The following is a 72,089-nucleotide window of genomic DNA, read 5'->3' as shown; positions in this document are numbered from 1 at the left end:
GTCATCACAGGTATTATACTAGTTTGTCACAGAGATATATCAGTTCTATTCGATCTAGGCTCCACTTATTCTTATGTGTCTTCTTATTTTGCTCCGCATTTGGGTGTATCTTGGGATTCTTTGAGTTCCCCTATTTATGTTTCTACTCCTATGGGAGATTCTCTTGTTGTGGACTGCATCTATCGGTCGTGTTTGGTTGCTCTTAGTGGTTTTGAGACTAGAGCCGATTTATTGTTCCTCAACATAGTAGATTTTGATATTATCTTAGGCATGGACTGGTTGTCGCCCCATTATGCTATTCTTTATTGTAAAGCCAAAACCGTGACGCTTGCTATGCCAGGTGTACTGCGTTTTGAGTGGAGGGGTACCTTAGATCACACTCCTAGTAAAGTTATTTCTTTTCTTAAAGCTCAGCGTATGGTTGAGAAGGGGTGTGACGCGTATTTAGCTTATGTGAGAGATGTTAGTATTGATACCCCTTTAGTTGTTTTAGTTCCATTAGTACGAGATTTCCCTGATGTGTTTCCAGCTAATCTTCCGGGCATACCGCCTGATAGAGATATTGATTTTGGCATTGATCTATTGCCGAGCATTCAGCCCATTTCTATTCCTCCATATCGTATGGCTCCTCCTAGGTTGAAAGAGTTGAAGGATCAGTTACAGGAATTGCTTGACAAGGGTTTTATTTGACCCAGTATATCACCTTGGGGTGCTCCTGTATTGTCTGTGAAGAAAAAGGATGGTTCTATACGTATGTGTATTGATTATCGCTAGCTAAACAAGGTTACAGTGAAGAACTGTTATCTTTTGCGTCGTATTGATGATCTGTTTGACCAACTTCAGGGCGCACGGGTGTTTTCTAAGATTGATTTGTGCTCAGGCTACCATCAGTTAAATATTCGGGAGCCAGATATCCCGAAGACTGCTTTCAGGACTCGGTATGGTCATTACGAGTTCCTTGTTATGTCATTTGGGTTTACCAATGCCCCAGTAGCCTTTATGCATTTGATGCACAGTGTGTTCCCGCCGTATCTTGACTCGTTCATCATTGTCTTTATTGATGATATTCTAGTGTATTCCCGGAGTCAGAAAGATCATAAGCAGCACCTGAGGGCTATGCTTCAGACTTTGAGAGAGAGGAAGTTATATGCTAAGTACTCGAAATGTGCATTTTGGTTGGATTCCGTGGAATTCCTAGGCCGCGTGGTATCAAGTGAGGGTATTCAGGTGGATATGAAGAAAATAGAGGTCGTACAGAGTTGGTCCAAATGATCCTCAGCTATAGAGATCTGCAGTTTCCTTGGCATGGAGGGTTACCACCGTCGTTTTGTGGAGGGGTTTTCATCGATTGCAGCCCCCATGACCAGGTTGACCCAGAATGGTGCTCTATTCCAATGGACGGAGGAGTGTGAGGCGAGCTTTCAGAAGCTCAAGATAGCTTTGACCACAGCCCCAATTTTGATACTACCTACAGGTTTGGGGTCTTATATGGTTTATTGTGATGCCTTGAGGATTGGCCTCAGAGTAGTGTTGATGCAGGACAGTAGGGTGATTACCTACACATCCAAACAGTTGAAGGTACATAAGAAGAACTACTCTATCCACGATCTTGAGTTAGCTGCCATTGTTCACGCTCTGAAGATTTGGCGCCATTACTTATACGGGGTTCCCTGTGATATTTATACTAACCATCGGATCTTGCAGCACCTTTTCAAGCAAAAGGATCTAAATTTGCACCAGAGGAGGTGGTTAGAGTTACTGAAGACTATGACATCACTCTTTTGTATCACCCGGGCAAGGCTAATGTGGTGGCCGATGCTTTGAGTCACTAGGCAGAGAGTTTGGGAGTTTGGCTTATTTACCAGCATCAGGGAGGCCTATAGCGATAGATGTTCAGGCCTTAGCCAGCCAATTTGTGAGATTGGATCTTTCGGAGCACAGTCGAGTTCTAGCTTGCATGGTTTCTCGGTCTTCCTTATTTGATTGTACCAGGGAGCGACAGTATAATGACCCTCATTTGCTTATCCTCAAGGACAAGGTTCAGCACGGTGATGCTAGAGATGTGACTATTGGTGATAAGGGGGTGTTGAGGATGCAGGGTCAGATTTGTGTACCCAATGTTAATGGGCTTCGAGAGTTGATTCTAGAAAAGGCCCATAGTTTGCGGTATCCCATCCATCCGGGTGCCGCAAAGATGTATCAGGATTTGAGGCAACACTACTGGTGGAGGCGGATGAAGAAGGATGTAGTTGGATTTGTAGCTTGGTGCCTCAACTGTCAGCAGGTGAAGTATGAGCACCATAGACCGGGTGGGTTACTTCAGCAGATAGATATTCCCGAGTGGAAGTGGGAGCGGATCACCATGGACTTTGTACTTGGGCTCCCACGAACTTTGAGAAAGTTTGATGTTATTTGAGTGATTGTGGATCGGCTGACCAAGTCCACACAATTTATTCCTATGTGTACTACTTATTCCTTGGAGTGGTTAGCGGAGATCTATATCCAGGAGATTGTTCGTTTTCATGGTATTCCGATTTCCATCATTTCAGATAAAGGTACTCAGTTCATATCACGGTTCTGGAGAGTCGTTCAGCATGAGTTAGGTACTCAAGTGGAGTTGAGTAGAGCATTTTACCCACAGATGGACGGACAGTCCGAGCACACTATTCAGATTCTTGAGTATATGCTACGTGCGTGTGTGATTGTGTTTGGAGGGTCTTTGGATCAGTTCTTGCCATTGGCGGAGTTTGCTTACAATAACAGCTATCAGTCCAGCATTCAGAAGGCACCGTATGAGGCTTTATATGGTAGACGGTGTAGATCCCTAGTGGGTTGGTTGAGCCAGGTGAGGCCAGATTATTAGGCACAGACATAGTTCAGGATGCTTTAGAGAAGGTTAAGGTGATTTAGGATAGACTCCACACAGCGTACTCCAAACAGAAGTGTTACACGGACCATAAGGTTCATGATGTTTCCTATATGGTTGGAGAGCGGGTTCTGCTTCGGGTTCCGCCTATGAAGGGCGCTATGAGATTTGGGAAGAAAGGGAAGTTGAGTCCGAGGTTTATTATCCCTTTTGAGATATTGAGGCATGTTGGGGAGGTTGCTTATGAGCTTGCCTTACCTCCCAGCTTGGTAGGAGTTCATCCAGTATTTCGTATTTCGATGCTCCGGAAGTATCACGGTGATCTGTCGCACGTGTTGGATTTCAGTTCAGTCTAGTTGGACAAGGATCTATCTAATGTTGAGGAGCTAGTGGCAATATTGGACAGGCAGGTTAGAATGATGAGGTCAAAGAACATTACTTCGGTAAAGGTTTAGTGGTGGGGCAAGCCGGTCGAGGAGGCGACCTGGGAAACCGAGCAGGATATGCACAGTCATTACCCTCATCTTTTCTCTACTTCAGGTATGTTTTTATGCTGGTTCGAGGACGAATGAATGTTTAAGTGTAGGAGGATGTGACGACCCGGCCGGTCGTCTTAAGAATTAACGCCTCGATCCCCTATTAACTGCTTTCCCCAAGTTTATTTCTACAATTTTGATTTGTCGGGATGTTCGGTTTCGACTTTCGGAGAGTTTTGGGACACAGTCCCTAAATGAGAGCTTAAGTGTTGGAAAGTTGACCATAGTTGGAACAGTGTGAACACGGCCTCGGAATGGAAATATGATGGATCTATTAGCTCCGTTGGGTAATTTCGGGCTTAGGGGCGTGTTCGGATTGTGTTTTGGAGGTCCGTAGCTAATTTAGGCTTGAAATGCCGAAAGTTGAATTTTTGAAGTTTCCGGTTCGATAATGAGATTTTGATCTGAGGGTCAGAATGCAATTCCGGAACTTGGAGTAGCTCCGTAGTGTTTAATGTGACGTATGTGAAAAATTTTAGGTCATTCGGACGAGGTTTGATATATTTTTGATCGAAAGCGTATTTTTAGAGTTTTTGGAATTCTTAAGCTTAAATCCGATGAAAATAGGTGTTTTTATGTTGTTTTGAGCATTCCGAAGGTTGGAACAAGCTTGAATGATATTTTAGGATTGGTTGGCAGGGTTGTTTGAGGTCCCGGGGGCCTGGGGTGTGTTTCGGATGCTCAACGGACCATTTTTGGACTTCGAAATATTGCAAATTTTCTGTTGTTGTGTTGCAGAGGAAACATTCACCGTATTCGCGAGAGGGTCTCGCGTTCACATAGAGAATCTGGGTGAAGCAGTTGAGTCATGCTTCGCGTTCGCGATGAGGTCCCGCGTTCGTGAAGGTATGGACCCGTTGGTCTTCGTGTTCGCGACATGGTCCTCGCGTTCGCGTATGGTCTACTAGTGTGAGATACGCATACGCGAGTGGACCTCGCATTCGCGAAAGAGTATGTTGGCCAGTAGTTTCTTTGTGCATCGCGTTCGCGAAGAAGAACGCATCTGGGCATAATTTAAAATTTCAAAGTCGAGGGTTAGCCATTGTTTTGAAAACTAAAGCTTGGGAGCTTGGATTTGAGCGAGGTTTTAGGGGATTTTCAGAGATATTGATTGGGTAGCGATTCTTAACTCTTTTTTGCTTTTAACCCATTAATCCAAACATGAATTCATCATTTAGTTTCGGATTGGAGATAAAAATTGGGGAAAAGTTGGAAGAAAGTTCTTAGACCTAGAATTCGATTTTTGATTGGGAATTTGACCTTAGATTTAGATAATTTTAGTATTCATGAACTCGGAAGAGTGTGGATTCTGAAAAAATAAATTTTACCCGATTTCGAGACGTGGGCCCGAGGGGCATTTTGGTCAAGTTACCTAATTGTATGTATTAGCTTAGAATTTCTTTGAAGAATCAGTTACTTGAAGTGTTATTTACATTATGAAATTGAATTGAATATATTTACGCCATTTGGAGTCGAGTACTCGTGGTAAGAACGTGGTTTCAAGTTGATTTTAAGCCGGTTCGAGGTAAGTGGCTTTTCCTAACCTTGTGTGGGGGACCTTTCCCCTTAATATTTGGTATATTTGGTAATGAAATACCTTGTACGTGAGGTGACGAGTGTGTACTTGTGCTAATTGTTGGAAATCCAATTTTCATTAAGTAATTACTAATTTGTTTCCTTTCCTGTTTTTATTACTCGCACTATTAAGCCCGTTATAGCTTAGGAAAGCATGTCTAAGTGATTTAATTGCTTTATTTGCTCAAACTGCCTTACCTGAATTCTGTGCAGCATACTAGGCTAGAATTACTTGTTTCCTTAATATGAAATTTGCCATTTCTGAATATTTTCCTGTTGCTACTATGTATTTACATTGGAACTACGGATGTGGGATTCCGGTAGATCCCCCTTGTCTAATTTTTTAGGACTGCGGATGTGAGATTTCGGTAGATCCCCCTTGTCTGTTTATTTGGGACTACGGATGTGGAATTCTGGTTGATCCCCTGCATAGTTATATGGAACTACGGGACTGCACCCGATAGATTCCCCCAGTACTGGGTATTTATATTTGGGACTACGGATCAGGATTCCGGTAGATACCCATGCACTTATAGTTATACTACGAGTCGGGATCCCGGGAGATCCTTCGGATATATATGATGGACTACTGGATGGTATCCCGGGAGATCCACTGGTTAAATGTAATTAGGACTACAGGACGGTATCCTGGAAGGTACCCTGGTTGTTATCTCTGTGTTGAGTTGTATTTCCTTTCCGTGATCATTTTGCCTCAGCTGATAGCCTATATTTCTTCTATGTCTGTTATGTACTTATTTATGTGACTTACATACTCGGTACATTATTCGTACTAACGTCCCCTTTGCCTGGGGATGTTACGTTTCATGCCTGCAGGTCCCGATAGACAAGTCGAGAGCCCTCCAAATAGGCTATCAGCTCAGTGGAAGATGTTGGTGCGCTCCATTTACTTCAGAGTTGCTTGATTGGTTAGTATGATTTAGATGTGCATTATTTGGTATGGCGGGACTCTATTCTGACCTTTATGAAAATTATGTATTCTTAAAGGCTTGTTGACATATGATAATGTACGTACAAAATTGTATGGCCTTGTCGACTCATGTTCAGTACACGAGTGGCTCTTTTGGTCTTATAGGCCCGAATTTCATATGTATAAGTTTGTATTCCCTCATACTTTACTCCGGTTCATTTACCTATGATAGAATGATTTGAAAGATATGTTATGTTGAAACTCGGTAGAGTAAGGTACCGGGTGCCCGTCGCGGCCCATCGGTTTTGGGTCGTGACAAAAGTAGTATCAGAGCAGTTCTATCCTAGGGAGTCTACAAGTTGTGTCTAGTAGAGTCTTATTTATGGGTGTGTCGTGCACCACACTGACAAGCATGAGGCTACAGGGCATTTAGGACTGTCACTCTTTCTTCTTACTCTAGATCGTGTGATAGAGCTCACTTATAAGAATTCAAATTTCGAACTTCTATTTTATTCGTAATAAGACGATGCCTACGTTCAGAAAGAAGATCCATTAGAGATATAGCTGTGGAAGTATTGAATTAGAGGAAGTCAATTTTGCATCTTGCTTATGATGAGTAAATGTGAGGTATTCAGCAGATCATGCGTGTACTAAAAGGTGCATAGTTCTTGATAAAGAGCTTTTAGGAAACAATACTTATCACTCTTACGGTAAAAAGGAATAACGAAATCGAACGTTAGACACAAGTTGCAGCAAGTAAAAGAAGCAAGGTGAAGAAGGGTACAAGTTACCCAATTAATAAAAATTATCATTATTTACCATTCAGGAAGGGAGATATAAGCATTTTGAATTACCTTCAACAGTAATAGATGTACGTACAATTGGCCATACCTATCTCAGTCATGCCCTATGGGAGCTAATGGATATGGTTTAAGAGAAGGACAAGACAGTAGGATCTGGTTGGGGTTAGAGTAACCCAAAATGAGGAATGGATGGTTTTTGTTAGTTGATATTTCCAAAGGATATTGCAAATGTGCTAACAGATCTCCTTGTAAGACACCCAGATTGTGTACTCTACAATAGTATAGCCAGATATGAATATTACGAAGATAGTCACTGAAAGTCGTAAAGGGATAAATATTACCTTAGTGTGACTCTCGTCCCTAGTAGAGCGAGGGGGTTGAGCAACCCGAAGAGCCGATGAATGAAGCAAGGAGAGTTGAAAGCGAAAGAACATCTTGTTGAAAGTTTAAGAATAAAGTGATAGAAATGTTAGCAGGAAATAAGAATAGAGCTAATAAAGTATTAAGTGTAAGATGTGATAACTGGATGACAACGGTAGGTCAAAAAGATGACAGTATTATAGAATCTATATCCAAATGAAGAAAGAGAGGAGAGGTGACAGGCCTTGATACAACAAAAGATTATAGGCCATAAATTCATAACCTCACTTCGAGAAATAAGTTCGTGACTCCAATGCAACTACAGAAAGGAAAAGTTAGACCGTAGAACAATAGAAATCAATATGGGCTGGTGAATAAGATAAACTAAACACGAATTACGGACTGAGTGATTGGATAATAGTCAGCATCAGAAGAATTTCAGATGTCGTTACGGCAATAATAGATTAGACAACAGAGGAAGATTCATCAGAGAATGGTCATTTAAGAAGATGCTTCCCTAAAAAAAGCAAGGTGAGTAAAGTTAAGCTTAAGGGACTGTATGTGCCAGTTACACTAAGTGTCACCATCGCGAATAAGGAATTTTGTTATCCTTAGTACATAAGGATTATCGCAAGGTGAGTGAGGGTTATCGACGATGTGAAAAGACATCATAGATGAATAGGTAAAACGTCTATACGTATATCATCATAGCACTAAATTTTAGTAACCCCCCCCCCCCAAAGGGGGAATATGGAGTGATATTGCATTAAGACAAAAGTAAGTTGTTCTAGTAACTATGAAATGGTAAAGGAATAGTGAGATAAAAATGAGAAAGGAATGAGATTGCACTTATCCGAATCCTACAGATAGTCTATGATTCCACAACATTATGTAAGTATGACGTCAGAAAAAAGGAAGTAAGGGTTCCTACCCGGAAGGTTATTGATAAATAAGGGCTAGTGCAAGAGGTAAGTTACACAAAGGAAATAACCCAAGAGCGATTACGCGGAATATGGATATGAGAATGGGTCGACGAGTAGTTAGTAGTTGATTCAAGAAGAGCCTAGTCATGACTAGATAAAAAGTTACGGATAAATCAGCAGATCATGCAAGATGAATGTAGTAAACCCCAACATGGAAAATTCAGCCTCGCAGTAATGTCATTATAATACTTGAGATATATTTAAATAGGAGTCGGAGTAGTTAAAGGCACCATATAAGTGTTACGGGGATAAAAGAAAGTGCCACTGGGAAGGCAATCAAAATGTCAGTTCAGAAGCAACCCTACAAGCACAAGGGCACGGAGCTAAGCAATTACGAATATTTATAGGCAAAAGAAGGGCATCAAAAGGTCCGTAATAAGCTCACAGCTTTACAAGGGTCAAGGATTCTCCCTAAGTACTATAGTGAGACTAGTTGAAGAAATAAGGATGAAGGCTTCAACCTAAAGCATAGTGACCTAGAGAAGAAATGGTTGTGCAACAACAGTCTAACTACAAAATTGTATGTACTCCAAAAGAAAGTTGCACCTACCATGGTTAATAAGCAGGGAGTAAAAACCAAAAGTAATGTCTGAGACCATATAAGTAGCACAAAAACTTAGGCATGCGTAAGAACTCAGATAAGATAAGTATGCACGCAAAAGGGCACGCAAAAGAGGGCAAAAAGACCAGGAAAAGCAATTACTTATGTTTGAAGAAATTTGAAATAGAACGAAAGGAATTATTCGATCAATGATCCGGAGTTAGTTACATTATGAATTCACTTAAGATTTTGGAGTATTATCCATGCAGTATACATATCGACATTCATAAAACCGTAGAAGACTCCGGTATAAGTTAAATAAAAGAATTTGGGCACATGACATAGACAAAGGATTGAATTGTTAGAAGATTATATCATGAATATTCCATAGTGTCCATGAAGGGCTAAAGTAATAACTAATACCATGAACCACAGATCAAGAGATAGCTTAAGCCTACATAAAGGCTGATCAGAAGGAGGAGGAAACTAAAAAAATTACATCAACTAAGTAAATTAGGAGTCTGCTTATTGGACCCAGAAAGTTACAGACATCATGATTGAAAACATTGTAGAATCACTCTTAATATCAAAGGTACAAGAGAGATAGTACAATATCCATATTCTATAACGGCTCTACGATAAAGGCAGTTAGAAGTGTCCCAGCCTCATAAGAAGTTAGTATGAATCTCTCACTAGATTGTGTAAAGAGGTGCATGTATTATAACAGAAGATCAAGTTGGGAATGTGAATTATACCTATGTAGAAGAGAGGTCATGAAAGAGATAAGAAATGTGATGTGAGATTTTAAGGTTAGTAGGGTAAAGGTGAACAACGTACGTTATACTTAGGGGCAGAAGATTGTGAATAACCCATACTTTAGATAAAAGTCTAGGAGTGTTGGGATTCATTATCCAGGAATGATAGTGGCATCGTCAGTGGCATATCTTCCAGCCTATGATTTTAGGTAGCGAGAGATCTAGCCAAGAAAGTAAAGAAGAGTTAGAGACGATGTGATGTCTCGCTTGATGTTCTAGAATAACATAAGGGAATCTATGGTACAAGAAAGTTGAAGGAATGTTGCGAATAGTATAAATAGATATGTAGAGGTTGCATGCTAAATTATAGTAAACCAACAAGGTTAAATGATAGGAGTAAGAATGAAGTTTGGACATTCGATTGAGTAATGATTTTAAGAGGATTTCACGAGTTATACAAGATTAAAAATATCCATGTAAGGTGAGTCATATTGGGATGCTATAAAATACAGTTATGAAAGTATGGTATCGCTCTAGGTGGACCAATCTAATTACTCCAGATGTCCTTAATGAGATGTGAACCCTAGTGGCAGTGTTACATAAAAGATCAAGTTATCAGTTGTAGATAATGGATCAATATTAAGATGAAGCAACAACAAATAATAGTATGAGATGAGATTAGACCACCAGTCTTAAGGATGAGCAATGAGAGTAACCTGGAGTTGGTTGCAGACGTCAGTAACGATAAATCAAAATAAGATTTACGGTATAATATGACCTATGTAGATGCAGTAAAGTCATATAGAAGGATAATCAGGTCTATTAAATAAGAAATAGCCATATTCAGAAGTTCTACAAAGTACATAGTGAAGAACTTCAGTACACCTATAGATGTTTAGAGAGGTATCCTACTAAGCCTTGTATATGTTTACAAAGTAAGGCCTAGAGGTTGGCTAAAAGCTGGAGGAAAAAAGAGAGTAGAGTCGCATAGGCACACTTACAAGGTCAACATTGTAGAGGTTGCACGATAGAAGGTAGCAACAGTTACAAGATTGGAAGGAATTCGATCACAAATCAAGGCGTGGGAAAGAGGCCTAAAACGGGGAGGGGGGGAGATGCCTTGGCCTTTGGATTTATTTACAGAACAACTGCCTAAATGGCAAGAAGAGCATTAAGGTATTCACAAGATCTATAAGTTATGAAAATAATAAGAGCATCAGTCAACATTCGAGAACGAATGCCCCAAAGGGGGGAATGATGTTACGCCCCACAGTATTACATCGATATTACATCCTGCAGTACTACATTACGACGATGTTGCACCCTATAGTGTTGTACATTGAAATTGTTGTAAGGGTATACCAGCGTGAGCTACGTGTACGTGAGTGGACCTCGCATTCGCGAAAGAGTATGTTGGACAGTAGTTTCTTTGTGCATCGCGTTCGCGAAGAAGAACGCGTCTGGGCATAATTTAAAATTTTAAAGTCGAGGGTTAGCCATTTTTTTGAAAACTAGAGCTTGGGAGCTTTGATTTGAGCGAGGTTTTAGGGGATTTTCAGAGATATTGATTGGGTAACGATTCTTAACTCCTTTTTGCTTTTAACCCATTAATCCAAACATGAATTCATCATTTAATTTCGGATTGGAGATAAAAATTGGGGAAAAGTTGGAAGAAAGTTCTTAGACCTAGAATTCGACTTTTGATTGGGAATTTGACCTTAGATTTAGATAATTTTAGTATTCATGAACTCGGAAGAGTGTGGATTCTAAAAAAATAAATTTTACCCGATTTCGAGACATGGGCCCGAGAGGCATTTTGGTCAAGTTACCTAATTTTGTGTATTAGCTTAGAATTTCTTTGTAGAATCAGTTACTTGAAGTGTTATTTACATTATGAAATTGAATTGAATATATTTACGCCATTTGGAGTTGAGTACTCGTGGTAAGAACGTGGTTTCAAGTTGATTTTGAGCCGGTTCGAGGTAAGTTGCTTTTCCTAACCTTGTGTGGGGGACCTTTCCCCTTAAGATTTGGTATATTTGGTAATGAAATACCTTGTACGTGAGGTGACGAGTGTGTACTTGTGCTAATTGTTGGAAATCCAATTTTCATTAAGTAATTACTAATTTGTTTCCTTTCCTGTTTTTATTACTCGCACTATTAAGCCTGTTATAGCTTAGGAAAGCATGTCTAAGTGATTTAATTGCTTTATTTGCTCAAACTGTCTTACCTGAATTCTGTGCAGCATACTAGGCTAGAATTACTTGTTTCCTTAATATGAAATTTGACATTTCTGAATATTTTCCTATTGCTACTATGTATTTACATTGGAACTACGGATGTGGGATTCCGGTAGATCCCCCTTGTCTATATTTTTAGGACTATGGATGTGAGATTTCGGTAGATCCCCCTTGTCTGTTTATTTGGAACTACGGATGTGGAATTCTGGTAGATCCCCCTGCACAGTTATATGGAACTACGGGACTGCACCCGGTAGATTCCCCCAGTACTGGGTATCTATATTTCGGACTACGGATCAGGATTCCGGTAGATACCCATGCACTTATAGTTAGACTACGAGTCGGGATCTCGGGAGATCCTTCAGATATATATGATGGACTACGGGATGGTATCCCGGGAGATCCACTGGATAGATGTAATTAGGACTACAGGACGGTATCCTGGAAGGTACCCTGGTTGTTATCTCTGTGTTGAGTTGTATTTCCTTTCCGTGATCATTTTGCCTCAGCTGATAGCCTATATTTCTTCTATGTCTGTTATGTACTTATTTATGTGACTTACATACTCGGTACATTATTCGTACTAACGTCCCCTTTGCCTGGGGATGTTACGTTTCATGCCTGCAGGTCCCGATAGACAAGTCGAGAGCCCTCCAAGTAGGCTATCATCTAAGCGGAAGATGTTGGTGCGCTCGATTTACTTCAGAGTTGCTTGATTGGTTAGTATGATTTAGATGTGTATTATTTGGTATGGCGGGACTCTATTCCGACCTTTATGAAAATTATGTATTCTTAGAGGCTTGTTGACATATGATCATGTACGTACAAAATTGTATGGCCTTGTCGACTCATGTTCAGTACACGAGTGGCTATTTTGGTCTTATAGGCCCGAATTTCATATGTATAAGTTTGTATTCCCTCATACTTTACTCCGGTTCATTTACCTATGATAGAATTATTTGAAAGATATGTTATGTTGGAACTCGGTAGAGTAAGGCATCGGGTGCCCGTCGCGGCCCATCGGTTTGGGTCGTGACAAAAGTAGTATCAGAGCAGTTCTGTCTTAGGGAGTCTACAAGTTGTGTCTAGTAGAGTCTTATTTATGGGTGTGTCGTGCACCACACTAACAAGCATGAGGCTACAGGGCATTTAGGACTGTCACTCTTTTTTCTTACTCTAGATCGTGTGGTAGAGCTCACTTATAAGAATTCAAATTTTGAACTTCTATTTTATTCGTAATAAAACGATACCTACGTTCAGAAAGATGATCGATAAGAGATATAGCTGTGGAAGTATTGAATTAGAGGAAGTCAATTTTGCATCTTGCTTATGATGAATAAATGTGAGGTATTCAGCAGATCATGTGTGTACTAAAAGGTGTATAGTTCTTCATAAGGAGCTTTTAGGAAAGAATACTTATCACTCTTACGGTAAAAAGGAATAACGAAATCGAACGTTAGACACAAGTTGCAGCAAGTAAAAGAAGCAAGGTGAAGAAGGGCACAAGTTACCCAATTAATAAAAATTATCATTATTTACCATTCAGGAAGGGAGATATAAGCATTTTGAATTTCCTTCAACAGTAATAGATGTACGTACAATTGGCCATACCTATCTCAGTCATGCCCTATGGGAGCTAATGGATATGGTTTAAGAGAAGGACAAGACAGTAGGATCTGGTTGGGGTTAGAGTAACCCAAAATGAGGAATGGATGGTTTTTGTTAGTTGATATTTCCAAAGGATATTGCAAATGTGCTAACAGATCTCCTTGTAAGACACCCAGATTGTGTACTCTACAATAGTATAACCAGATATGAATATTACGAAGATAGGAACTGAAAGTCGTAAAGGGATAAATATTACCTTAGTGTGACTCTCGTCCCTAGTAGAGCGAGGGGGTTGAGCAACCCGAAGAGCCGATGAATGAAGCAAGGAGAGTTGAAAGCGAAAGAACATCTTGTTGAAAGTTTAAGAATAAAGTGATAGAAATGTTAGCAGGAAATAAGAATAGAGCTAATAAAGTATTAAGAGTAAGATGTGATACCTGGATGACAACGGTAGGTCAAAAAGATGACAGTATTATAGAATCTATATCCAAATGAACAAAGAGAGGAGAGGTGACAGGCCTTTAGACAACAAAAGATTATAGGCCATAAATTCATAACCTCACTTCGAGAAATAAGTTCGTGACTCCAAAGCAACTACCGAAAGGAAATGTTAGACCCTAGAACAATAGAAATCAGTATGGGCTGGTGAATAAGATAAACTAAACACGAATTACGGACTGAGTGATTGGATAATAGTCAGCATCATAAGAATTTCAGATTTCGTTACGGCAATAATAGATTAGACAACAGAGGAAGATTCATCAGAGAATGGTCATTTAAGAAGATGCTTCCCTAAAAAAAGCGAGGTGAGTAAAGTTAAGCTTAAAGGACTGTCTGTGCCAGTTACACTAAGTGTCACCATCGCGAATAAGGAATTTTGTTATCCTTAGTACATAAGGATTATCGCAAGGTGAGTGAGGGTTATCGACGATGTGAAAAGACATCATAGATGAATAGGTAAAACGTCTATACGTATATCATCATAGCACTAAATTTTAGTAACCCCCCCCCCCAAAGGGGGAATATGGAGTGATATTGCATTAAGACAAAAGTAAGTTGTTCTAGTAACTATGAAATGGTAAAGGAATAGTGAGATAAAAATGAGAAAGGAATGAGATTGCACTTATCCGAATCCTACAGATAGTCTATGATTCCACAACATTATGTAAGTATGACGTCAGAAAAAAGGAAGTAAGGGTTCCTACCCGGAAGGTTATTGATAAATAAGGGCTAGTGCAAGAGGTAAGTTACACAAAGGAAATAACCCAAGAGAGATTACGCGGAATATGGATATGAGAATGGGTCGACGAGTAGTTAGTAGTTGATTCAAGAAGAGCCTAGTCATGACTAGATAAAAAGTTACGGATAAATCAGCAGATCATGCAAGATGAATGTAGTAAACCCCAACATGGAAAATTCAGCCTCGCAGTAATGTCATTATAATACTTGAGATATATTTAAATAGGAGTCGGGGTAGTTAAAGGCACAGTATAAGTGTTACGGGGATAAACGAAAGTGCCACTGGGAAGGCAATCAAAATGTCAGTTCAGAAGCAACCCTACAAGCACAAGGGCACGGAGCTAAGCAACTACGAATATTTATAGGAAAAAGAAGGGCATCAAAAGGTCCGTAATAAGCTCACAGCTTTACAAGGGTCAAGGATTCTCCCTAAGTACTATAGTGAGACTAGTTGAAGAAATAAGGATGAAGGCTTCAACCTAAAGCATAGTGACCTAGAGTAGAAATGGTTGTGTAACAACAGTCTAACTACAAAATTGTATGTACTCCAAAAGAAAGTTGCACCTACCATGGTTAATAAGCATGGAGTAAAAACCAAAAGTAATGTCTGAGACCATATAAGTAGCACAAAAACTTAGGCATGCGTAAGAACTCAGATAAGATAAGTATGCACGCAAAAGGGCACGCAAAAGAGGGCAAAAAGACCAGGAAAAGCAATTACTTATGTTTGAAGAAATTTGAAATAGAACGAAAGGAATTATTCGATCAATGATCCGGAGTTAGTTACATTATGAATTCACTTAAGATTTTGGAGTATTGTCCATGCAGTATAAATATCGACATTCATAAAACCGTAGAAGACTCCGGTATAAGTTAAATAAAAGAATTTGGGCACATGACATAGACAAAGGATTGAATTGTTAGAAGATTATATCATGAATATTCCATAGTGTCCATGAAGGGCTAAAGTAATAACTAATACCATGAACCACAGATCAAGAGATAGCTTAAGCCTACATAAAGGCTGATCAGAAGGAGGAGGAAACTAAAAAAATTACATCAACTAAGTAAATTAGGAGTCTGCTTATTGGACCCAGAAAGTTACAGACATCATGATTGAAAACATTGTAGAATCACTCTTAATATCAAAGGTACAAGAGATATAGGACAGTATCCAAATTCTATAACGGCTCTACGATAAAGGCAGTTAGAAGTGTCCCAGCCTCATAAGAAGTTAGTAAGAATCTCTTACGAGATTGTGTAAAGAGGTGCATGTATTATAATAGAAGATCAAGTTTGGAATGTGATTATACCTATATAGAAGAGAGGTCATGAAAGAGATAGGAAATGTGATGTGATATTTTAAGGTAAGTAGGGTAAAGGTGAACAACGTACGTGATACTTAGGGGAAGAAGATTGTGAATAACCCATACTTTAGATAAAAGTCTAGGAGTGTTGGGATTCATTATCCAGGAATGATAGTGGCATCGTTAGTGGCATATATTCCAGCCTATGATTTTAGGTAGCGAAATATCTAACCAAGATAGTAAAGAAGAGTTAGAGACGATGTGATGTCTCACTTGATGTTCTAGAATAACATAAGGGAATCTATGGTACAAGAAAGTTGAAGGAATGTTGCGAATAGTATAAATAGATATGTAGAGGTTGCATGCTAAATTATAGTAAACCAACAAGGTTAAATGATAGGAGTAAGAATGAAGTTTGGACCTTCGATTAAGTAATGATTTGAAGAGGATTTCACGAGTTATACAAGATTAAAAATATCCATGTAAGGTTAGTCATATTGGGATGCTATAAAATACGGTTATGAAAGTATGGTATCGCTCTAGGTGGACCAATCTAATTACTCCAGATGTCCTTAATGAGATGTGAACCCTAGTGGCAGTGTTACATAAAAGATTAAGTTATCAGTTGTAGATAACGGATCAATATTAAGATGAAGCAACAACAAATAATAGTATAAGATGAGATTAGACCACCAGTCTTAAGGATGAGCAACGAGAGTAACCTGGAGTTGGTTGCAGACGTCAGTAATGATAAATCAAAATAAGATTTACGGTATAATATGACCTATGTAGATGCAGTAAAGTCATATAGAAGGATAACCAGGTCTATGAAATAAGAAATAACCATATTCACAAGTTCTACAAAGTACATAGTGAAGAACTTCAGTACACCTGTAGATGCCTAGAGAGGTATCCTATTAAGCCTTGTATATGTTTACAAAGTAAGGCCTAGAGGTTGGCTAAAAGCTGAAGGAAAAAAGAGAGTAGAGTCGCATAGGCACACTTACAAGGTCAACATCGTAGAGGCTGCATGATAGAAGGTAGCAATAGTTACGAGATTGGAAGGAATTTGATCACAAATCATGGCGTGGGAAAGAGGCCTAAAACGGGGAGGGGGGGAAGATGCCTTGGCCTTTGGATTTATTTACAGAACAGCTGCCTAAATGGCAAGAAGAGTATTAAGGTTTTCACAAGAGCTATAAGTTATGGAAATAATAAGAGCATCAGTCAACATTCGAGAACGAATGCCCCAAAGGGGGGAATGATATTACGCCCCGCAGTATTACATCGATATTACATCCCGCAGTACTACATTACGACGATGTTGCACCCTATAGTGTTGTACGTTGAAATTGTTGTAAGGTAATTGACATCAGTCTAAGGAAAAGATTATTTGATGATTTTAAAGATTGTGCTATTTCAAACAAGTAATGAGTAAATTCGCGAAGGTGAGAAGGGAAGCAAGTCAAATAAAATACATTTTTGTCCCAGTTTGGCTTGTTGGAATAAAATTCGGGCCGAGCATTAATACTCGATATTTATGAAGTAGCACCATACAAGGTACCACATGGCCATGATAGAAAAGTGTATAAGGTGTGTTAAAAATAAGCATTACTTTGAGTAATTTGGGATAATTCTTCATTAAATGGGTAATTGGTTAATTATTGTGTAATGAGACATTACCTAGTTAGTTAATAATTAGTGGTGGATAATTAAAGTCTATTAGATAAAGACCAATAAGTCTCATGTGGCAGCACATTAAGCATAAATAGGTGACTCTTACCCATTTTAGCAAGGTGTCACATTAATAGAGAGGTGTATACTAAGTTTGCTTATATATCTAAACATAAAATAGTTAATGATTATCTGAAAATATGTGCTTGAAGAATTATATTTCATGGTGCTAGTTGGACTAGGAGGATTCTGGCTTCTTAAGTTAAAAAGCTTATAGTGGTGAAGTAGTGTTATCCCACATTATCCATTTTGAACTAGATGTGGCTTGTGGATGAACATATTAACACTTTCAGATATAAATGTTATAGCAAGGAGAAGACTAAGCTTGCATTTCTTAAACAAATTAAGACATGGTAAAGGAATATTCACACGACCAGCTCATGAGGAGACTTGTACTGACTCGGTTGTTTAAAGGCGTAATTGATGAAATGTAGTATAGCTGCTTGCATTGTGATGGATGAGGATTTCCCTCTCAAGATTCCTCTCACTGCATGATTTTGACAAGTTATTAGATTGAGAATCAGTCCATATATGTTAAGGCTATCCCTTCTTTCTTTTGGCATGATTTATACGACACAAACAAAACGAGCAAATGCACAAATTCTATAAATGATTCTATTTATAGAAGTATTAGAGATATCTATGTTCTTGAATTTCCATGTGTCATATTATTCTATCATCTGTTCATGGATCTCAAAAAAATACGAAAATTGAAAATAGTTTACTTTAAGATATTACTCAAAGGAAAAAATGGTCTTATGACATTCCGAAAGATTTTATTAACATACTTTTCATGCATTGCATTCATGTACATTGACCCGTGACCAAATGGCATTATATACGCGTATATATGTATGTATCTATGTGTATATGGGATATGGGAAAGGTTATGGCATTATATACACACCACCACTTGATCAACTGGTATACGTTGATGATTTGCCCACAGTGACCGAGAAGATATGATGGGATGCCTTCAGAGGCTTGATGATATTATGAACACATATACCTATACATGACATGACATTCATACGCATATGCGTGACACTATAAGTATTTCATGATTTACAGGTTGGGTCATTCTATATTTCTTCCACGCCTGTTTTGTAATTATTTATGTGACTTACATACTCGGTACATTATTCGTACTGATGTCCCTTTTTCCTGGGGATGCTGTTTTTCATGCCCGCAGGTCCCGATAGACAGGTCAAAAGCCCTCCAAGTAGGCTATCAGCTCAGCGAAAGATGTTGGTGCGCTCCATTTGCTTCGGAGTTGTTTGATTTGTTAGTATGATTTAGACGTGTATTGTTTGGTATGGCGGGACTCTGTTCCGACCTTTATTAAAATTATGTATTCTTAGAGGCTTGTAGACAGATGTCATGTACGTAAAAAATTGTATGGCCTTGTCGGCTCATGTTCAGTACACGAGTGGCTATTTTGGTCTTATATTCCCGAACTTCATATGTATAAGCTTGTATTTCCTCGTACTTTACTCCAGTTCATTTACCTGTGATAGAATGATATGAAAGATACGTTACATTGGTACTCGGTTGAGTAAGGTACCAGGTGCCCGTCGCGGTCTATCGGTTTGGGTCGTGACAATTGGATCCAAAACTACACACGACCTGATTCCTGTAAAACCAGGGATATGTAGGCAGCTCAGAAACCAGAGCGCGGCCTATATTTTTTCAAATCACTTCATTCGGTCAAAATTGGTCATCATATCTTTACCCGATAACTCTTTCATCATTTCCTGATAAAGAGGGGCGCCTGTTGATACCCAATGTTTCCCTCACATATTTCAAATATGCATATATACTTTCAAAATGGTTTATGAGCATCATCAATTATTTTTCCTAATTTTTAAAAGATTTTTAATCAATTTATTACCATATTTTATTATATAAATAATCATTAATTGCAGCACAAATAATTTTTATGATGATTTTATCAGCTAATTTCATCATTTATATCCATATTAAGACTTAAAATATTTTTTATGCATTTATTATAATTATATTTGCATCTTTAGGCTAAAATTACTTATTTTACAATAATAGCCCTTATATACTTATATAACTTTTTATGCTTTGATGTTGTTAATCATTTTTATGCAGAAATATTATTTTTACTATTTTATTTATTATTTTTACAAATTATTTATTAATTAACAATGGGTATTTTTCTAAACCTATTTTCGGACCAACCCTCAGCCCAATGCCTAAAATACCTAACCCAATAACCCCAGCCCAAACCAATGATCCATTACTCCCCTACCCGATCGCGACCCATTAACCAATCTGACCCAACCCCTCCTTAAAACCTGACCGTTGATCTCTAAGATCAACGGCCCAAATTCCTCACACCCTTTTAAACCTAACTCCCTAACCCTAATCCCTTATAATCCCAAACACGCCGCCCTCATATGCTCTCATCTCTCATCCCTCTCTCTGAAATCCTAGTGCCGTCACCCCCAAATCTCTCTTATTCCGGCTCAAACATGGAATCAATCCATTATTTACTTATCTATTTTGTGTTACAATATCATTATATGCTCGTCTATAGTATTACTTAGATTCTTGTCCTATTTCTGGCAAGAACTACCTTAATAACGGGTAGATTCACCCTGATTCTGTGAAGATCTGGACGATATTTCATCCATATACATGTTTTATTGAATGATTCTTGCATCTCTGGTCCGATTCAAAGCATCAGTCACAACTAGGGTTTGAGACCTTTCCTTGTTCTTTACTAATTTGATTGATACTTTTTCCTTTCTCGTATTTGACTCTTATTTCTGTTTAATCTACCGTGTTTCCTTTATTTTTCCTTATTTCGCCCTAAATCCGACTGTTAATCGATTCGTATGTGATATATTCCTTGTTATCTGCTATATCCCCTTATTTTAAGTGTTACTCGCATGATTACATGCCATTATTCTCTATTAATATAGTGAACTCTTTTTTTATGTATTATTTGCCCAAAAAATTATATCCTAATTGATTCTGTGTTTAATACTTACCGTGTTTCATTTTTATACTATACAACTATAACAACCTGGCTGGTCGTTTTGAGAATTAACGCCCCAATCCCCTATAAACTACTTTCCCTGTATTTGTATGAGTTACCGGGAAGATTTTTTTGAGTTTCAGAGTATTTTGGGACACTTATTCCCTAAATGAGAGCTTAAGTTTTAGAATTTGAACCGTATTCGGAGCATTGTAAAGACGAACTTGGAAGGGAATTTCGTCGATTCTGTTAGCTCTAATGGGTGATTTCGGGCTTAGGGGCGTGTTCGGAGTGTGTTTTGGAGGTTTGTAGCTTATTTAGGCTTGAAATGCCGAAAGTTGAATTGTTGAAGTTTCTGGATAGATTGTGAGATTTATATGTCGGGGCTGGAATCCGATTTCGAAAGTTGGAACAACTTTGTAGTGTTCAATGTGACTTGTGTGCAAAATTTGGTGTCAATCGGACATGATTTGGTTGGTTTCGGCAACGTTTGTAGAATTCTTAGGATCTCAAATTCATTAAGAGTATATTGGAGGGTGATTCATGGTTTTAGCGTTGTTTGATGTGATTTGAGGGTTGGACTTAGTTCATATGATGTTTTAGGGTTGGTTGGCATGTTGGTTGAGGTCTCGGGGGCCTCGAGTGAGTTTCGGGTGTTTAACGGAATTGGATTTGAACTTAGGCATTTTCTGATATTGATGAACCTGTCATAACCGCACCTGCGTATGTGGGACCGCAGGTGCGGAGCTGCAGACACGGCTTGATGATCGCAGAAGCGGAAATAGGCCAGGGCTTCAGGAACCGCAGGTGCGGCTTGATGACCGCAAATACAGAACCGCAGAAGTGGCAAGTGACCACAAATGCATCCCCAGCCCGGTTAAGTGAGTTTTGCGCCCGCGATGCCTTTTCCACAGGTGTGTCCCCCCTGACCGCAGATGCGGTAATTACTAGGCAGATATAGAAATTTCGAGGGTTTGAAGTTCAAAACATCAAATTTGATTTTTAGCTCGGGAGAAGGCGATATTGAGAGGGGTTTGAAGAGGAAATCAGTGGGTAACGATTCCTAACCCCATTTCGTTTATATTTCATCAACCTATTATTTTTTTACACATTTAATCTGAGAATTTGAGTGGAAGAATGGGGATTTGGGGGAAAAGTTTTCCGATTGAAAATCCGAGTTTTAAGTGAGATTTTGACGTCAGATTTTGATGATTTTTGTTCGAGTATGCTCATGAGTGTATGGGTGTTCGTAATTTGTGACTTTTACTCGATTCTAAGACGTGGTCCCGGAGGATTTTTGGGTATTTTTTTCTATTTTCTTACCTTAGCTACTCGGAGTTGGATACTAGTGGCAAGAGCAATATTTCGGATTGATTTTGAGCAGGTTCGAGATAAGTGGCATTCCTAACACTGTGTTGGGGAACTCTCCTTAGGATTTTGGTACAATTGTTATATGAGTGTCGTGTACGTGAGGTGATGAGTGCTTACACGTGCTAATTGTTGAAAACCCCCATTTTTAATAAGTAAATATATATGTTTTCTTGTAATTGAGTCATACTTGTACTTGAAGCCTCTTGTCTAGTTTAGGAAAAGCATGCTTATGTGATCTAATTGTCTCACATGCTTTAACTACTTACTTGTATTCTGTGTAGCATGTTTAGAGTAGAATTCCTGGTTATTCTCGAATAGATCTGTAGATTCTTTCTTGAGAATGTTGTGTGTTTACTTTGGGACTACGGGGTGATATCCCGGGAGATCTCCCTACATGTTTACTTTGGGCCTACCGATCGGTATTCTGGGAGATCCCCCTGCACGTTTAAGTTTGGGACTATGGGACGATACCCGGGATATTCCCCTGTACTGGATATTTACTTTGGGAATACGGATTGGTATACCGGGAGATTCCCCTGCACATTTATGATTCGGACTACGGGACGATATCTTGGGAGATCCTCTGCACATTTACGTTTGGGACTACAGGACGATATCTTGTGAGATCCCCTGTTGCTATCTCTATGTACTGAGTATATTCTGTATGTGATTTTACTCTTTATCACTATTAGTATTTTTAGTTATACTGTTGCACTTCATACTGTATTTCCTTGTTTAATATTGTTTACCGTGAAAATAGTAACAACAATTAAATTTGTAAATAGGACTCTAAATTATGTGATCTATTCTTGAGCTAGTTGTTAAAGCAATTAATGCTAAGAACGCGAAATGTAATGGTAAAATGCAAGCTAATACGAGGCAGTAATCAAACCAAAGGGGTTTGTTGCCCGAGTGCAGAAGTGGTCTATGAGACCTTAGAGGTCGGCGTTGATATCGATCTCGGACTATCGGGACAGTCGGGGATGGGATAATAGTTAAAAATGCAATTAGATAGTGCTCTTTTTGGCTAATATTAGGTTATAAAATGAAGAATAAGTTAAGAGCAATGAATACTGGGGCGGCCTCGGGCCAATACCAAGTGATAAGAAGTATGGTTGGAGATGAATAACTTTGAGCCAAGGGGAATAAGGAATTTTTAGAGAAGAGAGTGAGAGAAGATATTATTGCACTTGAATAGGATAGTTGGAGCTCTTCCTTACAAGGTGTTAGTGACCCCTTTTTTATAGAAAGGGGGCACCCAAACTTAGTACAAAAATACTTAACATGGAAAAAAGAAATGAGAAATGAGTTAGTGACCGCTTGGATAGATTTGATCGATCCCGGGTGCATTCCTCGGGGAATTCCTGCGCTCGTCGAGGTCTCAGCTGATGTTTATTCTTGGCAGGGTGTCGACATGTTTCGAGGGAAGCGACCGACCCGAGATCCCATGTTTCTGGGGTCACTCTCCGAAGCATTATGTCAGGGGGAAATCGGTTCCCCGATTTTCGCCGCACACAGATAGTCTTCGCGTTTCTTGGAGGGAAGTGATAAGAAACGGTATAGACATTTCATTCCTTGATCTCCTCTAGCGACATTATGCCGATGGTGCAGCCCTCTTATGACAGGTATCGAGGTACTCCACCTTTCCGCTTCTTCGGGATTTCTGAAACGTCACGAGCCTTGGAGTCATATCGTTGCTATCAGTTCATCTTATATGATCGCATTGTTGCGCATGTCGTTAAATTTTTCGAGGGCGGTAATGGCACCATCAGTTGCTCTGCCCTCCCTATAAATGGGGCTCCTCGTGCTTGGCTCTTCTACCGAAACTTTCTTTGATACCTATCTCTTCTTCCTGTTTTTCCATCTTGAAGTTTCGCTATTTTTTCGTGTTCGAGGCCCCAGGCTTCAAGAATTTATTCCATATGTGCCTTGACTCCTTTCTTGATCTCTTTTTGGTTGGGCGGAGTTGTGCCGTCGTGATGTTGTTGTTGTTGATGTTGTTGTTATTGTTGTTGTTGTTGCAATTGTTGCCAGCTCGAGGCGATGAGGCGGAGGGCCGATTTCTTCCGACCCTGTAGGGTATTTTTCGTACTATACACCGCTGCTCAGGAGAGGACTCGGATTATACACTACGTGTTACACCCCTTTTGTATTCCTCGGGGGTGTGGCGGCGGTTCCCGCTGGCTGTTGCCTCCCAGGCCGAGGCAATGTTTCAAGAAGTGGCTTGGTGGGATTGGTTTTGGCGAGCTTCTCGATAGCCAGATTGTTCACTCAGTCATTTCTTGTCTTCTTCCCTCACCTCTCTTTCCTTTGAAGATGCCATTCTAAGGAAATGAGGTGAGGTCTCCGAGAGCCTCAGATTTGGAAGATATTGTCTTTGGGGTCATATGCCCGAGGGGATGATGACAGAGATGTCGCACAAAAAGTAGGCTAGACCCTTAGGCTTTCGCTGTCTGTATATCTTTGGATTTCTTTTTTGCGTGATGATCCCCTTCGCGGGATTTTGTAATCATATGTAAGGACCCCTCGAGAGACGTTGTTTATGGATTTCTTATGAATATGAACAAACCTTTTCAGACTTCTGCTTCCCTTACTTTGCTTTGTTTCTGTATGCCCTCATGATTTTTGAGGCTCTTTGAATGCCTTCTTTTATTTGCTGACAGCCGACATCTGACTTGAGTGCGAGCATTTGTTCCAATAGGTCCTGGCTATCGAGGCCCCCGAATTGTTTGGAGATTATGCATTGAATTCCGGGGGCTTCAGGGACGTTATTCCGGACGAAGGTCATCTTCAGGTACCCGGGGTTCCCTGTTGATCTCGATGTAGATAACCCTTTTTAGAATGCACAGGATTGACTTAGTTTGCTTGTATTTGGGCGCTTTTTGGAGCTTTCAATTGATAAACTAGCTCCGCATAGGGTTTCTAGTGTCCCGACCCATAATAAGACCAGTAATATTTGGCCGCCGAACCTTTACCGTGAAGGAATGGGTGGTTTTTTTGTTCTTTGTAGTGGTCTTTGAGGGGAGGATTGACCGAGGGCTAGCAGAATTTTAGGGGTGCCGATGGCTGCTTCTCGAACATAGTTTTCGGGAAGAGATCTGCCTGCATTAGGATCATCCAGATCGATATCGGGGGATTGTTCTGTATGAGCGTATGTTTAAGATGCAACTGTATTTGCTAGATGGATTCCTTTGGCGGAGGCCTTTGTGTGCTGATCTTGTGTTGGCGAAGGAGTTGTTGGCCTTTCAGGGTTTTATCTTAACATGATGGAGGCTTCCGGGGTTGACTGTCACACCGCGCCGGGTGTGATGTTGATTGTTGGTGCCTTTGGTAGTTTTTGAATTTGTTGTCGTTCTTCTTACACACGATGTGAGGATGCTTTGGCTTCCTCGGGGGTCATCAGAATCTTCCATTAATAGCTGCTTTATTTGGGGAAGGCAGAGATCGGGTTCGGGCGAATCGTTCTTCCCAGGTGTTGGTGCCACATCTTCAAATCATTCGTGAGTTGATTGAAGGGGTGAAAGGATGTTTTTCAGGCGGTACGGCCTGCGCTTTGCGGGCTTTATCTATGATGATGGTGAATTCAGCAGTCGTCCTTTCCTTTCCCCGTCGTGGGCATTGTCGGTGTCGGATGGTCTTTTGGGAGCGTGGACGTGCCCTCCCCCCTCCTTCGGGGCATCGTAATTTTTTAGGTGGGCAATGATGATAGGGAGATGTGTGATGTGACGGATTCTTTTATCAAGGCGAGGCCGTTTTACGCCTCCAAAAGGAATGCATCGATTGAGCCGGGTATTTTCGGAGCCCACGATTCCGGGGCGATGGGCCTAAACTATGGGCGCTATTAGGTGGAGCAGGTGGCTTCCTATAGTACGTGCTCCGCCCCATTCTGCCTTTAGGGCTAACCCCTGTTTATATCAGCTACAGAAAAAATGGAGGTTTCGAAGTACCTTAAGGGCGACGTCAACTTCGTCAGAGTGGCTTGTAGGGAGATAAGGGCCCAAGTGTAGGCTCAAGCTTCTGAGGGGACGAATATCTCGGACAAGGTCTTTGCCTTTTGAGGTCCAACTCCCTTTGTGGCAGCGCCAAAGTTTAGCTGAGTATGACTGGGAAACTTCGAATTTGATCTTTTGTGCCGAGATAATTTGAGTCTCAGGCCGAAGTGACACTAAGTCGAACCAAGGAAGGTCGGGAGATGGCGATTCGTATGAAGGGTGCGATCGATGCCCAAGCCGAACTGTAGCGAGACCTCGGCCAAGAGAAGATGATTGAGAGATTTGTTCGTCGCAGGTCCCGAGGAGAGGTACTTGAGTAGGTTGGTGCAAAGGGTTCCTTTTTCCCATAGGAATTGGCTTGAGCCAGGGGAATAACCGTGGCGCTTGGCCACTTCTTGTTGAAGTTGCGGAGGGCGATTTTTGACAATTCGTATCCCTTTTTTAGTGCAGAGTGTAGATTTTGCTGTTTTTGGTTGCTTCATTTCTGATATATGCGGGAATATGCCTGTAGATGGAGAGTGCGCCTTTTCTGTGCATGCAATTTTATAAGAAGGAATTTTGAAGTTTTGTTTCTTCTGTACCTTTTTCTTTGTTATTGCTTTTGACCGGGCGGGCTGGTTTGATGTTTGGCAGGATCCTCGTAAGTCCGGAACTGATCGAGCAGACTAGGGACTTTTAAGTGCGATTTTATATGTGAGCAAGTGTAGGGGCCTCCATGCTTGGTCTGGCTGTCTAGGCTTGGTCCCCGAGTTGCATGTTGGCTCGCGCTTCAATCGACCCTCAGTCTCTTTCCTGCCTTCATGGGCGAATGATAATGGCTATTGTGCTTTTGGGTCGAAGTGAACTTATGGGCGCTTGGTTCAGATGTTTACTCGGCTGGAGATAGTGACATTCATGTTGTGCCCTTAGGCATATTGCAGCTTTAGGGTCCAGTCTCCGAGTCGCGTTATGATTTGAGCTATAATCGACCTGTATATTTCCTTAATGGCGATAGTGGTGTTCATGCTGCGCCCTTAGGCACGTCACAGCTTCTGGGTCCAATCTCCGAATCACGTTGCGATTTGAGTTGTAATCAACCCGTAAATTTCCTTGATTCCCTAGCCGGCAATAGTGGCATTTATGCCATGCCCTTAGCCATATTGCAGCTTTTGGGTCCAGTCTCTGAGTCCTGTTGCGTTTCGAGCAGTAATCGACCCATAAATTTTCATGATTCTCTGGCTGGAGATAACGACATTTATGCCGTTTGGTCGTTTGAGACCTTTTAGTATGTGGCCCGGAGGCTTTGCATAGTTAACGATTTTGGATTCGGTCTCCGAATCGGGTTATGATTCAAGCTCATTTTAATCCTCAAGTTGTCAAGATTATTTAGCTGGCGACAGAGGCTCTTATGCTGTTTGGTCGTAGAGACCTTTCAATATGAGGCCCATAGGATTGCTTAGCTGGCGATAATGGCTCTTATGTTGTTTTTGCCTGTGGGCTTTTTATAGGCTTTGATTTCACTCATTAAGGTCTTTTTATAATATTTTTGCCTGACCCGTCGTCGGTTCCAGAGGAACATCGATTTCAAGTCATTGTCAGTGATGTTTCAAGCACCTCCTAAGGTTCATAGCTCGTTGGTTGAGTAGATCGACACTCTTGCGTTTTGGAGCCGACATTGTCAGAGCTCATTTTTGCCTGTGGAGGGAAGCCTGTTTTAACCGATTCTTTCCAAAGTATATTCGGAGTAGTGGCATGTGATTTTTTAGCGACAGCCAAGCATCCCCGAGTCGTGTTATTTTGGTTGTATCTGCCATTTTGACCGTAGTCATATACATTTGGCCATAGCCATTTTTGATCCCTAGTGTTTTTTTAGGCGTCTACATCGAGGGTATGCCCTTTAGGGATTCTTACAAATGCTATGTTAGCCCAAACTTCGGGATTTTTCATGCATGTTGAGGTCTTACAGTTTGTCATGCCTATTGAGGTATTATAGTTTGTCATGCCTATTGAGGTCTTACAGCTCGTAGAATAGATCTGGTTATACCGAGGTTGCCCGCTAGGGTCTTATAGTTTCGTATTTTCTAGTGCATGGCGATTGACGACAGTTCCCGAGTCATCGGGTTTGTTAAGCTTGAATACCGCTTCTCGTGAACTTGGAGTTTGTATTGTGAGAGCTTCGTGAGCCCGGAGTTCCGACCCTAGGGTCGTATGGGCGCTGATCTATTCAAGTCTCCGAGTATCTCGGGATGTATTTGGCGAAGAGGTTTTTGTCGAGGGTATACTACGTTTTTCCCCTTTTGGGAGATATTTTCCGATCCATTGGCGTAATACATGTATTGTTGTGCTGAGTCAACCTATTTTTGGTCGAGAGTGGAGATTTTTATGTTGCCTTACTCCGAGAAGGAGCCTTTCTCTTTTTTCATGGGGTAGGAAGGATATTTTTTGATTTCCTAATGCAATAGTACATGCTTCCGCTCTGGCGGAATCTGGTTATATCGATCGTTTAGCCTTATACGTCATCTCTCCGTAGGAACTTTTGCTTTGGCGTTTCTCTACTTCCTTCAAATTGGGTGGCTCCCAAGGGGAATGCACCTCGTCGCTTGCAAGTTGGCCGTAAGGGTAGCTTCGATCAATTCTATGTAGTTTTCCCCTTTAAGAAGCTTTGCAGTCGTTGCCTCGTTAAAAACCTTACCGGTAAAAACCCTTCTTTTTTGGGATAAAAAACTTGATCGAAGGAAAAGAGTGCAACAGACATGCTTTGGGGGTCTCGAGGTCTCCCGATAGTGTTAGTGTCCCGATAACTCGAGCTGAGTGGCTGTATGAGGGTTAGTTCTTAATCCGAAATAAAACAAAAGGAATGGATGTACCTTGAGACGAGGCAGGCTGGTGGCGCCTTGGGGTTGTCTTATTACGACCACCCGAGGGCAGACACATGATGCAGATTTCTATTTTGCGTTGTCAAACCTGACCGGGATCGAGATCTGATTCACCCGTTGGCTTTTTTGGGAGCCGAGGTACGGGCGCTGGTAGCACATCGTGTATTGCAAACATTTCCCATGCCGTATGTTGTTCCCCATAGACGGTTTTGTTCCCGTCCTTTGTGAGGAATTTTATCATCTGATGGAAAGTGGATAGTACCGCTCTCATACAGTGTATCCATGGTCGCCCAAACAAGGCGTTATACCTCATATCTCCTTCGATGACATGGAATTTGTTGCCTTGGGTTGTGCCGGCCATGGTAATTGGAATGATGATTTCTCCTTTCGTTGTTTCGCTCGCCATGTTGAACCCATTAAGGACCCAAGTGGCGGGCACTATCCGTTTAGCTAGCCCGAGTTGTTCTACCACCCTTGACCTGATAATATTGGCCGAGCTACCTGGATGCACGAGTACACGTTTTATCTGAAAAGAATTCACAAGAAAGGAGATTACCAGGGTGCATTGTAGGGTTGAGGCAGAGCCTCGGTATCTTCTCGCTGAATGTGAGGGCGTCTTCGAGGATATATCCCCGAGTCCATTTTTCCCTAGTGATGGATATTTTTTTTCCTCATCATGGGCTCCTACGGGGTATATCCTCCCCTCCCCATGATCATGTGGATGACGTGTTGTTGCTCGTTTGTCTTGTTTTTCTTGGTTGACTCCTTGTCCCGGAACTGATTTTTGGCCCGATCGCTAAGGAATTCCCGAAGGTGCCCTTTGCTGAGTAGCCGGGCCACTTCTTCTTGTAGTTGATGGCAATCCTCGGTCATGTGACCGTGTGTGTTGTGGAACTCGCACATTAAGTTGTAATTTCTCTGCAAAAGGTCTGACTGTATTGGTTTGGGCCACTTGGTGTCCTTGATTTTGCCGATAGCGAACACGATGTCTGATATGTCAACGCTGAAGTTGTATCCGATAAGTGGGGCGCATTCATCGGCACCATGTTTCGATAGAACCTGGTTTTGTTGACGAGCCCCCGAGGGTCCTGCGCTCGATTTATCCTCCGCTCGTTGCGGGGTAGGTTGCGCCTCGAGCCATTCCTTCTGTCTTCGAGGTACAGTTGGTACCTTTCTTTGTTTGGTTTTGTCTCTTTTTCCAAGGAGTCTGTTTGGGTATACTGAGCCTGAAGGGGCTCCCAGCTGGTCATCCTCGGCCTTGATCTTTGACTGGTATTGGTTGTGAATATCTGACCAGGTCACAACCGGGTATTTGATCAGCTTTTGTTTTAGCTATTTTGAAGCCATCGAGCTTCGTTCGTTCAGGCCTTGGGTGAAGGCCTGCACCACCCAATCATCGGAGACTGGTGGCAGCTCCATCCGTTCCATCTGGAAGCGGGACGCAAACTCCCGCAACATCTCGTTCTCTCTCTACTTGATCTTGAAAATGTCAGATTTCCTCGTTGCTACCTTGATGGCTCCGTCATGTGTTTTTACGAAGGAGTCTGCTAGCATGGAGAATGAATCTATGGAGTTGGGAGCCAAGTTGTGGTACCACATCATGGGCCCCTTCGAAAGCATTTCTCTGAATTTTTTCAGCAACACAGACTCGAACTCGTCATTTTTTATGTCGTTGCCTTTTACTGCACAGGTGTAAGTAGTGACGTGTTCGTTAGGGTCGGAGGTGCCGATGTACATAGGGAGTTCCAGCATTCTGAACTTTTTTGGGATGGGTTTCGGGGTCGCTTTCTCTAGGAACGGCCTTTGAATGAACTTCTTTGGATCCAAACCTTTGAGGACAGGGCGCGCACCTGGGATCTGGTCGACACTAGAGTTGTAAGTCTCAACTTTTTTATCGTTGGCTGCAGTAATTTCTCACCTGATTTGATCCTTTTGGTGGGGTCTTCGAGCATTTTCACGATGGCGGGATCAGCCACTGATCCAGTGTTGCTCGACCTTTCGAGTAATCGCTCGGCAGGAGGAGCCGTCTCTGGTGCCGCTGTGCTGGGGGTTCTTGGATGGCTTTGTAGTTGAGCGATGGCCAGTTGTTGTGCCTGTAACATCTCAAAAATAACATGAATACTAACTTCATGTTCTTCCCGGGCCGAGTTTTTTTGTGCTTCCTAATTGTCGTTGTGCCGTATGCTCCTATTGGTGTGAGATGTTTCATCGATTTGTTGTGCATCCTGTGAATCTGCATGCGCTAGGATCGGTCCGGGAGCAATATCATGATTCCGCATAGGTGCTGCAGCGGCTGGGATAGCCACGCCATTTTACCCATGATTTTCAAGGTTGTCATTCTCAACTCCGTTTACCGAGCCAGACATTTTGTCCTGAAATCAAAGGATCTTAGACAAGAAAAAGTGTGAAAGATAATATGTGTTTGTATGATGAAACCAGCAAGAAAATAATCACTATTATTTTTAGCCCCATGGTGGGCGCCAAACTATTTACCGTGAAAATGGTAACAACAATTAAATTTGTAAATGGGACTTTAAAAATACGTGATCTATTCCCGAGCTAGTTGTTAAAGCAGTTATTGCTTAGAACGCGAAGTGTAATGGTAAAATGCGAGCTAATACGAGGTAGTAATCAAACCAAAGGGGCTTGTTGCCCGAGTGTAGAAGTGGTCGATGAGACCTTCGCGGTCGGCGTTAATATCGATCTCAGAATATCAGGGACAGTCGGGGATGGGATAACAGTTAAAGATGCAATTAGATAATGCTCTTTTCGGCTAATATTAGGTTATAGAATGAAGAATAAGTTAAGATGCAATGAATACGGGGGCGGCCTCGGGCCAATACCAAGTGATAAGAAGTATGGTTGGAGACGAATAACTTTGAGTCAAGGGGAATAAGCAATTTTTAGAGAAGAGAGGGAAAGAAGATATTATTGCACTTGAATAGGATAGTTGGAGCTCTGTCTTACAAGGTGTTAGTGACCCCCTTTATATAGAAAGGGGGCGCCCAAACTTAGTACAAAAATACTTAACATGACAAAAAGAAATGAGATGTGAAAGTCCATTAGTTTTACGTCGTAAGGGGGCTGGCTTCAAGCCGCTTGGATAGATTTGATCGACCTCGGGTGAATTCCTCGGGGAATTCCTGAGCTCGTTGGGGTCTCAGCTGATGTTTATTCTTGGAATGGTGTCGACAGGTTTTGAAGGAAGCGATCGACCCGAGATCTTGTGTTTCCGGTGTCACTCTTTGAAGCATTATGTCAGGGGGAAATCGGTTCCTCAATTTTCACCACACCTCATTTTTTAGCTATAATCAGTAGGGCCCTGACCTTCCTCGTCACTACTCAACCGAGGTTAGGCTTGGCACTTACTAGGTACTGTTGTGGTGTACTCATGCCCTTTCCTGCACATGTTTTTCGTGTGCAGATCCAGGTTCTTCTGCTGAGCCGTTAAATCAGTGATGCAAACGACATCAGAGAATTTGAGGTATATCTGTCGCGTCTGCAGACCTAGAAGTCCCTCTCTATTCTCCCCTTCAACTTTAGACTTCATTTATTTTCTTTTGATTAGACATTCTAGAGTTAGAACACTATGTAGTTCCTATAGCTTGTGATTTCATGGGATTCCGGGTTTTGGAAGTTGGATTCAGTTTTGAGAGTATGTATTGTATATGTCTAGCAAAATTTTAAAACTTTTTATTCATGTTTGTACTCGTAACTTGCCAGTTTAATATTTCATTTCTTTTTTTTGCAATTTATTAGGCTTACCTAGTCGTAGAGACTAGATGCCATCACGACAGTTCACGGAGGGAGAACTAGGGTCGTGACAATTTGGTATCAAAGCTCTAGGTTCATAGGAGTCATGAATCACAAGTCTATTTATTAGAATCTCGCGGATCGGTACGGAGACGTCTGTACTTATCTACAGGTGTAACTGTTAGGAAAAATTCCACTTCATTTGATTTCCTTGTCGTGCAAAATTTTCGACATCAAGATTCTAACCCTCTGTCTTGTATTCTCTCACAGATGGTGTGGACACGTGCTACCAGAGATTACCAAGCCATGCCACCTGCTAGAGCCGTCAGAGGTTGGGGTCGGGGTAGAGGCCGAGGATGCACATGTGGTGCAGCCAGAGCACCCGCACGAGATGCCATCGAGGAGCCACCAGCAGCTCCAACCAGAGCCCAAGCAACCTAATACGCCTACTACTACTACTACTCCAGCTTTCCAGGAGACCCTTGCACAGTTCATGAGCATGTACACCACTCTAGCTCAGGGAGGGTTGATTCCCCTTACTGCATCCATATCCCAATTCGAGGGAAGAGCATAGACTCCCGTCGCCCGTACCCCAGAACAATGGGTCCAGGTTGATCAAATCCCAGAGGTTATACCGGTACCGCTTATACCCCAATTCAGCCCGTGGAAAGGGCAGCAGCTTCAGAGGATGAGAAGCCGAGGCTTGAGAGATTTAAGAAGTACAAGCCTCCTGTATTCAGTGGTCTAGCATCATATGATGCTCTGGGATTTTTGGAGGAGTGCTACCGTATCCTCCGCACTATGGGTATATCAGGATCGAGTGGGATTTCTTTCACTACCTTCCGGCTTTGAGAAGTAGCCTATCAGTGGTGGCGTACTTTTGAGTTGGACAGTCCAACTGAGGCAGCTTCCGTTACTTGGACTCAGTTTTCATATATGTTCTTGAGAGAGTTTGTCCCTCGGAGCCTCAAGGACGCATGGGGTGCAAATTTTAAGCATTTGCGCCAGGGCACTATGACTGTGTTGGAGTATGCTATCTATTTCACTAACTTGGCTAGGCATGCACCGGCCTTGGTTTCTACAATTTGTGAGAGAGTTTGTCGGTTTATTGAGGGGATCATTCCTAGCATAAGGTCTAGCATGGCTCGTGAGTTGGATATGGATATTTCTTATCAACAGGTGTTGAGCATTGCTAGGAGGGTAGAGTGTATGCATGCTCGGGATAGAGAGGAGAGGAAGGCCAAGAGATATCGAGAGTCGGGCCATTATTCTGGTGTCTGTGCCCCAGTTGCAGTTCGTCATGGTAGGGGTTATATGAGTTGCCCCGTTCATTCAGCTCTTCTATAACCAGTGTTGTTCCAGCTCCTCCTAGACCTCAGGAGCTGTATTGTGCACCTCCAGTATCTAGTGTGCCTCCTGCACAAGGTGCTTTCAGTGGTCAGTCTAGTAGACCTGGCTCGAGCTAGTCACATCTACCACGTCCTCCTAGATCTTGTTTTGAGTGTGGCGACACACGCCATATGTTGAGGGATTGCCCAGACTTATAAGGGGTGCACCTCCATAGACTTCTCAGCCACAACATGCCCCAACAGGCCCTAAGGCTATGATTACAGCACCAGTTGCCACCCCACCTGCCCAACCAGCTAGAAGTGGAGGTCGGAGAGGTAGAGGTCACCCTAGAGGGGGAGGCTAGGCCAAATATTATTCCCTTCCTGCTCATACAGAGGCAGTCGCTTCTGATTATATCATCACAGGTATTGTCTTGGTTTGCCATAGAGATGCATCAATTTTATTTGATCTAGGATCCACTTATTCTTATGCGTCCTCTTATTTTGCCCCACATTTGAGCGTATCTCGGGATTCTTTGAGTTCTCCTGTTTATGTTTCTACTCCTGTGTGAGATTCTCTTATTGTGGACCGCATTTATCGGTCATGTTTGATTTCTCTTAATGGTTTTGAGACCAGAGCCAATTTATTATTGCCCAACATGATAGATTTTGATGTTATCTTGGGCATGGACTAATTGTTTCCCCATTATGCTATTCTTGATTGTCACACCAAAACTGTGATGTTGGCTATGCCAGGTGTACTGCGAGTAGAGTGGAGGGGTACTTTAGATCACAGTCCTAGTAGAGTTATTTCCTTTCTTAAAGCTCATCGAATGGTTGAGAAGGGGTATGATGCATATCTATCTTATGTGAGAGATGTTAGTACTGATGCCCCTACAGTTGATTCAGTCCCCGTAGTACGGGATTTCCCTGATGTGTTTCCAGTTGATCTTTCGGGTATGCTACCCAATAGAGATATTGACTTCGACATTGATTTGTTGTCGAGCACTCTGCCCATTTCTATTCCTCCTTATTGTATGGCCCCTCCTGGGTTGAAGGAGTTGAGGATCAGTTATAGGAATTTCTTGATAAGGGTTTTATTCGGTGTAGTGTATCACCTTGGGGTGCTCTTGTCTTGTTTATGAAGAAAAAGGATGTTTTATATGCGTACATGCATTGATTATCGCTAGTTAAACAAAGTTACAGTGACGAACCGGTATCCTTTGCCTCGTATTAATGATCTGTTTGACCAGTTACAAGGTGCACGAGTATTTTCTAAGATTGACTTGCGTTCAGGTTATAATTAGTCAAAGATTCGGGAGACAGTATCCTGAAGACTGCTTTCAGTACTTGGTATGGTCATTACGAGTTCCTTGTTATGTCATTTAGGTTGACGAATGCCCTAGCATCATTTATGCATTTGATGCACAGCGTGTTCCGACTATATCTTGACTTGTTCGTCATTGTCTTTATTGATGATATTCTGGTATACTCCTGGATTTGGGAAGATCATGAGCAGCACCTAAGGACAGTGCTTTAGACCTTGAGCAAAAAGAAATTATATGCAAAGTTCTCGAAATGTGAGTGTTGGTTAGATTCTGTGGCATTCTTCGGTCACGTGGTATCGAATGATGGGATGAAAGTGGATCCGAAGAAAGTGGAAGCATTGCAGAGTTGGCCTAGACCATCCTCGGTTACAGAAATTCACAGATTTCTTGGCTTGGCGAGTTATTACCGTCGATTTATTTAGGGATTTTCATCTATTGCAGCACCTATGACCAGAGTGACCCAGAATGGTGCTCCGTTCTAGTGGACGAAAGAGTCTGAGGAGAGCTTCCAGAAGCTCAAGATAGCTTTGACTAAAGCCCAGTTTTGATATTGGCTACAGGTTCAGGGTCTTATACTATCTATTATGATGCCTCGAGGATTGGCCTCGGAGCGGTATTGATGCGAGATGGTAGGGTGATTTCCTACGCATCCAGACTGTTGAAGGTACATGAGAATAATTATCATGTCCATGATCTTGAGTTAGCTACTATTGTTCAAGACTTAAAGATCTGGCGTCATTATTTGTACAGTGTTCCTTGTGAGATCTTGATTTGCAGCATTTGTTAAAGCAGAAGGACCTTGATTTGCACCAGATGAGGTAGTTAGAGCTGCTGAAGGACTATGATATCACTATCTTGTATCAGCCGAGCAAGTCCAATGTGGTGGCGGATGCTTTGAGTCTCCAGGCAGATAGTTTGGGGAGTTTGTCTTATTTACTTGCAGCGGAGAGGCCCATGGCGATGGATGTTCAGGCCTTACCTATCCAGTTTGTGAGATTGGATCTTTTGGAGCCTAGTCGGGTTCTAGCTTTGGTGATTTCTCGGTCTTACTTATTTGATCGTATCCGAGAGCATCAGTATGATGACCCTCATTTCCTCATCCTCAAAGACAGGGTTCTGCGTGGTGATGCCAAAGATGTGACCATTGGTGATGACAGGGTATTGAGGATGCAGGGTCGGGTATGTGTACCCAATATTGATGGGCTTCGGGAGTTGATTCTAGAGGAGGCCCATAGTTCGCGGTATTCCATCCATCCGGTGTCGCAAAGATGTACAAGTATTTGAGACACTACGATTGATGGAGCCGGATGAAGAAGGATATAGTTGGATTTGTAGCTCGGTGCCTCAATTATTAGCAAGTAAAGTGTGAGCACCAGAGACCAGGTGGTTTGCTTCAGCAGATAGAGATTCCGGAGTGGAAGTGGGAGCGTATCACCATGGACTTCGTAGTTGGACTCCCACGGACTTTGAGAAGGTTTGATGCCATTTAGGTGATTGTTGATTGGCTGACCAAGTCCGCGCATTTCCTTCCTATGTGTACTACCTATTCTTCGGAGCGTTTGGCGGAGATTTATATCCGGGAGATTGTTCATCTGCATGGTATTCTAGTTTCTATCATTTCAGATAGAGGTACTCAGTTCACATCACGATTTTTGGAGGGTCGTATAGCATGATTTGGGCACTCAGGTGGAGTTGAGCATAGCATTTCACCACCAGATGAACGGACAGTCCGGGTGCACTATTCAAATTTTTTAGGATATGCTCCCTGTGTGTGTGATGGAGTTTGGAGGTTCTTGGGATCAGTTCTTGCCATTGGCGGAGTTTGCCTACAACAACAGTTATCAGTCCACCATTCAGATGGCACCGTATGAGGCCTTGTATGGTAGGGGTGTAGATCCCTAGTGGGTTGGTTTGAGCTAGGTGAGGCTAGATTATTGGGCACAGAATTGGTTCAAGACTCCTTGGAGAAGGTTAAGGTGATTCAGGATACACTTCGCACAACCCAGTCCAGACAGAAGAGTTATGCGAACCGGAAAGTTCGTGATGTTTCCTATATGGTTGGAGAGCGGATCTTGGTTCGGGTTTTGCCTATGAAGGGTGTCATGAGATTTGGGAAGAAGGGAAAATTGAGTTCGAGGTTTATTTGTCCTTTTGAGGTATTGCGGCGTGTTGGGGAGGTTGCTTATGAGCTTGCCTTACCTCCTAGCTTGGCAGGAGTTCATCCGGTATTTCATGTTTCGATGCTCTGGAAGTATCACGGTGATTCGTCACACGTGTTGGATTTCAGTTCAGTCCAGCTAGATAAGGATCTATCTTATGTTGAGGAGTCAGTGGCGATATTGGATAGGAAAGTTTGAAAGTTGAGGTCAAAGAACATTGCATCAATGAAGGTTCGGCGGCGGGGTCAACCGGTCGAGGAGGCGACTTGAGAGACCGAGTAGGATATGTGCAGTCGTTACCCTCATTTTTTCACCACTTCAGGTATGCCTCTATGCTCGTTTTAGGACGAATGAATGTTTTAAGAGGGGGAGGATGTAACGACACGGCCGGTCATTTTGAGAATTAACGCCCCGATCCCCTATCAATTTCTTTCCCCGTGTTTGTGTGAGTTGTCGAGAAAATTCGTTTTGAGTTTCAGAGTGTTTTGGGACACTTAGTCCCTAAATGAGAGCTTAAGCTTTAGAATTTGGACCGTGGATGGAGCAGTGTAAAGACGGCGTCGGAATGGAATTTCGTCAATTCTGTTAGCTTCATTGGGTGATTTCGGGCTTAGGACATGTTTGGAGTGTGTTTTGGAGGTCTGTAGCTTATTTAGGCTTGAAATGCCGAAAGTTGAATATTTGAAGTTTCTGGATCAACAGTGAGATTTTGATATCGAGGTCGACATCTGATTTTGAAAGTTGGAACAACTTCATACTGTTAAATCTGACTTGTGTGCAAAATTTAGGGCCAATCGGACATGGTTTGGTTGGTTTCGGCATCAGTGGTAGAATTCTTGGGATCTAATGTTCATTAGGCTTAGATTGGAGGGTGATTCGTGTTTTAGCATTATTTTATGTGATTTGAGGGTTGGACTAAGTTTGTATGATGTTTTAGGATTGGTTGGCATGTTTGATTGAAGTCCCGAGGGCCTCAGGTGAGTTTCGGGTGTTAACAGAATTGGATTTGGACTTAGGCATTTTCTGATATTGCTGAACCTGTCATAACCACAGCTGCGTATGTGGGACTGCAGGTGCGGTACCGCAGAAGCGACTTGATGATCGTAGAAGCGGAATAGGCCAAGGCTTTAAGAACTGTAGTTGTGGCTGGGTGACCGCAAATACGGATCTTCAGATGCAGGCAAGTGACCGCAGATGCGTCCCCAACCCGGTTAAGTGAATTTCGCACCTGAGATGCCTTTTTCGCAGGTGCGGGACAGCAGTTACGTCCCCCTGATCGCAGATGCGGTAATCACTAGGCAGCTATAGAAATTTTGAGGGTTTGAAGTTCATAACATCAAATTTGATTTTTAGCTCGGGAGAAGGCAATTTTGAGAGGGTTTTGAAGAGGAAATCAGTGGGTAACGATTCCTAACCCTATTTCGTTTATATTTCATCAATCTATTGTAGTTTTATACATTTAATTAAAGAATTTGAGTGGATGAATTGGGATCTGGGGGAAAAGTTCCCCAATTGAAAATTTGAGTTTTGAGTGAGATTTTAGCGCCGGATTTTGATAATTTTTGTACTAGTGTGCTCGTGAGTGAATGTGTGTTCATAATTTGTGACTTTTACCCGATTCTGAGATGTGGGCCCGAGGAGGATTTTCGGGCATTTTTTCTATTTTCTTACCTTAGCTTCGATTCTTTTAGCTAAATTCGTTGTTTGTAGTTATATTTACATCATGAAATTTATTTGATTAGATTTGGGCCACTCGGAGTTGGATACTCGTGGCAAGAGCATGATTTTGGATTGATTTTGAGTCGGTTCGAGGTAAGTGGTTTGCCTAACCTTGTGTGGGGGAACTCCCCTTAGGATTTTGGTATTATTGTTATATGAGTGCCGTGTACGTGAGGTGACGAGTGTGTACACGTGCTAATTATTGAAAAACCCCATTTTCATTAAGTAAATATATGTGTTTTCTCGTAAATGAGCAATACTTGTACTTGAAGCCTCTTGTTTAGTTTAGGAAAAGCATGCTTACGTGATCTAATTGTCTCACCTGTTTTAACTGCTTACTTGTATTATGTGCAGCATGTTTAGAGTAGAATTCCTTGTTATTCTCGAATAGAACTGTAGGTTCTTTCTTGAGGTTGTTGTGTTTACTTTTGGACTACGGGACGATATCCCGGGAGATCCCCCTGCATGTTTACTTTGGGACTACAGATCGGTATTCCGGGAGATCCCCCTGCACGTTTATATTTGGGACTATAGGGCGACACCCGAGAGATTCTCCTGTACTGGATATTTACTTTGGGGCTATGGATTGGTATTCTGGGAGATTCCCCTACATATTTATGATTTGGACAACGGGATAATATCTCGGGAGATCCTTTGCACATTTACGTTTGGGACAACGGGGCGATATCCTGGGATATCCCTTGTTGCTATATCTGTGTACTGAGTATATTCTATCTGTGATTTTACTCTTTATCGACTGTTAGTATTTTTAATTATACTGTTGCACTTCATACTATTTTACCTTGTTTTATATTTATATATATATATAACCAGTAGGGCACTGACCTTCCTCGTCACTACTCGACCAAGGTTAGGCAGGGCACTTACTAGGTACCGTTGTGGTATACTCATGCCCTTTTCCGTACATGTTTTTCGTGTGCAGATCTAGGTTCTTCTGCTCAGTCGTTCTCTCAGTGAGGCGGGCGACATCAAAGACTTCGAGGTATATTTGCCGCGTCCGCAGACCTAGAAGTCCCTCTCTATTCTCCCCTTCAACTTTAGGCTTCCTGTATATTCTTTTGATTAGACATTCTGGAGTTAGAACACTATGTAGTTCCTATAGCTTGTGATTTCATGAGATTCCAGGTTTTGAGAGTTTGATTCAGTTTTGAGAGTTATCACGACCTAATCCCCGAACCCGGTCGTGATAGCGCCTCTCGCGGAGACAAGGTCAGCCAGACCAAAACGGAACACCTCTTTTAAACAGTTAATCATCATAAACAGTAGTAACATATAATATAATATTCATAAATTTCGAAATTTAACGATATTAACAGCAGGAACCATCCCGACAAAGCCCAAACTGGGGTGTCACAAGTCATGAGCTACTACAGAATCTACTATAGGTCTACAAAGTACGAAATCCGATACAACAGTCTGAAGAAAACATAAATGATAGAGGATAAGAGAGAAAAGGGGCTGCGGACGTCAACAGCTACCTCGTAACTCCAAATCACTGCCTAGCCTGGAAGGAATCAGCGCTCAGGTGCGGACTCTGCTATACCTAAATCTGCACACACAGTGTAGGGAGTAATGTGAGTACTCCGACTCAGTGAGTAATAATAACAAATAATGGCTGAAAGTATGAAAACACGTAAAGGCACAAAGCAATTCCATATCAAGCACGATAGTGACCTCGGCCTCTAGTGGCCCGAACTGGTGGTACTGGTAGTCGTCCGTGCTGACCGATATCATGTTTCCTCACAATCTGTGAGAGAATAGAATAATAGAAGTTTAGAACCAGAATCAACAGATTCGCACGACAAGAATTCAAGAATGTGAAGTTTTTCCTAAATGTTTTGCAGCCTCCCGAAGATAAGTACATACGTTTCCATACCGATCTGTGAGACTCTACTAAACCTGGTCATGACCTGTGAGACCTATGTAACCTAGGCTCTGATACCAACTTGTCACGACCCCAAAACCAACTCGGTCGTGATGACGCCTATCATGAAACTAGGCCAGCTGACACATTTCCAAAACAATTCAACTTTCTTTTAAAACATAAATAATAACAGTGTTCCACTAAAATTCCATAAAAGGTGTAAAGTCAAAACCAAAATAAAAGCGGAAAATAAAACGCCCCACCTTGGGTGTCACTAAGTCATGAGCAATACTACATATGTTTCGAAAGCATAACTAGACCAATATAGTCTGAAAATATCCAAAGTAAACTAAAGGGTAGATAAGGAATGAGGAAAGTTGGGACTACGAACGTCAGGCAGCTACCTCAATTTCTCCGAAGAAATTCGCGTCTGGAACAGTCAATAGCCGCTACCGTAAGCTGTGATTCCTAGATCTGCACACAAGGTGCAGGGGGGGTAACGTGAGCACACTAATTCAGTAAGTAACAAGTCCAAATTATAGACTGACAGGTAGTGACGAACTAAACCTCAACAAGTAACACAATTAAACTGTACAGTAAAGTAGGCATGCTTGCAGTTCAAGTATTTAGCTCAACAGTAAGGAAATACAAATCTAAACAATGTGAAGTATAAGGCTCAGCAAATCTCTACATACTAATGCACAGAAAGCATTAACATGTACCATGTACCTCCACTCTCAAGTGCTCAACCACTCGGTACTGTATATGGCCATCCGGCCTAGGGAAGATCCATCCCGGAATATATACACATCACAGACAACAGTCACCCAGTACCGAGGAAGGCCATTCTAGCCCCATGGAGAAGATCCATCTCCAGGTATGAGTACTTAGGACAAGATCCATGTCCAGGGAAGATCCATCCCTCAATAATATCAACTGCGCTCACTTGGAGTATGTAGACTTCGGAGGAGCTCCTTTTAGCCCAAGCGCTATAACAAGCCAACGAAGGCATAATCAATATTACATTGCGGCGTGCAGCCCGATTCTATACTGCCACTCAATATCAGGCTCTCTGTCATCACTCTCAAGTCTAACACACACGGGCTCACAATGTCATGATGCTAGCCCGAAATAATGATATGATGTGCCAAATGATAACAATCGAAACTGAGACATACTAGGATATGCATGAACAAGACTGAGTACAGTGTATCAATGAAACAAATGATGTGACAGTAAGAAACGACCACTCGAGTCCCAATAATATCGGAGTGAAGCCCTAACATGATGACTAGCATGATTTGTAGCTTATTAACTTAATTACATAATCACAACACTGATATCAGCAAGAAATAGTCACTAAGCGGTGCCATGGAATAATCCATGCCGCAATTCTCACGGTGCATGCCCACACACCAGTCACTTGGAATTGGCGTCACCTCAATATTAATCATAGAAAACGTAGTTCGGGGTTTCAAACCCTTAGAACCAATTTTGGGAGCGTTAATTACCTCAAACCAAGAAAAAGTCTTACCCGCGATACTCTTGATTCGGCCTCCAAATGATCCGAATCTAACCAAAACTCGTATATTATAATCAATATACGCTAAAGGAATGAAACCCATACAAAAATTATCTAATTAGACCAAAAATCCCGAATTTGGCTCAAACCGAGCCCCCGGGTCCACGTCTCGTAATCTGATAAAAATCACAAAACTAAAAAACCCATTCGCTCACGAGTCTACCCATATCAAATTCACCAAAATCCAACGTCAAATGGTCATCCAAATCCCTAAAATTCACTCTCCAAATTTTCTTCCATTTTTCCCAATTTTCACCCCAAATTCCCAAATTAAATGATAAAATCGAGACATAATTGTGGAATTTAACCAAATTTGAGAGAAGAACACTTACCCCAATCACTCCTCTAAAAATCCCCTCCAAAATCGCCTTCTCCCAAACTCTCTAATGAATTTTGAAATTATGGACTCAACCCCTCATGTTTGAACTTAAACATTCTGCCCAGATGCGTCCTTCATCGCGAACGCGTCCACCTCCTCGGGTTCCTCAACCCCTCACTTTTTCTTTCATGAACATGAACTCCTTCTTGCGAACGTCAAGCTTCAGCTGCCAGATCCTTTGAGAAAGAGAACGCGATGAGAAAACACTTGGGGTCCCAGCTGCTCCAACTTCCCTACGCGAACGCGACGCCACTCACGCGTTCGCGATTCACTAGAGTCCAAACCTACGTGAATGCGTCCCCTGACTCGCGAACCCGAAAAGCATTTTCTCCCCCCGACCAAGCTCTTATTCGCGAATGCGGGACAATCTTTCAAACGAAAAGAACAAACCTTCCGCAATAAAATACCAGCAAAATTCGCCATCTTCCAAAACCAAAAATTGGTCTGTCAACCACCCGAAACTCACTCAAAGCCCTCGGGACCTCAACCAAACATGACAACACATCCCATACCATCATTCAAACTTAGTCGAGCCCTCAAATCACCTCAAATAACCCTAAAATAACGAATCACCCTCCAATCCAAACTTAATGAACTTAAGATTTCAAAATTCTACAACCAATGCCAAAACCAACCAACCCACGTCTGATTGACCCCAAATTTTGCACACACGTCAAAAATAGCACTACGGACCTACTTCAATTTCTAGAATTCCATTCCGACCCCTATATCAAGATTTCCACTGCTGACCAGAAACTCCAAATTTCTAATTTTGCTAATTCAAGCCTAATTCTACCACGGACCTCCAAATTATATTCTGAACGCGCTCCAACATCCAAAATCACCTAACGGATCTGTCCGAACAATCAGAATTCATATCTGAGACCTTCTACGCATAAGTCAACATCCGGTTGACTTTTCCAACTTAAGCTCCTAAATTAAAGACTAAGCGTCTCATTCTACTCCAAGACCACTCCGAACCCAAACCAACCAATACGAATACGATGAAATATAGGTGAACAACACATAAAGAAGAAAAGATGGGGGAAACGGGGTTGTAATTCCTAAAACGACCGACCGGGTCATTACAGACATGCTTGAATATCACTTTACAGGAATGAATAACATAGACATTCTTAACTGCTAAGAGTAGAACCACTTATGGAATAGCATTACGTTTACGTATTGTTACTTGGATCATGCCAAAAGAAAGAAGAGATAGCCTTAACATACCTAAGCCGGTTCTCTTGACAATCTCTCTAAAACACGTCAGTCGAGACAAATCACGTAACGACGGATCGAAGTAGGGAAAAATTCATATGATATTTTTGAGAAATATTGCACTGTACTTCCTTAGAATTGCAAATCTCACGTTGCTATGGTATTAAGAAGTCTTTTATGAATTGCTAAACCTTTTCATTATATTGTACACATACAAATTGAGTTAGAAAGGGTTTTTAATCTTTGGGTGTGGGCCCACTTTGTAAGATGACTTGGCCAACCATTTCTTCTAAGTATGCCACCTAATCTCTTAATTCAGAGAGTCATTATTTGGTTGATTAAGAATGGCACTTGCTACCACGTTGGGGTGCATTAAGTTTATCCAAAGTTTTATTTTAATTAGTTAATCTCCCACTAATCAAATAATTACCCAATATCCACATAATTAAGAATTATCTCAAATTACTTAAAATACTGCTCACTTTTAACACACTGTATACATCTTACTATCATGGTCATGTGGTACCTTGTATGGTACTAGTCCATAAATACGGGGTAGTATAGCTTGGATCGTATTTTATCCCAAAATGTCAAGCTTCGACGATAATCAATTTCTTGGATTTGTTTACCCTCTGACCTTTATAACACTTACTTATCACTTGTTTGGCCTATCATAAATACTTATAACCTCGAAAATAGTTTTATCTTCATCCTAAAGTACTACTATTAAAATATTAAAATATTAATAATTCATACCATATACCATCAATACATACACCATTATTTAGTTAAAATATCCATGTAAAAATAGTCTTATCCTCATCCTAAAGTACTACTATTAAAATATTAAAATATTAATAAATCATACCATATACCATCAATACATACACCATTATTTAGTTAAAACATCCATGTAAAAATACTTATATTTTTTCAACTTCTAATTTTTCTAATTTCATATAAAGAGTAAAAAAATTCGTATACTTAGTTCTTAAAATAGTAAAAAGATAACCTTCTTTTCTTGTGAAAAAATAATTTCTATCTTTACAATAAAGAAAATCTCATAAACTTTCTCATATTATGTGTATAATTTAAAGCATACTCGAAAGTAGTAATATTAATAACTATATAAAATCATATTTTTCAAACTTTTTTAAAAAATATTCCACTCAAAATACCATATCAAATGTAAAAAAATGGATTATGGCTGTTAAACTTACGGGGTCTTACAATAACATAGTCACAAATCCTCTATAACCTCATGAATGGTTTTAATCCTTTCAAGCTCATATGGATTACTATGACTCATTCTAATATTAAAGTACGGGATGTAACATCCTTCCCCCCTTTAGAAACATTCGTCCTTGAATGTTAACTCTTAGAGTTTTTCAAAATTTTTGCTAGGGTCTCCTCTGTAAACTAAACTAAAACCCAACCTCTATCTGAATTCTGGACTATTTACAACATTTTGTACTTGAGTATCTCGTATCTTCTTCACGTTTACCTTACTTACCTTTCAATCCCGCATCGTATCTTCCGTTTCTTTCATAACCTCCCTTCAACATAAGTGGAAATTACGCCTTAAAGCTCTATTGTAATACCTATACCTATCGTACATACCAAATCTGGCGAAAGCTTAATACTAACTTCGTACGACTCAGCTCTATGGCACGATCTAGAAACAATAGAAGGGTAACATTTCCTAAATGCCCTGTAGCCTCTCAATTATAAATGTGGCGCGCAACATACCCATAAATGAGACTCTACTAGGCATGGCTTTGTCGACTCCCTAGGACACGACCTGCTCTGATATCACTTTTTCACGCCCCCAAACTTGTAGAGGCGTGGCTGGCACCCGGTGTCGTACTAGCCTGAGTGAACCACTCTTTAACTTATTTTTTTCTTCTAACTATCATGGGCCAACATGGTCACAACTTGTAATGTATAACTATAAGCGGGAAAGCGTTGTATCAATGAACCATCATTCTTCAAACATGAATACATATGGGCCGTCAAGGACTCTGACATACTGTACAAAATGAACCTCTGTCTACAAAGCCTCTAAGATCATTTGACATCAAACAGGACAAGGTACCGGCCTACCCATAAGTTCGTAGTATAACTCTGACACGATGACTTATTGACTCAGCTGCAGTCCAAATGAGGTGCAGTCTTACCAATCCTTCATTGAATGCTAACATCGTTTTCTATGAGGTCTCATCAAAATGATTATCTATACCTACAGTCATGAATGCAGCATCCACAATAAAAAGGATGTCAGTACGAATAATGTACAGATTATGTAAGGAAGAACTGAAAACATAACAATAAGTCAACATTAATTAAAAATATATAAGAATCAACATGAGTCTTTGAGCGCCACTGTATATGCATATATATGTATATATATAGCAAGTACATAAGGTAGAATTAAAAGATAACAATAAGTCAACATTAAATAAAGACATATAAGAATCAACATGAATCTCTGAGTGCCACCGTATATACATATATATATTGTTACATCTCGCATTTTCGCACGTTAAATGTTTTGTCTTCAATTAATTGACATAGACTCGAGGATGAGATCATCTTGATAATAACGTACTTACGCTATTTATAGCAAGCGATACTGTGATGACCTGGCCGGTTGTCTTAAGAATTTACACCCCAATCCCCTATTAACTGCTTTCCCCGTGTTTATTTCTGCTATTTTGATTTGCCGGGATGTTCGCTTTTGAGTTTCGGAGAGTTTTGGGACACTTAGTCCCTAAATGAGAGCTTAAGTGTTGGAAAGTTGACCGTAGTCGGAACAGTGGGAAGACGGCCTCATAATGGAATTCAGATGGCTCCGTTAGCTCCGTTGGGTGATTTCGGGCTTAGGGGCGTGTTCGGATTGTATTTTAGAAGTCTATAGCTAATTTAGGCTTGAAATGCCAAAAGTCAAATTTTGAAGTTTCCGGTTCGGTAGTGAGATTTTGATTCGATGGGTCGGAATGGAATTTTGGAAGTTGGAGTAGCTCCGTAGTGTTGAATGTGACGTGTGTGCAAAATTTCAGGTCATTCGGACGAGGTTTGATAGACTTTTTGATTGAAAGCGTATTTTTAGAGTTTTGGAATTTTTAGGCTTGAATCCATGGTTGATTCATCGTTTCGATATTTTTTTAGGTGTTTTAAGGATTGGTATAAGTTTGGACAGTGGTATTAGACTTGTTGGTGCCTTTGGTTGAGGTCCCGGGGGCTCGAGATGATTTCGGATGTTTGACGGAAGAATTTTGGAGTTTGGAGTTGCAGCTTCACTTGCTGGTTTTCTGTCATAACCACACCTGCGAGTGTGGGACCGCAGGTGCGGCACCGTAGAAGCGGCTATGTGGGAACAAAAGCGAGATTGGCCCCGAGCTCCAGGATCCACAGGTGCAGCTGGATTTTCGCAAATGCGGTGCTGCAGATACGGCCAAGCGACCGCAGATGCGGACCCAACCTGTTAAGTGGCTTATTAGCTTAGAGTTTTTTTGTAGAATCAGTTACTTGAAGTGTTATTTTAAATTATGAAATTGAATTGAATAGATTTGGGCAATTTGGAGTTGAGTATTCGTGGCAAGAGCGTGGTTTCGGATTGATTTGAGCTGGTTCGAGGTAAGTAGCTTGTCTAACCTTGTGTGGGGGACCTTCCCCTTAAGATTTGGTATATTTGATAATTGAAATGCCCTATACGTGAGGTGACGAGTGCATACTTGAGCTAATTATGCAAAATCCAATTTTTCTTAAGTAATTTCAATTATGTTCCTTTTTCCTGTTTCATTTTACTTGCAATTTAAACCTGTTATTAGCTTAGAAAAAGCATGTCTACTTGACATAACCGTTTATTTGCTTAAACTACCTTAATTGAATTATGTGAAACAAGTTAGATTAGAATTACCTGTTTTACTTGATACGAAATTGAGCTTAATTGAGTATTCTTGTGTTGCTGCTCTGTGTTTTACTTTGGGACTACGGGATGGCATCCCGGGAGATCCCATGTACGTATTTATAATTTGAACTGAGGTGCGGGATACCAAGAGATTCCTGGCACGTATATTGAGGATACTAAGATATCCTCGGGATACCAAGAGATCCCCGGCATATATATTAAGGATACTGAGAGATCCCCGGTTATCATCCTTGTTATGAGTGGTATTTCCTTGTGATTGTCTTTATCTCTGTTTCAGTTATTGTATTCCTTATTATCCTATATTAAATTCTTAATGTAGATTCTCAATTGTAATGCTTATCTTATTCTGTCATCTTTATAATTATTTAATCTCAGTAGGGCCTTGACCTTCCTCGTCACTACCCGATCGAGGTTAGGCTTGGCACTTATTGAGTACTGTTATGGTGTACTCATGCCCTTTCTGCACATGTTTTTCATGTGCAAATCCAGGTACTTCGACTCAGTCCTATCACCCTTGAGGCGAGACGACTGCTCCAGAGACTTCGAGGAATATCTGTCGCGTCCGCAGACCGAGGAGTCTCTTTCCATACTATCACTAGTGATAGCCCTTCTATCTTTTATGTTGATGTGGACATTCTGGAGTTAGAGCATTTTTATTATATTCGTAGCTTGTGATTCAAGGGTTTCCGGGTTTTCAAGAAAAAAACAATATTAGTTTATGAGAGTTGGCATTGTGTATGCCGAGTGGCACTTTCAAATGTTGTTTTATTACACTATTTCTGTTTTAAATTATTTTTCTTTTCTTCCGCAAATTTGGTTTATCTTCCGTATTTTAGACTTACCTAGTCGTAGAGACTAGATACCGTCATGATGGTTCACGGAGGGCAAACCGGGGTCGTGGCAGATACATAAGTGTCATGAAGGATAAAGGGTACACGAATTAAAGAAAATAAGTTTCGTTGAAAGTGGTCAATTTGGAATAAAATACGGGTCGAGCAATAATACCCGATGATTATGGACTAGTATCATGCAAGGTACCATATGACCACGATAATATAATATATAAAGTATATAAAAAGTATATTAAAGATAAGTAGAATTTTAAGGAATTTTGTGATAATTTTTAAATTACGCGGGTAATTGGTTAATTACCGGGTAACAGAACATTACCCAGTTAACTAATAAGTGGATAAAAATTTATAAAATACACCCCAAAACGTGGCACAAAGCCCCAATGACTAAGGATGACTCTTAGTCATTTATGCCACGTGGCTACTTATGAATTTAACTAAAGTAAGACTTTGAATATAAGTCTTATCTTAGAATGTCCATTAGGATCAAAAATAAGACTTGATTATAAGTCTTTATCCATAAGTCATTGTTATATCAATTCCTTGTTAGTTTAAAAACGTTCTGCCTTAGTTCAAAAACGTTAGAGCAGAACCAATTCTTTCATAAATCAAAAATGTTCTTTCTCAGTTCAAATACGTTAGGAGCAGGAGCAAAATTCATTTCACAAAAGCTTCCAACGAGAATTTGTTGGAATAAAAGCAACGTAAAATTTTGCAGTTCTAAAAGAGTACGGTGCAATTTTTGTCAAGGATATTATATAGAGTTTTCCCTACTCCAGGTATGTTAAGGCCATCCTTTCTTTCTTTTTGCATGGTCCAAATTATACAGAAGAAATGAGCAACACACAGTTTTCATAAATTACTCTATCCATAGAAATACTAGGGGTGTCTATATTCTTGATTCCCCATGTGAGTTATTATTATCTTCTGTTCATGAGTCTTAGAATAATACGCAGCTGAAAAAATTTATCCGTAAGGAATATTGAGATTTTTACGTATTTTTCATGCATTTCACTCATTTATACATGTGCATTGATCCATGACAACATGGCATTATATATGCATATATATATGTATATTATATGTATATTATGTATATTATATGTATATGGGATATGGGAAAAGGTTACGGCATTATATACACATCACCACCTGATCAGTTTGTATATGTTGATGATGTTGCCCACAGTGGCCGAGATGATATGATGGGATGCCCTCAATGGCGTATTGATGTTATGTACACCTATACCCATGCATGATATGACATTTATATACACGTGCATAATACTATAAATGTTTCAGAATTTACAAAGTTATTCACATTTACAGATGGATTTCTTTATTCCATGTTTCATCAATTCCTTTTACTTATAGATTTTCATGCCTTACATACTCAATAACCTTTTTGTACTGACGCCCTATTTTACGGGGCCTGCGTTTCATGCCCGCAGGTGCAGGTAGGCAAGCTGACGCTCAGCGAGAGTTGGCGTGCTCCACTTGATCCGAAGCTGCTTTTGATTTTGGTACAATATGTTTGTATGTATATATATGGGTATGACGTGGCTCAGTCCCGTCTTGTACAATTATATTTCTATTAGAGGTTGTAAACAGTATGTCTAGTTGGATAGTATGTGTCTTTGCCGGCTTCCAGTTTTGAGATGTATAGTTGTCTATAACAACCTTGTCAGCTCGCCCTACGTATGTTGCACGTATATGTATGTATGCCTTTTTGGGTAGATTTCCTTCATGTACATTATTCTCGTAATTCAGCAGATGTTATTCATGTTTATATCTTAGACGCATGCTTAGGAGTGTTTGATAGGTAGGACTCGAGCATTCGTCGCGGCCCATCAGTTTGGGTCGTGACAAAAGTGTTATCAGAGAATTTCTGTCCTACGGTTGCCTACAGACTGTGTCTAGTAGAGCCTTGCTTAAGGGTGTGTTGTGCACCACAGTTATAGACAGGAGGCTACATGACATATAAGATATTATCCTCTTTTTTTATCTCAGATCGTGCAACACAAGAATTCATGATCCTAACGATATGTTATATTTTCAGCGATGCCTCCAAAGAGTACGGCCGCCCAAAAGGGAAATTCCGTGGCTGGTGAGACTACTAGTCGAGCGCCATGAGTTACCAGGGCTCGGGGAGAGTATCATGGTGAGGTTCCATCTCGGACTTCACATACACCACCCTTTCTAGAAGAACTCCGAGCACTACCTCCAACGCCCGCCCCTGTACATTCAACACCTTAGCCAGATACACCAGGTCAGGAGATGAGAGATGATATTCAACTATTAACCCGATTAGTAGACGCGCAGGCTCGGCGTTAGGAAATAGGTATTTGCATGCAGATAGGTCCATCAGTGCGAGGGTTCATGACTTCATTAATTTAAACCCTCCGGTATTCATTGGGGCAGATCCGAATGAGGACCCTCAGGTATTTTGTTTACCGTGAAAATGGTAACAACAATTAAATTTATAAATGGGACTCTAAAAATACGTGATCTATTCCCGAGCTAGTTGTTAAAGCAGTTAATGCTAAGAGCGTGAAGTATAAAGATAAAATGCCAGTTAAGGCGAGGCAGTAATCAAACCAAAGGGGCTTGCTGCCCGAGCTCAAAGATGGTCGATACCTGGCTCGAGATCGAGCTATCGGGGGTAGTCGGGGATGGAATAACAGTTAAAGATATGATTAAACAAGGCTCTATATTGCTAGTATTAGGCAATATGATGAAGAACAAGTAGGAAAGCAATAAATGCTTGTGCGACCTCGGTCCAGTGAGAATGAACAACTTAGAAGATAAGAGAGAGAGAGAGAGAGAGGGAGAGAATATATTATTGCACGTTTAGAAAATAGTTGGAGCAACGTCCCCTTTACAAGATGTTGCGAGTCCCCTTTATATAGGAAGGGAGACTCGGCTAAAAGTATTTGGGGGTCAGTTACAAAGTATGGTGATGGGATGGCTTAACATGATGCTTTAGCATAAACTCTAGATAGGTCGGGCCTATCAGATGTATTCATGTGCCTAGAAGGCTCCCCCCCGTACTGGCTTCGTTCTTCGTCTTCTCCGAATTGGACTTCGACGAGTCCCGAGGTCGAGGATTCGGTTGCGACCCCCTACCCTCGGGGTCCCGGGGCATGCTCCCGAAATGTCCCGTCGGTGAGAAATCGAGTATTCTAATTTCGCCGCGTACATATTTATTGATAGAGTGCAGAGGACGTTACGGGTAATGAAGGCCACTACGACTGAGTCAGTTGAGGTAGCTTCCTATAGACTCTGAGATGTTCCAATTAATTGGTACGAGTATTGGAAGTTGTCAAAAGGTGAGGATGCCCCTCCAACAGTATGGCAGGAGTTTATAAAAGCTTTTCTTCGTCATTATCTGGCACCAGAGCTTAGACGAGCCAGAGTTGATAGGTTCTTGACCCTTCAGTAGGGTAACATGAGTGTTTGGGAGTACAGTCTTCAGTTTGATTCGTTGGCTAGGTATTCACCCACGATTGTATCTAAGATGGAGGATCGGGTTCATCGGTTCGTGATGGGATTAGAGCCTCACTTGCTTAACGATTTTATGTCGGTCTCACTTCAGTCAAACATGGATATTTCTCGTATTCAAGCATATGCTCAGGGTGTAAAGAGCATAAATAGAATTAGAGGTCTGATCGTGAGCATGATAAGGCCCAGAATAAGAGAGCGAGGTCTTCGGGTCCTTCTGGTGAGTTTTGAGGTGGTCAGAGGCAGTAGTACCTGAGGTATCCAACCCAGCCATCGCCTAGCGCGCCCCCTCAGTTTTGAGGTAAGAGATTTGATTGTTCCTCATATTCAGGGTCTGGTTAGAATTTCAGGGCCTCTGGTTTTCAGTATAGGGGTGAGTCAAATTAGATGAGGCCGCCCCTGCCACGATGTGCTCAATGTGGTAAGAAGCATACCGGGCAGTGCCATATGGGATTAGGTATTTGTTATACTTGTGGTTATCCGGGCCACGTTATGAGGGATTGACCGATGAGAGGTGATGCAAGCATAGCTCAGCCAACAGGATCTGTAGCTAGTTCATCATCATCAATACGCCCCCTTGAGCAAGTTCCACAAGCACCAATGAGTCGTGGTAGAGGTAGAGGCAGAGAATCTAGCTCGAGCAGTCCTCAGAACCACATTTATGCGTTGGTAGGATGGCATGACCAGGAGTCATCGACTGATGTTGTAACAGGTATATTATCAGTCTCCTCATATGATGTATATGCATTGATTGACCCAAGTTCCACCTTATTATACGTTACTCCGTTAGTTACTAGTAAGTTTGGAATAAAACCAGAATTGGTTAAACCTTTTGAGGTGTCTACACCTATCGGCGAGTTATTGATAGCTAAGCGAGTATATAGGGGTCGCATAATAGTAGTTCATAGTCGATCTACCGTAGCGGACCTAATCGAGTTGGATATGGTAGAATTTGATGTTATAATGGGTATAGATTGGTTGGCTTCTTGTCATGCCAACGTCGATTGTAGATCAAAGATAGTCCGACTTCAATTTCCAGTGGAGCCTGTTTTGGAGTGGAAAGGTAATATGGCGTCGCCGAGAGGGAGATTTATTTCCTATCTAAAGGTAAGGAACATGATCAGAAAGGGTTGTATTTATCACTTAGTTCGGGTTCGGGATGTGGAAGTAGAGTCACAAACTATTCTGTTCATCCCAGTGGTTAATGAGTTTCCCGATGTTTTTCCCAATGAGCTTCCAGGTCTCCTGCCAGAGCTAGAAATTGAGTTTGTTATTGACCTACTACCAGATACTCACCCAATATCTATTCCTCCTTATAGAATGGCCCCCGCAGAGCTGAAAGAGTTGAAAGAACAACTAAAGGACTTGCTTGAAAAAGGGTTTATCAGACCTAGCACATCACCATAGGGAGCACCTGTGTTATTTGTGAGGAAGAAAGATGGTTCCTTATGAATGTGTATTGATTATAAATAGTTGAATAAGGTGACGATCAAGAATAAGTACCCGCTCCCGAGGATTGATGATTTATTTGATCAGTTGCAATGTAACAAGTGTTTTTCAAAAATAGACTTGAGGTCCGAGTACCATCAGGTAAGGGTTAATGAGGAAGATATTCCGAAGACAGCATTTAGAACCAGATAGAGGCACTTCGAGTTTCGTGTTATGTTGTTCGGTTTGACCAATGCCCCAGTAGTATTCATGGATTTGATGAACCGTGTGTTCAGGCCCTTTTTAGATATGTTCGTAATTGTATTTATTGACGATATATTGGTATATTCTCGTTCAGAGGCTGAGCATGCAGATCATCTGCGTACTGTGCTCAGAGTTCTACAAGAAGGGAAGTTGTATGCAAAATTTTCTAAATGTGAATTCTGGTTGAACTCTGTAGCTTTCCTTAGGCATATCATTTCGAGTGAAGGCATCCGGGTGGATACACAAAAGATTGAGGCAATAAAGACTTGTCCTAGACCCACAACACCGACGTAGGTTCGTAGCTTTCTTAGTTTGGCAAGTTATTATAGGAGATTTGTAGAGGGATTTTCTTCCCTGTCAGCACCTTTGACAAAGTTGACTCAGAAGGGAGCAAAGTTTCAATGGAGTGACGCTTACGAACGGAGTTTCCAGGCTTTAAAGGACAGATTAACTTCAGCATCGGTTCTAATGCTCCCAGAAGGGACCGATTGTTATGTGATCTATTGTGACGCTTCAGGCGTTGGATTGGGTTGTGTGCTGATGCAGCATGGTAAGGTTGTAGCCTATGCTTCTAGACAACTAAGAAAGCACGAGAAGAACTACCCGACCCACAATTTAGAGTTTGCCACGGTGATTCATGCCCTAAAGATGTGGAGGCACTACTTGTATGGCATTAATGTTGATATCTATACGGATCATAAGAGCCTCCAGTACATCTTCAAGCAAAAGGAATTGAATCTATATCAAAGGAGATGGTTGGAGCTACTTAAAGACTACGACGTTGATATTTTATACCATCCAGGGAAAGCGAACTTAGTAGTCGACGCCCTCAGCCGTAGATCTATGGGTAGTCCATGTAGACATGTAATTTTTGACCCTCCCCAAGATTTTACATATTTTAGCGTAAATATTTAGTTTAGGTTTAGTATCGCTCTCTTTACTTTATTTTATCACAAAAGTGAAAATTGAAAAAATATATTTTTCTCTTATTTAGCTAATTAATATTTTTATCTAGCTACTTTTAATTTGTCTACCTTACATTAAATTTAAAAATACAAAAAACAAATAGTTCCAGGAATATTATCTTAATTTTACAATGATTTTTCCATTTTTTATCGTTTAGTATGATATTTTTAAAAAATACCAAAATATAGGTTTGTTTTAACAAATAGTTTTATTTTAATAGTTATTTTACTTAAGTAGGATTAATTAATAAATGGTGTAGTATTTTTGGTCTTAATTTAGAAGAAAAAGTATGAAATTTGGGGCTAATTTTGTTTGGTCTTAATTGAAAAGGCCCAATTTGGGATAGCGAAAAACATTAAGCCCATAATCATTCCTCATTTGACCTAACCTAATTACCCCCCTATAAAATAACACTTCACCTACAATCTAAAGGACCCCGAGAGCGGCAGCCAAGTCCCCATGGTCTCCATCATATCTTTCACAAAATCAATAGGCAAAAAAGGAGAGCAGCTAACCGAGAATTTCCAAGTCCTTAACAAGAGAAAACCAGGCGAAAATTGAGACAACGACGACGTATAAATTGACAACACATAAAACCCTAACGGTTGAAGCCTCTACATTCTTGATTTAATTGATCTTCCTAAATTTCTCCTTAAACTAAAAACTTCACCCATTAACCTAACCACATCATCTCGTTCTTCTTTGAAAATTCAATGATTTCGATGACAAGACAAGAGCTCAGGCCACAATTTGGAGTTCGAATGTAGTTTGTTGTTTGCGGTCCAGTTTCGGGTTCTTGGTTTGCTAATTCGGAATTCGATTCGAAGTGATTCCTATCGTTGGTTCAATTCGCGGTTCCTAGTTCAAAATTGCTGGTCCTGTTTGCGATCTGGTTTTTAGTTTGAGTATTCAACATTCACTATTGTACTAGCTATTTTGCTCGTGAATTTCAAGAAGATCCAGTGAGTTGATCTTAATTCCTTTTAGCAATTTTTGTTTTGTTTTGTTAAAGAGATACTCTACGCATATTTGTTTTGTTTCACTGCCTTCTCATGAACCTTCTATTAAATTTTTTATTTTGTATAATTTCTCTTGAAGTATTCTTTAAAGATTGTTCTTATTCGGTTGGTAGTTGTGTCTAAGTATATTATGAGCAATACATTTCTACAAAAAGTGTTTGGTTGGCAGATACACAAGATTGTTTTTTTTGGGATTTAAGTTCATGAGACGTTGATCGATAGTTCCAGTTATTGTAAGAATTTGGCTAAGATTTTGAGTAGTGCATTTGTCATTTCATTAAATCTAATGATGATGGCAGATATTCTACCAAAGGGTCCATTGTTATTTTTTTTTCAGTTTTCTTCAATATAGTTTAATTAGCACTAATATTTTTCTTCTTGTTTAATTTTATTTGTAGTCATGTGTAGAAATTTAATTTTTATTGTTATGCATTTTTGTTTAAATTTTTGACATAATTTGAGTTTTATTTTTGATTAGGTGACTTAGAAATTCTTAGTATTACTCATAAAATTATTCTGCACTAATTCCATAAACAATGACCTTTACAACGAATCTCAAACTAATGTAGAAATTAATTAAGCTTGAACATAGTAGCTTGCTTTAAGCGTGATTAATAAATAAATATCGTGACTATGGGTACGACTCCCGTGACATGGTCATGATACATAAACTTGGGTGTGCATTTATGTGACCCAAATTCAAGTCTCAACAATGTTAGATGAAATGTGTCGTAGACCGGGGGTGCATTTATGTGACGTGGTTCAAGATGTATTTTAGATGACGTTGAATCTTTCCTAATGAAAAAAATAATTCAATAAAAGCAGCTCAAAAAGTTCAAAATTGAATCATAGTTTAAAACATGTACTAAAATCAGATATTAGGCCAATTATAACAGTTGAGCAACCGTGATAGAACCACGGAACTCGGGAATGCCTAACACCTTCTCCCGAGTTAACAGAATTCCTTACCCGGACTTCTGTATTCGCGAACTGTAAAACAGAGTCAATATTTTCTCGATTCGGGATTTAAAACTGGTGACTTGGGACACCATAAAGTATCCCAAGTGGCGACTCTGAATTTTAAATAAATTAATCACGTTTCGATTGTCACTTAAATTGGAAAAACTCCCTTATACCTCTTGCGAGCTGTAGGTAAAAAGGATGTGTGACAGCTCTAACGACTCTGTTGGGGATTAGAACCCAGAATCTCTAGTTCAGGATTCAAGAATTCGAGCTTAGAATAATTGTTATATTTGGCTATATTTATTATCTGATTTTATTACATGTTTGGGCCTAATGTGCTAAATGTTGCTTTTTACCTCTTTGATATTATTTGAACTGTATATAAACTGCTACGAAACCCCTCTCTTCTCTCTTCTGAGGAGTGCACGTTGGTGTGATTTCTTTATATTAGTATCTATTCCTAAATAGAACGAGGTTCGGGCAAGTTGCAAAGCCGGATGATCTTTTGGTTAACGGTACGCTGCCCTCCCTCGGCTTGAGTTGTCCGCTCGGGTAAACCAGGTCTAGAACACTACACCCATGTTTTAAACCTTGAATAACTCAGCCTCATTGCGGATCCCTAGAAGGAATGCTTGTTTGCATCATGTGCATTTGACTTTGGGGACTCAACACAGGGGTTGGGTCCGTCTAGGACAGGTGTACCCAAAAATCAAAAGTCCATATTGATGCATCTTACGTGTTACTTGCGTATCTATCTATTTCGGCTTGCATGTTGACTGGCTTCTAGAATAGGGAAAGAAAATGAAAAAAAAAAAAGAGGAAAAAGAAAATTAAAAAAAGGAGAAAGAAGAACAAAGAAACAAAAAGTGAGAGGTAAATATTTAGAAAATTCTGAAAATCTGCCAAAATTCTGAAAACAGTCATTTCAAAATGAGCCAAAATTTTCAAGTATCATGTTTTCCTGTTCCGTCAAAACTGGCAGAACTACGCGGGTCTGATTCTCACCGGATGTGATATACATAGGCAAACCTTATCGGTTCCGACCCCCAATTTTCAAAAATCCAAAAAAAATTCTTTTACTTCCTTCTTTAGAAAAGTTTTTCTTTGAGTCCCAACTTTTAAAAATACAAAAAATATTTTCTTTTAGTTGCTTCTCAAAATCAAAAAATACAAAAATATTTTCATTCTTCTTTCGAAAATTGAAAAGAAAATTCAAGATTCAAAAGTACTTTCTCTTTCTTTAGAAGTATTTCTTTCCTAACTTCAGAATAAAAATCCATAAATGCAAAAATATATTTCTTTCTTCTTTAGAAGTTTTTTTATCGAAATTCCAAAAAAAAAATAATAAAAGTCGAAGTTCAAAAAAAAAGGAAAAAAAATCTTTCTTCTTTAGAAGTATTTCTTTGCAAAAATACTGAAGAAAAGTCAAAATCCAAAAAATATTTTCTTTCTTCTTTATATGTCTTTCTTTAGAAAAGCTCAAAATCCAAAAAAAAAGTTGGTTTATTTACTTTATTCCTGATCTTCCCGAACTACGCAAGATCTGATTCATGTTCCCACATGATACGTAGGCAACCCACATCAGGTTCGATCACCATTAAAAAGAAATAAAAAAAATGAAGAAATGAAAAAATATTGATAATAATAATGACCGACTGAGTCCATTCTAACATGTTTTATTTTGAATTGTGAAGAAAGTTGAGGTGGTCGGTTTGTGGTAAGTTGGAAACACAAGACCCAAGGAAAAATGATAACTGACATCGAAGCAGTTACAAGTGCTCAAGAGACTCAGGGTCAGAGGGTTCAACAAGAGTCTACTGTGTTTGAGAAAAATAGAATACTGAAATTGCAAATGACCGAAATATGTCAAGCATGGGCCAGTGGTCAAGGACATCTTCGTTATGAGTCACAATTTGCTACACAGCAAGAGCAGTACCACTCTCCTGAGTACCACTCGTACTTGTTTGATCTTCCTACAAACATTGAAAAGCCTGCCTGAAACATGGTACAGGAAGAAATGACCCAAAGAGTGAAAAGTTTAGAACAACGGTTGAAAAACATGCAAGGGCTGGCAGGTCAAAAGAGTGTTGCCTTCAAAGATCTATGTATGTTCCCCGATGTCCACTTGCCACCTGGTTTTAAGACTCCCAAATTTGAAAAGTATGATGAACATGGAGATCCCATAGCCCACCTGAAAAGGTATTGCAATCAACTGAGAGGTGCGGGAAGAAATAAAGAATTGTTGATGGCTTACTTTGGGGAAAGCCTTACGGGAGTAGCATCCGAATGGTTTTTTGATCAAGACACATCTCGCTGGCATGTCTGGGATGACATGGCACAGGCCTTTGTCAAATAGTTCCAATACAACATTGACATTGCCCCAGACCGCAATACCCTTTCAAACCTGAAGAAGAAACCAAGTGAAAGTTTCAGGGAATATGCCATTAAATAGAGAGAGCAAGCAACTCGAGTTAAGCCACCCATGGATGACCACGAGCTAATCACTGTCTTCCTTCAAGCGCAAGAGCCAGATTACTTTCAAAACATGATGTACGCAGTTAGAAAATCCTTCTCGAAAGCAATTAAAATGGGAGAAATGGTAGAGAATGGTCTTAAGACAGGCAAAATTATAAGTCAAGCAGTTTTTAAAGCCGCAACTCAGACTGTTCGGTTTGAATATGATAATTTTAGCGACACAAATGAGAAGGTTGAAGAAATCATGATGACATCAGGGTCGAGAAGAGGTCCCAGGAGAATATCTTGAAGGTATGAGCAGCCTCATAAAGTTTTCCATGACTCCCCTGAGCAGTATTATCCACCTCAGAACCCTCAATACTCCGTCGCTCCACCTCAGTATGTTGTCCAGCCACCAAAACACCCCAGAATGCGAGCACGGGCATCACGAAATCTCCAATAGCCTCCACAAAATTTCCAGGTGCCCTATAACCCACATCCAAGCCAGAGGTATAAAGGGAAACAAAGGTTGGAAGATAATTTTACACCAACAGGAGAGTCCTATGCAAGCTTATTTAAGAAGTTAAAGCATTATGACATGATTGCACCTATTCCTCTAAATCATGTGGACCTACGTGCAAGAAGCTTTGACCCTTTTAAAGGTGTGAATACCATTCAAATGCCCAGTGGCACAATGTTGAAAGCTATTGGAATTTGAAAAGATAAATAGAAAGGATGATCCAAGAAAACCTGATGATCCAAAACAGTGACACCCAGAATATCGCACAGAACCCTTTACCTGCACATGATAATGCACACTTTGTGGGGATGATGTGTGGTGACAGGGAGTATGAGAATCCTCTCGAGAATTTGCTAACTGAAGTTAATGATTTTGAAATTGGAGAAGGCTCTGCTGATTCTGATGAGCAAATTTGTGCCTAAATATCAAGGCTAGCAATTGAAAAGTCATTCCCCCCTCATTAGGAAAGAATCTTGGTAGCTTGTTTTGATGTTTTTTCTAATATCTGGGTTATTTCAAGGTTGTGATCCAGATTTTATTTGTTTATTGAGTCAAATCCTTCTATCCCTCCATTCTGTTTGTGTGAGTCTTACCTATCTGTTCTGTTGCTATTTTCATTATTCGGGTTATTTTAGGGTTGTAACTCGTATATTGGGTTGCTTGTTTTGTTGTAAAACCATTTCATCCTTTACTAAATAAAATACAGTTTGTCCTTTGTGTCATTCTATTCCTAGTTCTTATGTCGCTAGTTCTAATGACATGACATGCATGCGGAAATTTTGGCCAGATCTTAGGAACTAATTTAATCTGGAATTCAATAACTAAAAAAATACTTTTGAGGATGAATAAAGAATTGGAATACTTTGGAATTAAGGTTGAATAAAATTTACCTTCAAATTATTGTGAAGATCGGGCTTGAGGATGTTTAATCAATTGATGTTTGTTGGAATGTTTCTCACTAAGGGATGAAAAAATGTCTTATGACCACAACTCAAAAAGAAGACTGACATGTTCGTCAATGTTGTGATCGTAAAAAGATACCATGTTTGACGTTCTTGCGGTTGGGAGGACCTTTTTCTGCTACCCAAACACTTTATATCCTTTGCTACCCCTTTTGAGCCTGTGCTATTTTTCTTTGACTACCCTCTTTTGGAATCAAGTTTATAGTCAAAAAAAATTATGAAAAAAAATAATAAGTCCATGCCCCAAGAGTATAAACTGGGGCAACTCTTAGAAGGCTCAAAAAAAAAGTTAAAGTTCCATGTCCCTAGAAAATAAAAGCTGAGGCAATTTGTTTTGAAAAGAAAAAGAAAAAAAGAAAAAAAAGAAAGAAAAGATGAAAAATAGTTAGGTCAGATGTTTGAACTACGTTAGACCTGATTCCTTTAAAAAGGATACGTAGGCAGCCTCACGGTTCGGTCCAACCAAATAAGAATTCAGAAAAGAGAAAAAAAATCCAAAAAAAATCCTCTGTATCTGAAACTGGGGAAAAGATTTTGTTTTACTTTTGAAAGAGTCGATTCCAAGAGTTGTAAGTCTACACCCCCCTTTATTTTGAGTCTACGTTGAGCCTTCATGACAACCCTTCTGCCCAACCTTATCCAAAACACTCCCAAATAAAGACCTTTCGATATGTCTTCAAGAACGCCAAGAAAAGCATGCAATGAGCAACGGTTGTCACGCGACGTATAACACTATCAAGTTTCCCACACAAGAAAGCAACAGAAAGAAAAAGAAAAAGAAAAATGAGAGAGTCTTACTAGTGAAAACCTTCACGGGCACTATAAGGAGACGGTAAGCAGAGATGAATAAATGAGAGAGACTTTTTGGTGAAAACCCCTCGGGGCACCACTAGTCGAAAGTGAGTCATGAAGCTGATGCGAAGAATTGGCATAAACAAGCCCGTCTTCAAAGGTCATAAGAATGGTAAAAAGGAAGTTTGGTAGATCGGCCGTTAAGTCCAAAATGCATGTCTTGATCATTAAGGCTAGTTATTGAAAAAAAAAGAACTCTTCCTTCTGTCTTCCGATAGGGGCATTTCTTGTTAATACTTGTTTCTTTGCATCATTGTGTCCTTCACTCCGAGTCGGTCCTTGTCAAAACAAGCAAGAAAAGATTTCAAAATCTGCTACTAGCTTTTCAATTGCATAAAGGAAATTTGTCCAGCACTAAGTTATTTTTGTCACTATACCTTGAGGATTCATACAAAGGCTTCCCCAAAAAGACTCTTCTCAGCCTACTTGATGCAAGAAAGATAACTGATGATTCTCTTTGACAAACAAATTGCTCAAAAAGTAGAAAGTCATTCAAGATATCGGAAAGGGTCACCTAGGAAAATATCTCCAGTTGAGATAAGGCTGATTGATTCGTAAGTACAAATGATACTAGGTGTGAAACAATTAGGTTTGATGTAGAGCAAAAGTCTCTTGAAGCCGACTCAAGCTGATTGAGCAGAAGCCAAGCTGCCCAAGACTCAAGGCCACAAACCGACCACCATTTTTTAAAGCTGATAAATTTTTCTTTGTATGAAACAGGAACAAAGCGGTGCAAGGAAAGTGATTCAAAAAAAAGAAAAAAAATAAAAAAAAAAACAAAAAAAGAAGAAAAAGAAAAGACGAGAAGAGCCGACAAAGGGAAGTTTCTCAAATATTTGCCTTTATTTGTCTTGCTATTGTGCATAAAATCTTGCCATTGATGTTCACATTTTTCCTCCTGGGATAAAAAGTCCTAGTCTGATGGATTTTCCTCCCAATATAAATCATAGTCTAATGAATCTTTTTCCTAAGATAGAAAATCTAGTCTGATGAATTTTTTCCTAGGATCAAAATCTTAGTATGATTAATCTTTCTCCTAAGATACCAAAAGTGACCTAGTCTGATGAATTTTCTCCTAGGATCAAAATCTTAGTCTGATGAATTTTTCTCCTAAGATAGAAAACCTAGTGTGATGAACTTTCTCCTAGGATCAAAATCTTAGTCTGATGAATTTTTCTCCTAAGATAGAAGACCTAGTCTGATGAACTTTCTCTTAGGATAAAAATCTTAGTCTGATGAATCTTCTCCTAGATTCGAAATCTTAGTCTGATGAATTTTTCTCCTAAGATAGAAGAACTAGTCTGATGAACTTTCTCCTGGGATAGATGTCTTAGTCTGATGAATCTTTCTCCTAAGATACCAAAAAACAAAGAGACCTAGTCTGATGAACTTTCTCCTAGGATCAAAATTTTAGTCTGATGAATTTTTCTCCTAAGATAGAGAACCTAGTCCGATGAATTTTCTCCTAGGATAATAATTTTAAAAAAAGGAATTCTGAATTTGAAAAAAAAAGGGGAGTCATTTTTTTAGTTTTCTTAAGATTATCAATGTTAAGTTTTCCTGAAATCAGGGGGCCCCGCCTGGAGAATAGAGTCAGTTTTTACTTTAGTCAAGCTTAGTTTATAGTTTTCCTAGTCTATTATTTAGTTTACTCTCATCATTGCATCAATAGTACAAGTTGTTTATAATTTTGCTAACAAGTCACAAATCTTCCTAGTGCAAACTGGGGCAGAAAAAATTTCTTTTGTTTTGTCTGTTTTATTGTAATCAGGCACCTACCTGCAGAATAAGGGAAGACAACTCAAGTTTCTAGGGAAAGCAGTGTTGAAGGAAGACAACTCGAGTTTCAACGGAAAGCAGTTTCGAAGGAAGACAGTTCAAGTTTCAGGGGAAAATGGTTCAAGGTGCAAGGGACAACAGTGTCAAGTAACAAGAGAAGACGGTTCAAATTCAGCAATCAGGCGCCCACCTGGAAAAAAAAAGGAATTCAATTCAGAATGCAGTTCAGGTCAGCAACAAAAGAATCTCGAGTCAAGAATGCGAGTCAGCAGTCCTAGATGATCAACAGAAGTTAGTCACAATCCAGAATAAAAAGAGAAAAAAACAACAAAAAGAAAGACAATAAGTGAATCCAAATGCAGAAGTTAGTGAAAGATGTGAGCTGCTCAAAACAGAGTTGAGGTCACAAGCTCTGCATGTCCCGTCTTGATTTGAAAAGCTGAAGAAGATTGAACCAACACCTGCGGCTAACAAGCATCAAGATTCAGATCAGGGTCCGCATGAAGAACCAACCAAGCCTCAAGATCAAGCTTCAGAAGACTCATAGATAGGAATCTTGTAACTCGTAGCTGATAGGCTTAGTTAGTCTTTTTCATTTTTGATTTTGATGTAATAACGGGACCGCGGACCGGAACCTCAGCGGAACGTCACCTCGACCGACTCTCCACCTCGGTACTCCATCACCTCATTCACTTCTGAACTACATGTGACCTGATTCCTTTATAGCCAAGGATATGTAGGCAACTCAGATACTAGGGCTCGGTCACATTCTCCTTTCTCTTAGTTTTTGGTCTCTCTAAATAAGAGTCGGGTCAAAAAACCTGTCTCATCGTTCTTTTTCTGAAAACTCTTCGTGTTTCCAGTCAAAGAGGGGCAGCTGTAGACATGTAATTTTTGACCCTCCCCAAGATTTTACATATTTTAGCATAAATATTTAGTTTAGGTTTAGTATCGCTCTCTTTAATTCATTTTATCACAAAAATAAAAATTGCAAAAAAAAATTTTTCTCTTATTTAGCTAATTAATATTTTTATCTAGCTATTTTTAATTTGTCTACCTTACATAAAATTCAAAAATACAAAAAAAAAAAAGTTCCAGGAATATTATCTTAATTTTATAATGATTTTTCCATTTTTTATCTTTTAGTATGATATTTTTAAAAAAATACCAATAAATAGGTTTGTTTTAACGGATAGTTTTATTTTAATAGTTATTTTACTTAAGTAGGATTAATTAATAAATGGTGTAGTATTTTTGGTCCTGTTTTAGAATAAAGAGTATAAAATTTGGTGCTAATTTTGTTTGTTCTTAATTGAAAAGGCCCAATTTGGGATAGCCGAAAACATTAAGCCCATACTCATTCCCCATTTGACCTAACCTAATTACCCCCAGTAAAATAACAGTTCACCTACAATCTAGAGGACCCCGAGAGCAGCAGCCAAGTCCCCATGATCTCCATCATATATTTCACAAAATCACCAAGCAAAAAAGGAGAGCAGCTAACCGAGAATTTTTAAGTCCTTAACGAGAGAAAACGAGGTGAAAATTGAGACAACGACGACGTGTAAATTGACAACACATAAAAACCCCAATGGTTGCAGCCTCTACATTCTTGATTTAATTCATCTTCCTAAATTTCTCCTTAAACTAAAAACTTCACCCATTAACCCAACCACATCATCTCGTTCTTCTTTGAAAATTCAATGATTTAGATGACAAGACAAGAGCTCAGGCCACAATTTGGAGTTCGAATGTAGTTTGTTGTCTGCGGTCCAGTTTCGGGTTTTTGGTTTGCTAATTCGGAATTCGATTCGAAGTGCTTCCCATCGTTGGTTCAATTCGCGGTTCCGAGTTCGAAATTGCTGGTCCTGTTTGCGATCTGGTTTTCAGTTTGAGTATTCAACATTCACTGTTGTACTAGCTATTTTGCTCGTGAATTTCAAGAAGATCCAGTGAGTTGATCTTAATTCCTTTTAGCAATTTTTGTTTTGTTTTGTTAAAGAGATACTCTAAGCATATTTGTTTTGTTTCACTGCCTTCTCATGAACCTTCTATTAAATTTTTTATTTTGTATAATTTCTATTGAAGTATTCATTAAAGATTGTTCTTATTCGGTTGGTAGTTGTGTCTAAGTATATTATGAGCAATACATTTCTACAAAAAGTGTTTGGTTGCAGATACACAAGATTATTTTTTTGGGATTTAAGTTCATGAGACGTTGATCGATAGTTCCAGTTATTGTAAAAATTTGGCTAAGATTTTGAGTAGTGCATTTGTCATTTCATTAAATCTAATGATGATGGCAGATATTCTACCAAAAGGTCCATTGATATATTTTTTTCCAGTTTTCTTCAATATAGTTTAATTATCACTAATATTTTTCTTCTTGTTTAATTTTATTTGTAGTCATGTGTAGAAATTTAATTTTTATTGTTATGCATTTTTGTTTAAATTTTTGACATAATTTGAGTTTTATTTTTGATTAGGTGACTTAGAAATTCTTAGTATTACTCATAAAATTGTTCTGTACTAATTCCATAAACTATTCCCTTTACAACGGATCTCAAGCGAATGTAGAAATTAATTAACCGTGAACATCGCAGCTTGATTTTGGCATGATTAATAAATAAATATCGTGACTATAGGTACGGCTCCCGTGATATGGTCATGATACATAAACTTGGGTGTGCATTTATGTGACCCAAATCCAAGTCTCAACAACGTTAGATAAAATGTGTTGTAGACCGCGAGTGCATTTATGTGACGTGGTTCAAGATGTATTTTAGATGACGTTGAATCTTTCCTAATAAAAAAAAATAATTCAATAAAAGCGGCTCAAAAGTTCAAAATTGCACCATAAGTTAAAACATGTACTAAAATCAGATATTAGGCTAATTATGACAGTTGAACGACCGTGCTAAAACCACGGAACTCGGGAATGCCTAAAACCTTCCCTCGGGTTAACATAATTCCTTACCCGAACTTCTGTGTTCGTGGACTGTAAAACAGAGTCAATATTTCCTCTATTCGAGATTTAAAACCGGTGAATTGGGGCACCATAAATTATCCCAAGTGGCGACTCTGAATTTTAAATAAATTAATCCCGTTTCAATTGTCACTTAAATTGGAAAAACTCCCTTATACCTCTTCCGTGATGTAGGTAAAAAGGAGGTGTGACAGCCTGTCGTATTTACAGCCAATAAAGAGGGGAATAGCCTATAAGGTTCATCAGCTAGCTAATCTTGGAGTTCGGTTACTGGATTCAGGTGATATTGGAATTACTTTTCAAGATACGACAACATCCTCTTTAGTAACTGAAGTAAATGAACGCCAGTATGTGGATCCTGTGTTAGTTCATTATAGGGATACCACCCTTCAGAAGGAGAAGAAACCGTTTGAAATTACAGAAGATGGGGTCTTCATATATCAAGGACGATTATGTGTCCCTAATGTTGCAGGGCTACATCAGCAGGTTATGGGAGAAACTCACTATTCTCGTTATTCTGTCCATCCAGGAGCGACAAAGATGTATCATGCTATTAGGGAAGTGTATTGGTGGGACAGAATGAAAAAGGATATAGTGGAGTTTGTTGCTCAGTCTCCTAACTGTCAGCAAGTTAAGATTGAGCATCAAAAACCCGGTGGGTTATTACGGGCTATGGAGATTCCAACTTGGAAATGGAAAGTAATCAATATGGATTTCATCGTAGGCTTACCTCGTACCCAGCGTAAGTTCGATTCGATATGGGTGATTGTTGATAGGCTTATAAAGTCATCCCAAGAACTACATATTCCTCAGAGGATTATGCAAGGCTTTATATTACGGAAATAGTACGACTGTATGGTGTCCCTGTATATATTATCTCGAATAGAGGAGCTCAATTTACAGCTAACTTCTGGATGTCCTTCCAAAAAGGATTGGGGACTCAAGTAAGTCTTACTACAACATTTCATCCCCATACAGACGGCCCGGCTGAGCATACTATTCAGACACTGGAGGATATGTTACGAGCTTGTGTAATAGACTTCAAAGGTAGCTGGGATGATCATCTGCCGCTTATTGAGTTTACATATAATAATAGTTACCATTCCAGTATTCAGATGGCTCCATACGAAGCTCTTTACTGACGGAAGTGTTGATCGCCTATAGGTTGGTTTGATGTTGGAGAATCTGGATTACATGGGCCAGACCTAGTTCAGGAAGCCACAGAAATAGTAAAGCTTATCCGGGATCGACTATTGACAGCTCAGAGTCGTCGGAAGTCATATTCTAACATGCGGCGACGAGATTTAGAGATCAGGGTTGATGACTAGGTATTCTTAAAGGTGTCACTTATAAAGGGTGTGATAAGGTTTGGCAAGAAAGGTAAACTTAGCCCATGGTATATTGGGCCTTATAGGATCATTCGGAGAGTGGACCAAGTAGCTTATGAGTTAGAATTACCCTCGGAATTGTAGCCTGTCCATCCGGTTTTTCACGTATCTATGTTACGGAAGTGCATTGGCAATCCTACTCGAGTGGTGCCCACAGATGATGTACAGATTATAGAAGACTTGTCATACGAGGAAATTCCGGTTGCCATCCTAGACCGATAAATCTGCAAGCTACGAAATAAGGAGGTAGCCTCCGTAAAAGTACTTTGGAGAAACAACAATGTGGAAGAAATGACTTGGGAGGCCGAAGAAGACATGAAGTCTAGATATCATTGCTTATTTCCTCCTCCAGAGAAGGGTCTGACTGGGACATCATAACTATAAGGTACGTGTATAAATTCTTGTGTTGGTTGTTGTCGTTGGTCGTGTGATGCCATTATCATTATCATTCTACAGGAAGAGTAGGTAGTATCATTGTTACAAAGGTGACCCTGCCAAAGTTATATAGACCTCGGGGAGTTAAACATTCGAGGACGAATGTTTCTAAGAGGGGGGATGTTACACCTCGCGTTTTCGTACGTTAAAAGTTTCGTCTTCAATTAAATAATGTAGACTCGGGGATGAGATCATCTTGACGTTAACGTATTTACACTATTTATAACAAGTGATACATAAGTGCCATGAAGGATAATGGGTACACGAATTAAAGAAAACGAGTTTCGTTGAAAGTGACCAATTTGGGATAAAATACGGGTCAAGCGATAATACCGGATGATTATGAAATAGTACCATGCAAGGTACCATATGAACACGGTAGTATAATATATAAAGTATATAAAAAGTATATTAAAAATAAGTAGAATTTTAAGAAATTTGTGGCAATTTTTAAACTACACGGGTAATTGATTAATTATCGGGTAACCAAACATTACCCAGTTAACTAATAAGTGGATAAAAATTTATAAAATACACCCCCAAAACATAGCATAAAGCCACAATGACTAAGGATGACTCTTAGTCATTTATGCCATGTGGCTACTTATGGATTTAACTAAACTAAGACTTGAATATAAGTCTTATCTTAGAATGTCCATTAGGATAAAAAATAAGACTTGATTATAAGTCTTATCCATGAGTCATTGTTATATCAATACCTTGTTAGTTCAAAAACGTTCTGCCTTAGTTCAAAAACGTTAGAGCAGAAGCAATTCTTTCATAGATCAAAAACGTTCATTCTCAGTTCAAATACGTTAGGAGCAGGAGCAAAATTCGTTTCACAAAAGCTTCCAACGAGAATTTGTTGGACTAATAGCAACATAAAATTTTGCGGTTCTAAAGGAGTATGGTGCAATCTTTGCCAAGGATATTATACAGAGTTTTCCCTACTCCAGGTATGTTAAGGTCATCCCTTTTTTTTTGCATGGTCCAAATTATATAGAAGAAACGAGCAAATGCACAGTTTCCATAAATTACTCTATCCATAGAAATATTAGGGGTGTCTATATTCTTGATTACTCATGTGAGTTATTATTATCTTCTGTTCACGGGTCTCAGAATAATACGCAACTGAAAAATTTTATCCGGAAGGAATATTGAGATTTTTACGTATTTTTCATGCATTTCACCCATTTATACATATGCATTGACCCATGACCAGATGACATTATATATGCGTATATATGTATATTATATGTATATGTTATATGAGAAAAGGTACAGCGTTATATACGCACCACCACCTAATTAGGTGGTATATATTGATGGTGTTGCCCATAGCGGCCGAGATGATATGATGGGATGCCCTCAGTGGCGTGATGATGTTATGTACACCTATACCCATGCATGATACGACATTTATATACACTGCATAACACTATAAATGTTTCAGAATTTACAAAAGTATTCATATTTATAGATGGATTTCTTTATTCCCTGTTTCATCTATTTCACTGGGCTTGCATTTCATGCTCGCAGGTACAGGTAGACAAGCTGATGGTTCCCCTTCTTAGGATCCTTGATCAGCGAGAGTTGGCGTGCTCCACTTGATCTGGAGCTGCTTTTGATTTTGGTACGATATGTTTATATATATATATGGTTATGACGTGGCTCAGTCTCGTCCTTGTACAGTTATGTTTCCATTAGAGGTCTGTAGATAGTTTCTCTAGTTGGATAGTATGTGGCCTTGCCGGCTTCCAGTTCTGAGTTATGTAGTTGTCTATAACAGCCTTGTCGACTCGCCCTACTATGTTGCACGTATATGTTTGTATGCCTTTTTGGGCAGATTTCCTTCATGTACATTATTCTCGTAATTCAGCAGATGTTATTCAAGTTTACATCTAAGACACATGCTTAAGGGTGTTTGACAGGTAGGACTCGGGCACCCGTCGCGGCCCATCAGTTTGGGTCGTGACACCCGGCTTAATTCCTTAGACTTTTACTCAAACTTCAAAGCTCCAAATCACTTGAAGACTATTATCCATATCTTATTATGCATGGTTGCCCAACTGATCAGTTGTAACTGCCTAATTGGCCGTAGTGCGGTGATAAATGCATGACTGCCCGACCGGCCGTAGCTCGGTGGTAAATCTATAACTGCCCAACCAGTGGTTAAAAATGATATATAACTGCATGATCGGTCGTAGCCTGGTGGTAAATGCATATGCATGACTCCCTAACCGGCCACAGCACGAAGGTAAATGCTTGAAGATGCATGTACCACTATATTATAAACACTAACATCTATATCATATACTTCAATACGGACTTAGGAACATACCTAGACATGCTTGAATATCACTTTACAGGAATGAATAACATAGACATCCTTAACTGTTAAAATTATAACCACTTATGGAATAGCATTACGTTTACATATCGTTATTTGGATCATGCCAAAAGAAAGAATGCATAGCCTTAACATACCTGAGCCGATTATCTTGACAATCCCTCTAACACACGTTAGTTGTGACAAATCACGTAACGGCGGATCGAAGTAGTAAAAAATTCGTATAATATTTTTGAGAAAGATTGCATCGTACTTCCTTAGAATCGCAAATCCCACGTTTCTATAGTATTAAGAAGTTTCATATGAATTGCCAAACCTATTCATTAAATTGTAGACATACAAAATGAATTAGAAAGGGTTTGAATCTTTGGGTGTGGGCCCCACTTTGTAAGATGACTTGGCCAACCATTTCTTCTAAGTATGCCACCTAATCTCTTAATTCAAAAAGTCATTGTTCGGTTGATTAAGAATGGAACTTTCTGCCACGCTGGGGGTGCATTAAACTTTATCCAAAGTTTTTAATTAATTAGTTAATCTCTCACTAACTAATAATTATCCCATTATCCACAAAATAAAGAATTATCTTAAATTACTTAAAATACTACTCACTTTTAACACACTTTATACATCTTACTATCATGGTCACGTAGTACCTTGTATGGCACTAGTCCATAAATATATGGTATTATAGCTTGAATCGTATTTAATCCCAAAATGCCAAACTTCGGCGATCCTTAATTTCTTCGATTTGTTTACCCTCTGACCTTTATATCACTTACTTATCACGTGTTTGACATATTATAAAAAGTTATAACCACGAAAATAGTCTTTTCCTCATCCTAAAGTACTACTATTAAACTATTAAAATATTAATAAATCATGGTACCATATACAATCAATACATACACTATTATTTCGTTAAAACATCCATATAAAAATATTTTTTTTTCAATTTCTAATTTTCCTAATCTCATATAAAGAGTACAAATTTTCGTACGCTTAATTCTTAAAATGGTAAAAAGATAACCTTCTTTTCTTGTAAAAAAATAATTTCTATATTTACAATAAAGAAAATCTCATAAACTTTCTCATATTATGTTCTTAATTTAAAGCATATTCGAAAGTGGTAATATTAATAACTATATAAAATCATATTTTTCAAACTCTTTTACAAAAATGTTTCACTCAAAATACAATATCAAATGTATATAACGGTATCAAGGTTGTTAAACTTACGGAGTCTTACAATAACATAGTCACAAATCCTCTATAACCTCATGAATGATATTAATCCCTTCAAACTCATATGGATTACTATGACTCATCCTAATATTAAAGTACAGTGGGTACAAAGTATTTCATTAACAAGTAGTCAACATATCA

The sequence above is a fragment of the Nicotiana tabacum genome, chromosome 7, assembly GCF_000715075.1.
Source record: "Nicotiana tabacum cultivar K326 chromosome 7, ASM71507v2, whole genome shotgun sequence".
Lineage (NCBI taxonomy): Eukaryota > Viridiplantae > Streptophyta > Magnoliopsida > Solanales > Solanaceae > Nicotiana > Nicotiana tabacum.
The sequence above is the reverse complement of the archived record's forward strand: the minus strand, read 5'-3'. Positions refer to the sequence as shown.